This window comes from Lepidochelys olivacea, assembly GCF_965140295.1.
Source record: "Lepidochelys olivacea isolate rLepOli2 genome assembly, chromosome: 9".
Classification (NCBI taxonomy): domain Eukaryota; kingdom Metazoa; phylum Chordata; order Testudines; family Cheloniidae; genus Lepidochelys; species Lepidochelys olivacea.
In genome coordinates this window covers 98,660,834-98,720,093 of record NC_140419.1, presented here as the reverse complement: position 1 = coordinate 98,720,093, position 59,260 = coordinate 98,660,834, and the positions used below count along the sequence as shown (strand labels likewise).

Here is a 59,260-nt window from a genome sequence, read left to right as displayed (position 1 = left end):
TGAGTCAGGTCAGGAGACCCCCGTACATCTGTCTCGACATATACAGCACCCCTTCAACCTAAGAAAGGGAAGACCTTGGAGGCTTCAGAGAAGACATCCAAAAAGACGAGAGTGTAGACTCATCTTAAGGAGCCAGCACCAAAAAAACCCATTTCCCCTGTGATAACTATTGTCTCTGAAGCCTCAACCTCTTGGCTTGGTACTGTTGAGTTGAATGACTCCTCCTCCAGTACTGGCAGGGCCAGAAAGTTCCAAAACGAACAGCTCCAAAAGGGCCTCAGTACCATCTACCAGGGACAAAGATGGCAAGCATAAGCATGAGAGCTCTACATAGATACAGAATTTGTATCCACATCTGATCCGTGATTCACAAAAATGGTCCGTGAATATAAAGCAGGTTTCTGCAGATTTGCAGGGCTCTAGAAATTTTGTGTCAGCAGCTGATCCACAAAAATGGTCTGTGGATGCAGATATCCATGGATATAAAGTGGATATCCGCAGATTTGCAGGGCTCTACTAAGCACTCAGTGGTACCAGACGCTATTGGTGCATGCATCCGTACACCCCTCATTACAGTAATATTAATGTTGTCTGCTGCATCCGTGGCTGCCGCATCAGTACTGATCCCCCTACATGATACCACAAGAATTCTGCTATACTAAGGATCTGTCTGTAATGGACGAACCAAACTCCCCACTCCTCCTGGGTATCCAAGAATCTCTCATTCCTGAGACTGATCTCCAGACTGCCAACTTCCTCCAGTACCACAGAACTTGCCACCCTTTTCTGCAGGTGCTTCTGCATTGGATGATATTGAGGAGGATGAATGAGACTTCCAGTTCGTCTCTTCTGATTAGGTTTAGGATTCTCCAACTTATCCTTTCAGGAACGCATTCTTTGACAGTCATAGGGAAGATTACGCTCATCAGCAAGGATGGTGGAATCAACCCTGCTTGCTATCCCCATTCCCATATGCCCCTCTCTCACCACTGGCCATAGTGGGACCTCTGGGCTGCCTATTGACAACAGTTCACCAGCCCAATGGTACCATCTCATAGGGAGCCTAGACCTGAACAGTCCTATCTTCTCCAACCAGCCACCTTCCTCCCCACCCCCCACATGAGAGACGTCTGAGGAACAGGAGGCCAGGGCACCCCTGAAACACCTATATTATCCTTGTCTCCAGACAAGGTAATTATGCCTCTGCCACCATCCATGGCTAATGATTTTTGGCAATTTCAAGACCTCAGAAAGAGGGTAGCTGACACTCTTCAAATTGCACTTGAAGTCAAGGACTCGCAGCATAAACTGTTGGATATTCTGCAGACAGCGATACCCTCCAGGGTGGCATTACCCATTAATGAGGTGCTCCTGGATCCAGCTAAGACTGTGTGGCAAGTGAACTCAGTATGACAAAGACCAAAAAAGACTGGATCTCTTTGGATGGAAGTCCTACTGGTCAGCAACCCTACAATTCAGGATCGCAAACTATCAAGGAGTCATGTTTTACAAACAATATTAGATGTACAGCATTGATTAAACATCTGGTGCAGGAACATAGAGAGCCATTCCAGTCCATCATCTGAGTGTCAATTATTGGCCACAACTCTGCTCTTCAAATGTCCTTGGATGCTGCGGACACTACTGCCGGGGACACTGTCACAGTGGTGGTTGTGCGCAGGACATCAAGGCTCCAACTTTTGGGGTTTCCAAGAGACATACAGAACACTGTGGTGAGGACCTCCCTATCAACGGTTGTAAGCTTTTCTCGGAGACCATGGATGCGTCTGTGTACATGCTGAAGGACTGTAGGGCTACTTTATGATCCCTGGCCACCTACAAATAAGAGAGTTTGTCGGTCACAGATTATCCAGAGAGCGTGTCCTGCTCAGTTCTCTGGATTCTATAGATCCACTGGACACCCCAAGGAAATGACACAAATTTCAGAGAAAGAGGGCTGCTCACCCGCCCTGTACAACCACCCAGTCATCTTCAAAGCTTTCAAGTTTTGACAGGCTGGTTAAGGTTCAAATCCTGCACCTCTGGTTTTACAGCTGTGTCCATTTGCTCCCCTGCCCCCCCTTTGGAGATCACCTTTCCCATTTCCAACAGGATTGGAGGTGGATCACTACAGACATGTGGATCAAGGGGTCATGAAATCGGGCTGTATTGTCCATTTTATGTCACTCAGTCCTTTACAATTCTGGTCTTCCCATACCTCAATGACTGACTGGTACTCAAGGCCATTCCTATGAAGTAGCCCTATCTTCCATCCAGATAGCTCTTGCTCTGTTTCAGGAATTGGGTCAAAAATCCAGTTTAACCCCTGTACAGAAGATACAGTTTATAGGCATGCCTTCGGACTCGTTGACAGCCAGGGCCCACTTTCTTTTAGGTTCCTAACTTTGTCAAGTGTGGTATGGGTAATTCAGGGGAGCTCTCGGACCACAATAAGGAACTGTCTTGAGTTCCTGGAACACACATCAGTTTGCACCTTTGTGACTGATCACGTGAGGCTGTGCCTCCACGGCTTCCAGGGCTGGCTCAGAATGACCTATTCTACAGTCAGATGCACCTTGGACAGACAGATGATGGTTTCTGTACAAGTGAGGAATTCCCCAGACTGGTGAAAAGATCAACTTGACATCTGTGCAGGTGTTCGTTTGTTGCTCACCTCCATCCATAACTTTAACTATAGATGCATCACTGTTTGAATGATGCAGTACTTTGATTTGTAAGTATTTGTAACATTTCGGAAAAATGAATTCTGCATTTGAGTCTAAACCTGCTGCCATGAAGCCAGTTGCTATTGACGTAAATGAGGGCAGGAGCAGCCCCCTATTCTGTTACAAATCTATCTTCACACTCAGTTACTGCTCATGCACCATTTGGCAGTGGTCACTCCTGAAATGTTGTGCTTTTCATGCTCCTTGTTTTTGTATCCCTGCATCCACTGGCTTATGGTGGTGGAATCATAATTACCTTAAACATATCCTGTTTTCAGAAGATCCCTTTCTGGTCACCAGGTGGCAGTATGAATTCCAGTTGGTGCATTTTTTTCCTATTTACTCTAATTTTAGTAATTGGAAAAGATAATTTTATGGCTTTCGATATACAGTAACTGAGCTGGAAGCCTAACTAATGCTTTACAAGATTTACAAGAACCCTTAATGTTGACTGTAGAGGTGAGAATGGCAGCATGGTTCTACTCCAATCCTGATTGAATTGGGGCCCACCTGCAGGCTTGTGTGTGAGTGAACACAGATACCGTAGCAGCAAAATCATCAAACAGGACAGGGTTACAAATGCAGGCAGCCAAGATTACTTCTGGGCCAGGTAGGTAGCCCCCATCCCATGTGAGTCACCCCCAACCCCCCATTCACATCATGAGGCAAATAAGGTCAAATACCTCCAGTACCAGAAGACGCAGACCCATAAAATGGGCAAGTTGTTTGTAAGGATGGGAAGGGCTTATGCTCTCTGTGGCCACAGGTATTTGTGATAGATGAATCAGAGAATATGGGAGGGTTAAGCACGATTACCTTGTTTGTGCATGAATAGCTAGCTGGGTGATGGGCTTATTGATTGATTGTGCTTAATTTTTTGTGCACATTTAAAAAAAAAATCATCTCCACAGTAATCACCTGTGCCTGTCAAGGAGCCTATCAGACTGATCTGCTTCTGTGAGCATGGAATTCCTGAGTATTGAGCTGGGAGCCTGGCATGCCTGAGTTAGCATCCTCTTTCTGTGCCTCCATAAAATGTGGATGATATTTAACTGCCTCATAACCATATTATGAGGATTCATTAGCTAATATTTACTTCAAAGATACATAGTACTATAAACGTTGCTGAGTATTTTCCTGGTTGACATCATATAAGCTTCTCTCTCTCAAGGCTGTGTTAAATTAAAAAAAAAAAAATCTATTGTAGGTAATGTAGGCCCTGATTAATTATTACTCTCTCCCCTTGTGGATTTGATGTCTCTTCACACATTATACATAGAATCAGTCTCTTGTATTATGAAACCTATGTATTATTTTATCTGTGATCTCTGAACCTGTCTGAACTTTCAGTTGCTTAAGTTATTGAAATGTGTTCATTATGGTCCTTGAAAAATATTATGCTAATCCTGAAATTGTCACCTAGTGTAACTTTACATAGGCAAGCCTCACATAGCATCTATGCTCAAGTAATACCAGTGCCTGTGTGGCTTTTTTGCATTATAAATAGTACCATGAACCATGCACCATGTTGGGAGAATCCGTAAGGGTAACTGAGCCCATCCAGGCTCTAACACCGTCATCACTGCAGTTTCCATGGTCATTTATTTTAATGACAAGAATCCTTTCATTTGAATGGGTCCAAGTGCCAGCAGTGGAGGTTGTACTGTGGACCATTGGCAGGTTCCTGAGGTGAAGGAGTTAATTTGTTTTGTGAGGATGGACTCTTGAGATTCTAGTGCCCCACTGTAGAATCTGGCTTTCCAAATGATGCTGTTTACTTGTTTCTTGAATGACACCCAGTGCTGATGCCTTAATTTTGCCTGATAAGCTACTGGCTGTATCTATAGTTCCCTGAGTGGAAAAAGTGCACCCACGTACAGTATGTTAATTCTCTGTTTGTTACTTCGTCTAATCGTGTGTGTAAAACGGGAAACACTGACCATTTAAGATGCCTTTGATTACATTTCTTCTGCAACAGCATTTCTGAAGCACTGGTCTTGTTTGCTTCTGCCTCTATCTCCTCCCTCTTAAGCATAAGAGCAATGTGACTCAGAATGACTGCAGTTACTTATTATTTCTGTATTTATAGTCCATTACCATAGCACAGCAAAGCAGTCCTGCTATTCGGTTAGCCTCTTCCCTTCCATGTGAAAGAGGTCATCAGTACCTGATAGTGCTTCTAAAGTCATGGTTTTCATTAACTACAATTTCTTGTTTTGAGTCAGCAGGAAATGAGTTTACAGCAGGAGGCTCTGTTCAGGATATGGTGTTATGGTTTAGAAAAGAAAGACTAGTAATTCCTATGGAATTTCCTTGATACTTTTCCTTCTTGGCCATAGTTATTCCCATCACAAGTGCTACCTGTATGCAACTTCAGCATCCATGTTCATGTCCTATCTTGTATGCTTGTGACTCTCTGATGGATTTCTCTCTGTGCCCCCATTGTATGTTTGTGTATAGAACTAGAAAAGCTTTCTTTACTAATCCCCAAAGAGTGTGCAACATCACTGCCAGTGTTGTCAGTAGTCACATTTGGCACAGACTTCTGTACCTCATGCCTCAACTCCACGTCTGTTCAGCAATTCCATTGTTTATGATGCATCATAAAAGCCCTAAGAAACTTAACCTGTCTCCTTTGTGGTACAGCTTCCCTGATTTGTTTTGGACTGGGACAAGAGGTCTTTTATACACTGGGTCCATGGTTCAAGTGCTCCGTTTGCTCAGTTAATGGGGTCTGAACAGCTCACTCTGGAGAACCAGACAAACATGCTTCCTGGAGACACTGAGTGTTCAGCCTTGGAGATGATACAGGCATTTCCTGTTCCAGGGAGACGTGTCAATACACTAACATGTTACAACATGAATTACTACCAAAAACTGGTATTTGTGAAAAAATGTCATTAAAATACATACAGAGAAGGCCTAGTGCCACATGCCCTACACCACCATATAATCAACACATTTTATAACCCCAGATAGATCGTTTGTCCCATTTCTAGTCATACAAATACTTGAGTCTACACTTCACACTAGAACTTACAGAACTCTGACATACCTTAATGCCCCCTGGAAACTCTGCTCCTTTTAAAATGTCTACTGTGCACTTAATAAGCAATATATTCAGGTCAGCAGCATACCTCCAGCAGCACACTTCCATTACAGAACAAAACAAGGGGCCTAGGTGCATACTGGCTGAGGTGCGAGTGCATAGTAAAGGGTCATTAGATGTCAGTGGGGAACTGGCTGCATTCTTTAACCATTGATCTCCAGAATTGTTACATTTTTGTCTTAGATTTGTGCCAGTGTGGTGTGTGGGTTTGGGGGGTGAGAGGTGTTAGCTGGACACTGGATATACTTTCAGCTAAGCTACCTTTGTTTGTGGATAAGTTTCTTATTACAAAGGCCATATATAGATGTTCTTCTTTAAAGCCTTTATTTCTAGAGAGGGTTCAAAGGTGGGGGAGACGGGAATTGGCATGAGAGATAAAACTACAGCTTAAGGCACCAAACCCCCAAAGGTGTGAAATGTCCTTACTACAGAGAGCAAGTAAAAGGACTTTGCCTCATTCAACACTACGGCCTTCACAATGATGCCACTCTGCATTTCTCGTTAGGTTACATGTAACAAGCCAGAAAGCTGTGCGCTGAAACGTAGACTGCACCTAGACTAACTCTTGATTTAGTTGGGGAAACAAATATGACCTTTAAGTACCTTTCTGAGCAAGAGATGGCTTTGTTCTTCCCTTTCAGAAGGATGGTCACACATGTTATGCGAAGGTCATTTTCCCTGGGACCTGTTCTGCGATAACGTTTTCGTGAATAATGTGCTGGTGTCTGCATAGTTAATGTATGGCAGTTACCTGTTGCTGAATACCAGGTGGCTGATGTTCTGGCTGGGAATCCAGAGACAGAGAGGACTTCTGGAAGTAAGTCAATTATTTCAAAGGTTTTTTAGGTATGTAAAACTTCTGCTACCAAATTCTAAGCTAAGCAGTTACCATCCTGCATGGCGGGATGACTGGCAGGTAGGAAGCCGTTAACATGGGCAATGCAGTGTGTTTAGTAGTTGTTGTTTGGGTACATCTCTTCCATTTTTTGATATTTTGTCCTCCTAATTCATTTCTAAATGCACAGTCGAGGATAAGAACTGTTGAACTACATTAGAGCTGTTAAGTTTTTTTATGAACCTGTAGGTTGTGTGTGTGTATTGTGAACAGCTGTTATAAAATTTGGGCCTTCTCACCCTCCAACTCAGATAAATTGCATTTGTTTCTGGAGAGCTGTTACTAAATATCTACAATCATACACTAACTCATGCCCGCAGCCAATGTCAAGATAGCATCATTTTGATGCTCTTGGGATTCCTGGTAGCTTTTTGTTTTATTTATTATTATTATTTAGTTCATTGTACATAATAAATGTTCTTGCTGAATAAACAGATTCATGGGGTTAGTATATGGAGCAAGTGGGAAGTTTTTTTCTGAAACACAAGGGATGAGCTATTTCTAGAGGCAGGATACAGGGCTAAGATGGCCCAGCAATCTGTTCCAGTATCACATATTGTGTTCTAAGTGTTCAATAGGCAAACTGTGGAACTTACATTGATTTACTGAGGGTGGAACATTGGTTAACTGACTATCTACACTTTCTCTATTGTAGGCATACACATTTTATGATTTTCTTTTAGAGAAAATAGGGGCTTGCAAGCATTTCCTGATCCAGAGCACTGATCCAGATTAGACACAAGCACATAATGCAGAGCTTACAGCCAGTGGTAAATTAACAACCATATCAGGTATTAAGTGATGACAACATTGATAAAGTATTTCATCACTTAGTACCCAATAGGATTGTTCACTTACAATTGTGTGAGAGAGTTATATTCGTATAGCAGGTGCTGAAAGAACAGGGTGATTCAGTCTCTACTAATAAACATTTAAAGCAGTTCTAGCTCTGTGATCAAAGCATTTATCTGTTTCCAGAAGAGAAGGCTGTCTGGTTTGCGTCAGGAACGGGAAATGGCACAAACGCTTTTTCGGGGGGTGTATTCACTTTCTCAGGTTGCATTTCTGGGTGTTAAATGCCCTACATATTCCCTTCTTTTCTCAGCTCCATTTTGAATTGAAAAGCTCGTTTCCACCTACTTTGGATCGCATCAGGAAATGCACGCCCCCATTTTCTTAAATAAAGTGATTTCACACAGGGTTGGTGACTAACTGAAATGCGATTTAAAGTGAACTATGGGGCTGACTCCCACTGTGATTCTACACTGATTGCTACCAATACATCGTCTCCTACAGTTCCTGCCAGAACTGTCACCCCGCTACTCAAAGGTGCTCTGATGCAGTGACCCCTACTCAACTGTTAGAAATTCTAAATCTAAATGGCAGGGATGAGTCTACATGCTCTGATTCACTCCTAATGAAACGAAGTTTACGGGCCCAGTTGTCCTGTTTTGAAGTTAAATTACATCAAGCAGGGTTTGATTCTCTGTTTTTCTTGGCTCTTCACTGAGCCTGGATTACTAGAACATAGCACACTAAAACAAAGGGAAGGTCCAGATCTCTCTGCCAGCCAGGAAGGATCCCTTGTGCCCTATACACACTATTCCAGATGGGCTTCTCGGGTACTTCTAATACTATATTGCCTTTCTGAATCTATCCATCTGCTCACATAAAATCCTGCTTATCTCTTGCTGCCGCCACATTCCCTTCAAACAGTTTCTGTAAATCTCCCCTCAACTAATGCCAAAGTACCTGCTAATTTCCTGATGTCGTTTTCAATATTGGAGGTATATATGTGGACTGTACAACCCTCAGGAATCTCTCTTGAATATAATGAAGTTAAAGATTCACTTATTTTCTGCTCATTTCTTTTAAGTCAGGGTGTGTCACCTGCACTTCATGTTGGACTTGCATACACGGTTTAACCTTGCCATTTATCGGTGTACTAGCCGACTCCTTCTCTTGTGACTCCTGGAAAGAAATGCTTTCTTTATTATTTCTGAGAGACAATTACTATAACATTACCTCCTTTGTCAGTGCTTTGTTCTGAGTCAACCTATTTTTGTAAAACAATTGCACCTCTATAATTTCCTTGATGAAGAAACCTGTACTGCCAACATTCCTTTTCAGAGCCTTGGAATTTCCTGTTGTCGTAGAATCATAGAATATCAGGGTTGGAAGGGACCTCAGGAGGTCATCTAGTCCAACCCTCTGCTCAAAGCAGGACCAATCCCCAATTAAATCATCCCAGCCAGGGCTTTGTCAAGCCTGACCTTAAAAACTTCTAAGGAAGGAGATTCTACCACCTTCCTAGGTAACGCATTCCAGTGTTTCACCACCCTCCTAGTGAAAAAGTTTTTCCTGGACTCTCTCCAATTTATCCACATCCTTCTTGTAGTGTGGGGCCCAAAACTGGACACAGTACGCCAGATGAGGCCTCACCAATGTCGAATAGAAGGGGACGATTACGTCCCTTGATCTGCTCGCTATGCCCCTACTTATACATCCCAAAATGCCATTGGCCTTCTTGGCAACAAGGGCACACTGCTGTCCTGCATTTTCAGTTAATTTCTAATCCTGGAGATGTTAATACACTAATTATGCACAACTGAGAACATTAGATAGGGCTGAGACTTGGTTTCTATGATGGTAAGCTCCTTGGGGTAGGGACAGTCTTTTTGTTCTGTGTTTGTACGATGCCTAGCACAGTGGGATCCTCCTGGTCCATGACTTGAGCTCTGAGGCTACTACAGTACAAAAAAAGATGAACATATCATGTTAAAGGTACAGTTCAGTGATTGCGTTGAGATTAACCACCTCACCTTTGATGTCAGAGCTGCCATGGTTACGCACACAGTAGCAAAACTTAACAGATTGTCTTCACACACAATAAAAATGGACAGGGTAATACACAACAGTATGTGTGTTGTTTTTCTCCTCTATCCACGTCTACCTTCTGTTACAGAGAAGAATCAGAAGAAAGAAGTGAAGTGATTTGAGAAGACGTTAATGTTGAATCTGAAGAAGGGTGACTACAGCAGTAGATTAAAAAAGGAGCCAAACTTGTGCTGCTTGGTAATAAAAGGATGACATGTAGAATAAGGGCAGGAAGAAAGCTACAGGAAGGGAGGAGTTGCAAGCGCTTTGGAGGACAGGATTAAAAATGATCTTGACAAACTGGAGAAACGGTCTGAATTAAACAAGATGAAAATAAGGACAAATGATAAGTACTTCAGTTAAGAGTACAAATACAACATGGGAAATAACTGCCTAGGAAGGAGTACTGTAGAAGAAGGTCTGGGAGTTGTAGTGGATCACAAAATAAATATGGGTCAACAATGTAATACTGGTGCAAAAAAAAGTGATCATTCTGAGATGTATTAGCAGTGGTGTTGTAAGCGAGATGTGAGAATTAATTCTTCCACTAGACTCACCAGTAACAAGGCCTCAAAGGGAATACTGTGTCCAGTTCTGGGTACCACACTTAAGGAAAGACATGAACAAATTGGAGAGAGTCCAGAAGAGAGTAACAAAAATTATTAAAGGTCTAGAAAGCATAGAATCACAGGACTGGAAGGGACCTCAAGAGGTCATCTAGTCCAGTTCCCTGCACTCATGGCAGGACTAAGTATCTAGACCATTGCTGACAGGTGTTTATCTAACCTCTTAAAAATCTCCAATGATGGAGATTCCACAACCTCCGTAGGTAATTTATTCCAGCACTTATTGATCTATGAGGAAAGATTTAAAAAAATTGGTTTGTTTAGTGAGGAGAGAAGACGGGGGTGGGGGGAGGAAATAAGTTTTCAAGTATGTAAAAGATTGCTATAAAGCGGAAGGTGATAAAATGTTCTCCTTATCCACTGAGGAAAGGATAAGAAGCAATAGGCTTAACTTGCAGCAAGGGAGGTTTAGGTTGGACATTAGGAAAAACTTCCTAATTGTAAGGGCAGTTAAGCACAGGAATAAATTACCTAGGGAAGTTGTGGAATCTCCGTCATTGGAGAGCATTAAGAGCAGGTTAGACAAACACCTGTCAGAGACAATCTAGATCAGCGATACTCAGACTGAAGCTCTCTAGTCACAAATTTGTCTCCTGCTGCTCTTTGCAGCACATGATAGTAAAACACTGTATGATTTAGTTATTAACCTAAGTTATTAACCAATTGTAGTTGATAAAATACTACTTGGTCAGTCACTTTACTGTGAGAATTATGTATACACACTAAATATTTCCTTGTCAGACTGTTTCAGTATGACTATATAGTACTAGAGTAAATGAAACAATGAATTCACACTATTGTAGCTCTTTCGGGTGATGTTGATTACTGATTTAGTTGGGGATTAGGTCCTGCTTTGAGCAGGGGGTTGGACTAGATGACCTCCTGAGGTCCCTTCCAACCCTGATATTCTGCAATTCTATGAATCTGGCTCCTGAACCACTGAGTATCACTGACTTAGATAATATTGAGTCATGCATCAGTGGAGAGGACTGGACTAGATGACCTACTGCAGTCCCTTCCAGTCCTACATTTCTGTTATTCCAGGATGGTACATGCCCTCAGCTCCCCTTGAAGTTAAGCTAAAGTAATAACATTATTATTGACTATTCCTACAAAGACTCATTATGTAAATTAATATCCAGGGCAGCTCTCACCTAAGTACTTCAACTTCACCATCTTTTGTGCAATCACTGTTAAATAACTTTTCATCTCTACGTGGTCTTTTCCTACCCCCTCTATACATAAACAGAGAGGTAATGAATTATATGCAGGGGGAAAGAAGGTTTTAATTTCCAAAATGTTTTTACCCAGCTCAAGGCATGGTATATAGGCTTTTCATAAATAAGCAATGTAAGATTTTTGTGAAAGAACTAAGCACATTCTTACTGGGCCCTAGGTAGGGAACATTCAGCTTGTCTTTCAAAGTAGACAGATACTTACTTTGGAGGTCAAAGAGAGTTTGTTTCTTTTCCAGCATGAGACAAAACAGAAATGTATAAATTCTTCCAAACTATAAAAATCAAAGCTGAACTTCAGTTTCTTACAAAACAAAAACCAAGTATATTTGTCTAACACGTGTACATAGAGGACCTTGGCTATGTTGCTACACGTATTCAGGTCATTACCAACGTAGTGGCAAGGTTTATTTCCGTACTACTTTGAAGTGGGAATCCTGGACATGTGAGTTTTCTCTTGCTGGATGTTATGTATCTATACTTAAATATCTTGCTACATTTGTATGTTACATGTATTTATAAAAAAAATTACAAAAATGTTTTATGATTTACAGTTATGATGCAAAAAATGTCTATAACTGATTCCACAGTTAAGAAGACCCTATATCCCATATATTTGTTAATGATGTCAGGAAATGAGAATTAATTACTTCTCCATCTAAACTTAATGTATTTATTTCATAGTTTTTAAGTGATGGAATTTCAAATTTCATCTTAACTGACAAGCCTTATGTAAACTCTGATCATGCTGGTATTTATACATAAAATGTTATGTAGTAACCTCTGTACTTACAGCAATGGAATAAACAAATGAACCTTTCAGAATGAACAGTTTGCTTTTATAGTGATCAAACACCGATGTGAACATGCATTTAAAATAACAAATGTTGCTTTAATATGTCTTTTGTACAGTAGATGTAGATATAAAAGTTTCTTCAAAATAATTTCACAGATATCACTAAACATTCCATAGCTGTAACAGAAGCACCTAAGAGTCTTGTTGTTTATTTATAGTTATACATAGATAAAATATATATTACACTTTTGAAAGTATTTTAAATCACTGAATAGCTTTTCTAGCATCTTAATGCATCACATGAGAGTAAAAGGCAGTCCACATTCATGATGTAAATATATAGTAAGATAAGGTTGGGGTTCTTTTTTTACATCCAATTAAATCATTACTCATGTCCTCAAGATAACCATGGTGATAAGACCTGAAAGATGAGAAATGAAGAACAGTTTAATTTAACTGAATAAAGCATTCAAAGTAAAGGTCTAACAGTTTTCCATCACAGGCCAGAAAACAAGATAAGAGTGCATAAATCTACAGAGTGAAAATTTACACAGATTTCACTTAAATTATTTTATAGGAATAACTTTCAAATATTACTCAACAAAAGTTTGGCTTAATCAGAATCAATGATTGTTTAAAATGTTAGTTCTAAAGAACTAATCATGTCTAGATCATCCAGTCTGAACAGATCCAGAGATTTTAGTGGCAGAAGCGATGCATGTTCAGTGAACAATTATGGATCAGATTGTCTGGAAATTAACCTATTGTTGCTAGTCAGAGTCTGGGCAGGGACTGTCTTACTCTGCACATGCAGTACTTAGCACAATGAGGTCCTGATCTTGGCTGAGGCCTTTAGGTGCTTTTCTAATATAAATGTTGCTGGCACCACCTAAACTAAGTAACTGAAACATTGTTTTCATTTCAGCTCAATGCATTTAACAGCACCTTTATTTATAGACAGTCGTGTTGGGCAGCTTGACTTCCTGTCATCACTCACGCAGTGTGGGAAGTTCCCTCGGACTCTTCCCCAGCACCCATCAGAGTGTGCAACCAGCAGTAGAGCTACACTGAAAGGGGAGGGGCCTACAGGTGTTCGGCACTGTTGCTCTTGTATCCACTTGCTGCCTCCACTGCCAAAGGCCTTCCCCTATCAGCAGGGGAGCAGATTTAAGAGAAGTGTCAAACTTGATGTTTTACAAATAAGTTCTCTAGCCCTAATCATGCAACCTTCACCTGCCTCCAGTATTAACACTGAACTGCCGACACTCCACTTAAACCTGAAATGAACCTACTCTGTTGGGCAGACAGTGATTGATTTTGTTTGACTTGGTTTGCTTGGCCCTAATTTTCTGACCGTCCCAGATTCTGAAACAGATAATATATTAGAGTCCAGGCCTGCAAGCGCAGAAGCACCTAATGCTGCACTGTGGTGAACCCTGTAATTGTTCCGTAGTAATTGATAGGTGGTGGAAAGAACTGAGTTCAAAGGCAGCTAAACACAGAGCTGCAAGTAAAGTAGTGCTCCCTGAACCGAAAAATATCCTTCCACAGGAATGCTCATGATATCCTCTCCCTCAGCACATCTTTAAAGTGGAAGTCCACAGTTAACTCTGAGATTACTGTACAGGGCAAATGAAAATCTGCTGGCCATTGAGAGTTTCACATCATCCAGGGTTTAAAATTAGTTAACCAATAGCTTAAAAAAACCCTTGCTCATGTGAAAGTACCAAAGGAGGTTAATACTCTGCACCTGGAGCATAGTCAGCCTCAGTGCAGGTAGGTCACAATGGAAAATTAATGTGATGGTGTTGGCCTGCTGCTGCCATTCAATGTCCTAAATTGCAGGTTCTTTTTAAGAGGTCCAGGATAGAGAATTCGTGGAGCAAAGTTGCAGGAGTACTTTCCCTTTGATCAGCATTCCAACCATTCACAAACCTAAACCTGTTCTTCATACTATGGTCTAGTCTACGCTACACGGTTAGGTGGACATAAGGCAGCTTATGTTGACCTGATGATGTCAGTGTCTACACTACAGTCCTGCTCCAGCCGATGTAAGTGGTCTACTACACCAACAAAATAACTCCACCTCCACGAGAGGCGTAGGGCTTATGTCGGTGTAGTTATGGCAACGCAGTGTGTGTTTGTTCCTTACATCACTGTTGGCAGGACCTGTGAAATTGACAAGAATCCAGCTCCACTCTCACTTCCCTGGAGAGCTGCGTGGCTGGACCCCACTCCCAGCTGGAAGCTGGGGCGAGAACCCAGGAGGCCCTGGCCACTCCCTGCCAGGAGCCAGGCAGCCTTATTAATTTCACGGCTTCCTGAGGAGCCCCAGGCGGCTTCCCGCCCTGCTCCTGCTGTGGAACAGGGAGGGGGCAGCCTGCCGGGAGCCCAGCAGGAGCTGCCAGCAGAACTGAGGAACCAGGCTCTCAGCTCCACACACTGCCCCTCTTATGTCCATGGAAGCGCTCCTGGTGAGCCACTGACCCAAGAAGGGTAGTGTGGACATGCACCACCATGGTAATTACTGTAGTGGCTGTAAGTCAACCTAATATAGGTCGACTTATATTTCTAGTGTAAACACACCCTCTGGCAGGCCCTAGCATAGAAAGTTATGACTACCAGAATTGGAGAGAACCTGAGCTTATCTAACTCATTTCACAACACCAAATACTGGGTTTATTAAATAGTGCATAATGGCCACTTATGCCATGTGTCAGGGGACCATGTAAAGCATTTAACTATAAAAAAAGTGACTATGAACTAAAAGCAAAGACACTTTTCTCTTTCCCACCAACCCACCTAGTTACTACAGGTATAAGTCTGAGAAGAGAAGATGCACCATCCTCTCTCCATGTCAACAGATGTGCACTTTGGACAAGCAAGCAAAGTACATTCCAGACTAGGAATCTTTTCACTCCCAGGAGAACACCCAGTCGTTGGACTTTTAAATCTTGAGATTATTAGCTCAAGCACCTTATCTGATCAGCTGCTGTAATGGTACAGAGGGGAAGAGACCAGGACCCAAACCACATAAAAACCAAACACCTCAAATTGTATCCAGAAGCAAGGAAGCTAATGCAGCTGTCTGAAAAATCATGTATTATCCCATTTCTAGCACTGCATTTTGCACCTGCTATAGCTTCTGAGTGGTTTTCAAGAACAGAGCATATTGCAATCATCCAGAAGTTACAAAGTCAAGAATTACTGGATGCAGATCTGAAAAACCTATCACCACAGCCTCATATGAAGATGTTTTTGGCTACTGACACCAGGTGAAAATGTTAAAAGAACATTAAAAAAGTTAAAAAAACACCAGGTGAAAAAGGTTAAAATGCACACCCACAATACAGACTTGGACAAAGGGTGAATAAACCACCTCCAGAAGGCGCAGGGTCCACCACACAATTGAGCTTTTCCCCCCCATCCCACTACCATCACCTCAATTAGATCTAGCCTAAGCCCTGGTCTACACTAGGAGTTGAGGTTGAATTTAGCAGCGTTAAATCGATTTAACCCTGCACCCGTCCACACGACAAAGCCCTTTTTTTCAACTTAAAGGGCTCTTAAAAAATAGATTTCTTTACTCCACCCCCTACAAGGGGATTAGCACTGAAATTGGCCTTGCCAGGTCGAATTTGGGGTAGTGTGGATGCAATTCGACGGTATTGGCCTCCGGGAGCTATCCCAGAGTGCTCCATTGTGACCGCTCTGGACAGCACTCTCAACTCAGATGCACTGGCCAGGTAGACAGGAAAGGCCCGTGAACTTTTGAATCTGAATCTCAATTCCTGTTTGGCCAGCGTGGCAAGCTGCAGGTGAGAACAGAGCTCATCAGCAGAGGTGACCATGGTTGAGTCCCAGAATCGTAAAAGAGCTCCAGCATGGACTGAATGGCAGGTACAGGATCTGATCGCTGTATGGGGAGAGGAATCCATGCTATCAGAACTCTTTTCCAGTTTTTGAAATGCCAAAACATTTGTCAAAATCTCCCAGGGCATAAAGAACAGAGGCCCTAACAGGGACGCAAAGCAGTGCCACGTGAAAACTTAAGGAGCCGAGGCAAGCCTATCAGAAAACCAGAGAGGCAAACAGTCGCTCCGGGTCAGAGCCCCAAATATGCTGCTTCTATGATGAGCTACACGCCATTTTAAGGAGTTCAGCCAACCGTGTGCTTTGACTCCTTCAATGGAGAGGGAGGCAACACGGAAGCAGGTTTTGGGGACGAGGAAGATGATGATGATGAGGTTGTAGATAGCTCACAGCAAGCAAGCGGAGAAACAAGTTTTCCCGACAGCCAGGAACGGTTTCTCACCTTTGACCTGGAGCCAGTACCCCCCAAACCCACCCAAGGCTGCCTCCTGACCCGCCAAGTGGAGAAGGGACCTCTGGTGAGTGTACCTTCTTAAATAGTATACATAGTTTAAAAGCATGTGTTTAATGATTGATTTGCCCTGGCATTCGCAGCCAGTACAGCTACTGGAAAAAATCTGTTAGCGTGTCTGGGGATGGAGCGGAAATCCTCCAGGGACATCTCCATAAAGCTCTCTTGGATGTACTCCCAAAGTCTTATCAAAAGGGTTCTGGGGAGGGCAGCCTTATTCCATCCTCCATGATATGATGCTTTACCACGCTAAGACAGTAGCACGTAGTCAGGAATCATTGCAGAAAAAAGCATTGCAGCGTATGTTTGCTGGCATTCAAACAACATCCGTTCTTTATCTCTCTGTGTTACCTCAGGAGAGTGAGATCATTCCTGGTCACCTGGTTGAAATAGGGTGCTTTTCTGAAGGGGACATTCAGAGGTGTCCGTTCCTGCTGGGCTGTTTGCCTATGGCTGAACAGAAATGTTCCCTGCTGTTAGCCATGGGAGGGAAGGGGTTAGCCACGTGGTGGGGGGAGACAAAATGCGACCTTGTAATGAAAGCACGTGCTATATATGTAATGTTAACAGCAAGGTTTACCGTGAAATGTGTCTTTTTAAATACCACTGTCCCTTTGTTTTTTTCCTCCACCAGCTGCATGTGTTTCAAGGATCACAGGATCTTCTCCTTCCCGAAGCTAGCGAAGATTAGATGGCGAAAAAAAACACACTTGCGATGAAATGTTCTCTGACCTCATGCTGTCCTCCCACACTGACAGAGCACAGACGAATGCGTGGAGGCAGACAATGTCAGAGTTCAGGAAAGCACAAAATGACTGGGAGGAGAGGTGGCGGGCTGAAGAGAGGGCTGAAGCGGAGAGGTGACGGCAGCGTGATGAGAGGAGGCAGGATTCAATGCTGAGGCTGCTGGAGGATCAAACTGATATGCTCCAGCATATGGTTGAGCTGCAGGAAAGGCAGCTGGAGCACAGACCGCTGCTACAGCCCCTGTGTAACCAACCACCCTCCTCCCCAAGTTCCATAGCCTCCTCACCCAGACGCCCAAGAACGCAGTCGGGGGGTCTCCAGCCACTCCACCCCAGAGGATTGCCCAAGCAACAGAAGGCTGGCATTCAATAAGTTTTAAAGTGCTGTGTGGCCTTGTCCTTCTCTCCTCCACCACCCCACCCGGTGCTTCCCTCCATCACCCCTCCCAGGCTACCTTGGCAGTTATCCCCCTATTTGTGTGATGAATAAAGAATGCATGAATGTGAAGCAACAATGACTTTATTGCCTCTGCAAGTGGTGATCGAAGGGGGGAGGGGAGAGTGGCTAGCTTACAGAGAAGTAGAGTGAACCAAGAGGGGGTCCATCAAGGAGAAACAAACAGAAGTTTCACACTGTAGCCTGGCCAGTCATGAAACTGGTTTTCAAAGCTTCTCTGATGCGCACCGCGCCCTCCTGTGCTCTTCTAACCGCCCTGGTGTCTGGCTGCACGTAACCTGCGGCCAGACGATTTGCCTCAACCTCCCACCCCGCCATAAACGTCTCCCCCTTACTCTCACAGATATTGTGGAGCACACAGCAAGCAGTAATAACAGTGGGAATATTGGTTTCGCTGAGGTCTAAGCGAGTCAGTAAACTGCGCCAGCGCGCCTTTAAACGTCCAAATGCACATTCTACCACCATTCTGCACTTGCTCAGCCTGTAGTTGAAGCTCCTGACTACTGTCCAGGGTGCCTCTGTATGGCTTCATAAGCCATGGCATTAAGGGGTAAGCTGGGTCCCCAAGGATAACTATAGGCATTTCAACATCCCCAACGGTTATTTTCTGGTCTGGTAATAAAGTCCCTTGCTGCAGCTTTTGAAACAGACCAGAGTTCCTGAAGATGCAAGCGTCATGTACCTTTCCTGGCCATCCCACGTTGATGCTGGTGGAACGTCCCTTGTGATCCACCAGTGCTTGCAGCACTATTGAAAAGTACCCCTTGCGGTTTATGTACTCGCCGGCTTGGTGCTCCAGTGCCAAGATAGGGATATGGATTCCGTCTATGGCCCCACCACAGTTAGGGAATCCCATTGCAGCAAAGCCATCCACTATGACCTGCACATTTCCCAGACTCACTACCCTTGATATCAGCAGATCTTTGATTGCCTTGGCTACTTGCATCACAGCAGATCCCACAGTCGATTTGTCCACTCCAAATTGATTCCCGACTGACCGGTAGCTGTCTGGTGTTGCAAGCTTCCACAGGGCTATTGCCACTCGATTCTCAACTTTGAGGGCTACTCTCATCTTGGTATTCTGGCGCTTCAGGGCAGGGGAAAGCAAGTCACAAAGTTCCATGAAAGTGCCCTTACGCATGCGAATGTTTCGCAGCCACTGTGAATCATCCCAGACCTGCAACACTATGCGGTCCCACCAGTCTGTGCTTGTTTCCCGGGCACAGAATCGGCGTTCCACGGCATGAACCTGCCCCATTAGTACCATGATGCCCACGTTGCCAGGGCCTGTGGTTTGAAAGAAGTCTGTGTGCATGTCCTCATCACTCTCATCACCGTGCTGATGTCGCCTACTCGACCGGTTTCACTTTGGCAGGTTCTGGTGCTGCATATACTCCTGGATAATGCGCGTGGCGTTTAATGTGCTCCTAATTGCCAAAGCGATCTGAGCGGGCTCCATGCTTGCCGTGGTATGGCGTCCGCACAGAAAAAAGGCACGGAACAATTGTCTGCCGTTGCTCTGACGGACGAGGGGCAACTGACCACATGTCTTACAAGGTTGGCTTACAGGGAATTAAAAAATCAACAAAGGGGGTGGCTTTACATCAAGGAGAAACAAAAACAACTGTCACACAGAATGGCCCCCTCAAGGATTGAACTCAAAACCCTGGGTTTAGCAGGCCAATCAATGCTCAACCCATGGAGCTATCCCTCCCCGCGGTATTCCAGGCAGGACTGAATCTCCATTAAACTTTTCAAGGTGCCCCTGACAGACCACACCGAAACGACTGTCAGCCGTTGATTTCAGGGAGGGAGGGAGGGGGGAGCAAATGAACACAAAACAAATCTCGTCTATTTCTTGTTTTGATCCACTCCATCTATCTTTTACATCTTTGGCTGGCAGCAGACAATAGGACTACTAGCCATCCTCATCTCCTGGCTGCCAGAAGACTGTGCAATAGGACTGCCGGCAGGACTAAAGAGAATGACCTGGTCGAGTCACTGCTGTTTTAGTCCCTGTGCCCATGTCTGCCCAGGCACTCCTGACCGACCATACCGAGGCGGCCAAGAGCACCTTGGACATGATGACGATGGTTATCAAGCCTATTGCACCGTCTGCTGCCAAAAGGCAATGAGCTGCTGCTGTGTAGCAATGCAGTACTGCATCTGCCAGCACCCAGGAGACGTACGGTGACAGTGAGCTGAGCGGGCTCCATGCTTGCCGTGGTATGGCGTCTGCACAGGTAACTCGGAAAAAAGGTGCGAAACGATTGTCTGCCATTGCTTTCACGGAGGGAGGGCCTAACGACATGTACCCAGAACCACCTGCGACAATGTTTTTGCCCCATTAGGCATTGGGATCTCAACCCAGAATTCTAATGGGCGGCGGAGCCTGCGGGAACCATGGGATAGCTACCCACAGTGCAACGCTCCGGAAGTCGACGCTAGCCTCGGTACTGTGGAAACACTCTGCCAAGTTAATGCACTTAGAACATTTTGTGTGGGGACACACAATCGACTATATAAAAACAATTTCTAAATTCTAGAACTTCTATCAATTCGACCTAATTTCGTAGTGTAGACATACCCTAAGTTTCAGGCTGCTCATCCTCATTTGAGTCCTGATCTCAGCCAGGCAATAGGAAAGCAGAGAGCGAGTCCAACGCTACTTTCCTTTAAGTCAGCACTGGTTGCTGATGAGTAACACAAGGCGCTCTCTCCATGAGATAAGTGGCTGCCTTCTCACTCCTTTCATTTTAAGGAGTAAGTCACAGGTTTGGGAATCAGATGCAGGTATTGCCCCTGTCCATTCACCCTTTAAGTGCGGTTCTGTTTCTCATGACTAAAAGCTAGGGTAAAAGGAGACAGCTCTTCACATTAGATCTCTTCTGGGTTAGAGGGGATGAAGAGAAGGAATTTCCAGTATCAACAGATAAGATGACTGAACTACAATTTTACAGTGTAGAAGTCCTGGCTGAGAATACGTAGGAAACAGCAATGTATTTCAGTAGCTTTCTTTGACAAATGAGGTGGAGTAGACGCCTATATGCCAGGTTCCTGTTTTGAGGGTCAAATAAGACACTTATCCAGAACACTTATATTTCTAATGGTGAGGGCTTCCATCTCCATCAAATACTACTGTGACCTTCTATGCTAAGTACAAGTGGAGATGGAACAGAATGAAATTAGTCTTGACCCTGGCCCTGAGACACGAAAGTACATCTTCTCATCAAGCCAGCAGTGTATTTCACAGAAGTTCCTTTGATCGACATTTTGACTCCAGTAGAGACTGGAAAAAAGCTGTTTAAAAAATCCTTTTCAAAACACTTACCTAAAACATAAGCAGCTACTAGCTTTTGATTCACACTTAAATGGAGGTAGAGAGGCACCACGGATTCCACTTCCCCCAGTGTCGGTAGCATTAGTGCTCCAATGCATACTATTCCTAGGAATACTGTTAGTAAACTAGGTCCCGATGAGGCAGATCTGTTTTCTGAAAAACAAAAATGGCATTCATTGCAATGAAAGTCTGCAGCGCTTCAAATGTAAATGTTTTGCATTCTGGAAAAATGTTTATAGCGCATGTGTGAGAGATGTTGCATTTGTCATGCCCCTATGGTCACCTCATCTACACTCTGCCCATTTTTCCAACTCTACTGGGATTAATTTTAACATTTCAAATCACCAGCCCACTTTCAAACATCCTTTTTCCTGAAGGATTACAATTACAAATATGTTTCCTTCTTTTCCCTATCTCCAGGGCTCAAGTTACACTAGTGGGAGGTGCAGGATCTTTGATCCCATGGCACGATTATGGTCTAATAGCCCACGATATCGCTGGAGAGCTGGGAATCCATACATTCCACTGATGTAAGACATTTATTTCTAGCACTGGTATATTTGGATATCAACCGTAATCACAACATTATGACTTACAGAAGAGCTGTTTTGGACATATATTAGAAAATGTTGTTGCTTATGATCCTTTAAAGCCATCCAGAAATGCAAGCTGGCACAGAATGCAGCAGACACTTGGTAAGTGAAGGACCTTACTTCAAACATATTAGACCAGCACACCATGATCTGTACTGGCTGCCTCTTGGTTTCTGGATGAAGTTTAAGGTCCTAATATTGACTTACAAAGCCCTAAATGTTTTAGGAGCTGAGAAAGTGCCTCCCTCTGTGTGCTACTATAGCTGAGACCAGGAGAAGCCCTTGAGCGGCAGCCATGCATAAATGAGAGGGGTCTGCTGGCTGAACATTCTCAGCGAGGGCTCTGCAGCATTGGAATTCACTGCCCCACTTGGTCCTGGATCAAATGCCTTCAGGGTACATTGCAAACTCATCTTTTCCCCAGGCATTTCTGGGTGGGAAAGTGCTGAAAAGGGTGGGGGGGGGGATTGGAGCTTGGAAGCTGCTTCTGGGTGGGAAAGTGCTGAAAAGGGTGGGGGAGGATTGGAGCTTGGAAGCTGCCCAGTTTGCTGTTGGTGGATTATACTGAATTTTACTGCTGCACTTGTGATGGATTGCTCAGCTATGTTGAGGGTACTGTGACAAAGCTCTGTCCTTGCCTCCATGGGTCCCACATTTCCTGGCGGATTTCGCTAGCCTCAGAGGCTCACTGTGATCCTCCACGTAACCCTTCTTTCTCTAGAGACAAGGGTCACAGTCTACTGAGCCACTTTCATCATAAGCCAGCAAGGGAGGTGAGGAGAAGCTATCCTTCCTTGCACAGTCTCTGTTGTCTCCCAGTCTCAGTGATTAATCAGGGGCAAAGGTGGGGCGGGGGGGGAGCCCGGGCCCACCCTCTACTCCGGGCTCCAGCCCAGGGACCCTAATAGTATCAGCTATGGTAGCTGACCTTTTAGAAACATGACATGTACAATTCCCTGGGCTACTTCCCCCACAGCAGCCCTCACTTCCTCAAGCTCCACTTCACCCTTACCTCAGGGCCTCCTTCCTTGTGCCTGATATGGTGTGTACTACTCAGCCTCTCCAACAGCACAACTTCCTCCCACAGCTCCTGACGTGCACCCCCACCTGACTGCCTGGGAGGCTTTTAACTAGTTTCAGCCAGCCCCTGATTGGCTTCAGGTGTCCCAATCAACCTAGCCTTCTCCCTGCCTTCTGGAAAGTTCTTAATTGGCCCCAGGTGTCTTAATTGACCTGGAGCAGCTTACATTTCACTTAACCTGGCACCAGGGATTTGTTTAGTCTGGACCAAATATATCTATCTCCCACTACTTTTCTATAGCCATCTGGCCTTGCCCCGTCACATATCCGCCCTCCCCCCCCCCTTGCTCAACAGCATAGAGTTGGGCATCTTGGGACGCCAGGCAGTATGCTCATGACAGACAATCAGCGTTGCCATGGTGGCATCCAGCCCTGTGCCATATGCGGAACTGGAATGGTTGGAGGGATAAGAACCACCTGGTGACCCTTGCATTCTTTTCCTTATTCTGCTGTATCCACTGGAGGGGTGCATGGTCTGTCACAAGAGTAAATCGCTGGCTTAAGAGGTAATAACGCAGCGTCTCAATAGCCCATTTGACAGCAAGGCATTCTCTCTTGACTACTGCGTATTTCTGTTCTCTTGGGAGAAGCTTTCTGCTTAGATAGAGGATTGGGTGTTCCTCTTCTCCCATCATTTGCGACAGAACTGCTCCCAACCCAACCTTGGAAGCGTCTGTTTGTAAAATAAATTCCCTGTTAAAGTCCGGGGCTATGAGTACGGGGTCATTACAGAGGGCCGTCTGAAGATCTGTAAATGCCCCCTCTGCTGCGTCAGTCCACTTTACCATGTCTGGACCTCGGGCCTTCACCAGGTCCATTAGGGGACTTGCCCTAGTGGCAAAGTGGGGAATCAACCATCGGTAGTATCCTACCATGCCTAGAAACGCACGGACCTGCTTCTTTCAGGTCGGCCGGGGCCAGTTTTGAATTGCCTCTAGCTTATTCGTTTGGGGCTTCACTATGCCCCTTCCCACAATATATCCCAGGTATCTAGCCTCTGCTAGCCCTCTGGCGCATTTAGAAGGATTAGCAGTGAGGCCAGCCCGCCTTAAGGTGCGCAGTACTGCCTCAACTTTCTCCAAGTGGGTTCCCCAGTCTGGCATATAGATGACATCATCTAGGTATGCAGCTGCATAACTAGTATGTGGGCGCAGCAGCTTATCCATGAGGCGCTGGAATGTGGCTGGGGCCCCATGTAGCCCAAAAGGGAAGATGGTGTACTGGAATAGCCCATCCGGGGTGGAGAATGCTGTCTTTTCTTTAGCTTCTTTGGTCAGAGGAATCTGCCAGTACACTTTTGTCAGATCCAGTGTAGTCAAGAATCGGGCACTACCCAGTCGGTCAACCAGTTCGTTGTTGCATGGTACGGAGTATGCATCAAACTGGGATATTTCATTCAGTCGGCGTAAGTCATTACAGAAACTCATGGTACCGTCAGGTTTAGGCACTAGAACAATTGGACTGGACCACTGACTGTAAGATTCTTCAATAACCCCTAATTCTAACATTTTCTTTACTTCAGCCTTGATTTCTTCTCTTTTGGCTGCTGGGATTCGGTAGGGTCTCAATGTTACCTTGGCTCCGGGGATTGTGCGGATATGGTGATAGGTCTCAGTCATCTGCCCTGGTTTTGTAGAGAACACATCTATGTTGCGATTAATCATGTTGGCTGTCTCGATCTTTTGGATTGGCGTCAAGTCAGATGATATCCTCACTTGCTCGTGTAAGTTATCCTCCTGGGGAAGGGTCTCCTGCATGACGAAGCATGCCTCTTGATCCTGCCAAGGTTTTAGAAGATTGATGTGGTAAATTTGCTCCGTGGTAAATTTGCTCCGATTTCGGTGGCCTGGCTGCCGCACCTTATAGTTCACCTCTCCCACGGCTTCGATTATTTCGTAGGGTCCCTGCCACTGGGCCAACAGTCTATTTTCTGCTGTGGGCACCAGTACCATCACCCGATCCCCTGGTTGGAACTGTCGAAGCTTTGCTTGGTGGTTACAATGAGTTTGCTGGGTCTCCTGTGCTCTCTCCAAGTGCTCCCATACAATGGGCGTAACTCAGGCTATCCAATCTCTCATCTGCAGTTCATGCTCAACTATGTTCCTTCTGGGATTTGGCTCCTCTTCCCAGGCTTCTCTGGCTCTATCCAATATGTCCCGAGGGTGGCGCCTATATAGACGTTCGAATGGAGAGAAACCCGTGGAGGCTTGCGGAACCTCCCGGATGGCAAACATGAGGTAAGGCAATAGAGTATCCCAATCTTTCCCATCCCGGCTCACCACTTTCCTGATCATGGCCTTGAGGGTCCTATTGAACCTTTCCACAAGGCCATCTGTTTGTGGGTGGTATACAGAGGTCCGTAGGGCTTGTACATGGAGCAATGAACAGAGATCTTTCATCAACTTGGACATGAAAGGTGTCCCTTGATCAGTCAATATCTCCTTGGGTAGCCCAACCCAGGCAAAGATCCGTACTAGCTCCTTAGCTATTGTCTTGGAAGCTGTGTTGCGCAGGGGAACAGCTTCCAGGTACCGGGTTGCATAGTCCAGTACAACAAGCACATGCTGATGGCCCCGAGCTGTCTTCTCTAGGGGCCCTTCCAGATCCATGGTTATCTGTTCGAAAGGAACCTCTATTATTGGAAGAGATATCAAAGGAGCCCGCAAGTGCAGGCGAGGGCTATGTAACTGATACTCCGGACAAGAGGTGCACTGTCGCTGGACATCTTCATGTAATCCTGGCCAGAAGAACCTCCGCAGGATCCGTGCCTGGGTTTTCTCTACCCCAGGTGTCCTCCAAACAGGTGACTGTGGGCGAGACTCAATATGGCTTTTTGATTTTTTGTGGCACCAGAAGTTGTTGTATCTCTTGCTCCTGCATTTGCACCACGCAGTATAGGAGATCTTTCTTCACTATAAAGTAAGGTCTGGGACTCCGGACCTTCATAGAATATCAGGGTTGGAAGGGACCTCAGGAGGTCATCTAGTCTAACCCCCTGCTCAAAGCAGGACCAATCCCCAATTTTTGCCCCAGATCCCTAAATGGCCCCCCTCAAGGATTGAACTCACAACCCTGGGTTTAGCAGGCCAATGCTCAAACCACTGAGCTATCCCTCCCCCATACCTTCCCATCCACGGGTATCCCATCGATCTCGGCCACCTCTTTCCTGGCGTTATCATATCTGGGGTCCTCTGCCTGGTCCTGCCCAAAAGTCTCTCTCCCGGGACTAACCTGCCCAAGCTCCCAGGGGTCAGCTTCTGCTTCTTCCAACAGCTTGCCGCCATCATGGCTGGGGGCAGCTTCTGGCTCATCTTCTGTGGTGGAAGTTTCTCTGTTGGCCGCTTGCGTCCATCTGCCTACTTGGGAGGTCTTCTGGCCCCGGGTCAGGATCCGGGTTCCCAAGGCCTTTGCAGCCTTCCTCTCTTTTTTTGTCTTCTGGGTCTTTCGGGGGGCTGAGAACAGATCCTGAGAAATCTCAGTGAACACTGGGGGTTGACATTCCACCGGTGATGAATCGCTGTCCTCAGGGTCCCCACCTCCCTCCAGCCTCTCCAGGGGAGTAAAATATCAAACCCTAGATAGTCCCTCCCAATGACTACAGGATATGGAAGTTTAGGAACTACACCTACGGTCATCTCAATGGGGTTTCCCTTAACCTCTATCTCCACTGGGATGGTGGGGTCATGGCTCACGGCCCCATGCGCGCATGTCACTGCTACGCGTTTGGCTTGTAGTAGCTGACTATTTTTTACCAGCTTACCCGATATGAGGGTGATAGCACTCCCAGAGTTCACAAGCACTGTAGTCTCTGCTCCATTTATCCTCACTGGCCTGGTGTAATTATGCGGGGCTAATGCGACCCCCGTGAGGTGGATAAGGGAGCATGGGACCTCCCAATCCCCCAAGTTTCATTGCATAGGCTCCTCGGTGCTGGTACACTGTGCTGCTACGTGTCCCCACTCCCCACATGCATAACATCTGTAATTTCTTTTAATCACTCCCCTATCCCGGGGGTTAGGGGGTTGAGTCCCAGGGTTCCCCCCACTCAGGCCAATCCCTTCCTTCTGGGGCCCCCATTGGTTTTCAGCCCCCCCCCCCTTCTTCCACCTAGGACTCCCCAGGGGTTTGGCTGCCCAACCTTCCAGGGTTGCGGTAGGGTGCTTGCTTCGAAAGGAGCCTTCCTTGTGTAGTCGGGTCAGTTTCCTGGCTGTCATCCGTCTTTCTACCAGTGTGATCATCTCGTCGTACGTGGATGGATTGTTCTGGCCTACCCATTTGCGGAGATCTGGCAGCAGTCCCCGCATGTAATGCTCAATGACCAGGGTCTCCAAAATCTCTTCCGGCCTGCACACCACGGGCTGTAACCACTTCTGTGCGAGGTGTATGAGGTCGAATAGCTGGGACCTCAGGGGTTTGTTCTCCTGGTATTTCCACTCATGGAACCTCTGGGCCCTTATCGCTGCCGTTACCCCTGATCGTGCTAGGATCTCTGCCTTCAGATGGGTATAGTCAGTGGCATCCGTGGCAGGCAAGTCAAAGTAGGCCTTCTGGGCCTCTCCACACAAAAAAGGGGCGACAATGCTGGCCCACTGCTCCTGGGGCCACACTTCATGCTGAGCAGTTCTTTCGCATGAGAGGAGATATGCCTCTACATCATCTCCTGACGTCATCTTTGGAAGACGACCACTGGCCCTCAGGGTTCGCATCCCGTCGGACCCCCGGGCCTGGGTGGTGAGGATCTTCAGCTGGTCCACCACCTCTCTCAAGAGGACACAGTCTTGGGTCGCCTGGCTCATCAATAATTGATTGGTTTCCTGCTGTAGCCGCATAGACTCCTGTTGTGGCATTGCCTGAACCCGGGTGGCCTCCTGCTGGGCTGCCATGGCTTGTACCAGAGCTCTGACCACCTCCTCCATTGTGGTACAAAGCAAACAAACAAAAACAAAACAAAACAAAACAAAATCCAAAACCCTAGTGCACTTTTTTTTTTTTTAAACCTCTTCTGCCATGCTGTGAATGAAATCCCACTTCTAATACCAGTTGGGACAAAGCTCTGTCCTTGCCTCCGTGGATCCCGCTAGCCTCAGAGGCTCACTGTGACCCTCCACATAACCCTTCTCTCTCTAGAAACAAGGGTCACAGTCTACTGAGCCACTTTCATCATAAGCCAGCAAGGGAGGTGAGGAGAAGCTATCCTTCCTTGCACAGTCTCTGTTGTCTCCCAGTCTCAGTGATTAATCAGGGGGCAAAGGTTGGGGGGGGGGGGAGCCCAGGCCCACCCTCTACTCCAGGCTCCAGCCCAGGGACCCTAATAGTATCAGCTATGGTAGCTGACCTTTTAGAAACATGACATGTACAATTCCCTGGGCTACTTCCCCCACAGCAGCCCTCACTTCCTCAAGCTCCACTTCACCCTTACCTCAGGGCCTCCTTCCTTGTGCCTGATATGGTGTGTACTACTCAGCCTCTCCAACAGCGCAACTTCCTTCCACGGCTCCTGACATGCGCACCCACCTGACTGCCTGGGAGGCTTTTAACTAGTTTCAGCCAGCCCCTGATTGGCTTCAGGTGTCCCAATCAACCTAGCCTTCTCCCTGCCTTCTGGAAAGTTCTTAATTGGCCCCAGGTGTCTTAATTGACCTGGAGCAGCTTATATTTCACTTAACCTGGCACCAGGGATTTGTTTAGTCTGGACCAAATATATCTATCTCCCACTACTTTTCTATAGCCATCTGGCCTTGCCCCGTCACAGTACCTAAGGGCAAAAACTCCCCGAGCACCCCCTGTTCTGCAGCTGGGATGGCTGCTCCCTGGTCTGAGGCAGACACTTGGAATGTGGCTTCACAGAGCTGCCCAGGTCCATCCCTTCTCCAGCGGTGCAGTCTGACAGCTAATTACTATCGACCTGGCAATGGGATGTTTCAGCAATGCTTGGGGATGTGCCAAGCACACTGACTCTATTCCCTGGCTTATTAGGGCACAGGATCTTCCATGGCTGACAGTCAGCAAGGGAAGAATATTTAAAGATGCTGCACAGCCTGAAGAAATCTCCCTTTATTTACAGCTCCAAAACAGAGCTCAGCCAGGGATAGGCAGCAGGCTCCCTTAGGCCAAAAAGTTCCCCCCTTCTCAATTGCAATCAAGGGAGAAAAGTAGAATTGGCACGTCCCCATCTCTGCCCCCCAACCCTAAATGGGTAGGATCCCTGACAACTGTCCCTTTTCAGTGCTCAGGGTAGAAGAGGCCCCTCCCCTGCATAAAAGGTTTGGATTTTAAACTAAAATCCCAGCACTGTCTTCCTTCCATGATGGAGCTGCACCTGCACTACGGCTATAGAACACCACTAACCCAGTAGGGGACAGTGATTCAGCCACTAGAGCCCATTTTCTAATAACACACAAGGTCCAATGTTGCCAAAAGAGAATGCAGACAAGGATAGAACCCCATTCTTAGCACACCTTACTGGTTGTAGTACAGTAGGTAACTGTTCAAAGGCTCTAGAAACACTTAGTATTACTGCCCCCCCATTTTTTTAAAAGAGAGTTACTGATATGTTGGAGTCTGAAAGATCTTCCCACAGAATCTTTAGAGCCATTAGCATTTAGCCAAGTTTTATACCTAGTTTTTTGAAGTATGAATTCAAAGCATACATGAAAATGGCTCCTGTTTGCAAAATTGATTTTGCAGTTCTGAGAGGGATGCCAGCAATGCTGGTCCCATTTTAACCCTACCAATCAGATGTTCTTAGTTTGCATGTCTGTATACTCGTTATACTGTTCCTCTGCTCTGTCTGCTCCATTCTTGTCAGCAAACATATTATGGTAACAAACTAAATTCTTATGCACCGGCATGCCATATTGCATCAGCTCACTGGTCCATATAATCTAATATTCTGTTTCAAACAGTGGCCTGTACCAGATGCTTCAGAGGAAGGTACAAGGAACCCCGTAATGAAATAGCGTGACCACAGCAAAGTTTCTTCCCAATCTCCATCAATTAGTGGTTGATTTAAAACCAGAGGCATAAGAGATCATGTATGTGTCTGATTCAAATCCCATTGAAGTCAATGGAAACTCACCACTGGGTTTTGGGATCAGACCCTAAACCTGTTATTTTTTTTTTACACTATCAAGTGGGAATACTCATGGTTACAATATCTTTTTTTAAAACTGTTCCAAGATACATTCAACTGAAGAACACAACTCCCCTGCCAATCTGGGACTTACATTATGTAGAGACAGTTGGTCACTATTTTGTTTTAGCAAGAGGAATTCTCTCATGCACACATCTTTCCTGAAATGTGATGCAAACTGGAGAACATCCAGAGGAGAGCAACAAAAATTATTAAAGGTCTAGAAAACATGAAGTATAAAGAAGATTGAAAAAATTGGGTTTGTTTAGTCTGGAGAAGAGGAGAGACATGACAATAGTTTTCAAGCACAAAAAAGGTTGTTGCAAGAAGGAGGGTGAAAAATTGTTCTCGTTAACCTTGGAAGATAGGACGAGAAGCAATGGGCTTAAATTGAAACAAGAGAGGTTTAGGTTGGACATTAGGAAAAACTTCCTGTCAGAGAAGTTAAGCCCTGGAACCAATTGCCAAGGGAGGTTGTAGAATCTCCATCACTGGAGATTTTTAAGAGCAGGTTAGACAAACACCTGTCAGGAATGGTCTAGATAATATTTAGTCCTACCATGAGTGCAGGGGACTGGACTAGATGACCTGTTGAGGTCCCTTCCAGTCCTACTCTTCTATAATTCTATGCAAAGTTACCTAGGGTGGGATTCACAAGTGGGACTTTGTATAGTTAATTATTTATACAAAGTGGGCAGCTTCAATAGGAGAGATCTGCTCCACAGCAGAGTGACTAGGGAATTCTCTTGGAAAGTGGGAGACCTAAGTTCAAATCCCTGCTCCATATGCGGGGAGAACTTGAATCCAGGTCTCCCACACCCTGCGTGCTCTAACCCCTGGGATAAAGGTCATAAGGGGGACACTGCCCTCACCATTTTGTGTGGGTTTAGACATGCCCTAAGCCAGTGGTTCCCAACCTTTCCAGACTACTAGACCCCTTTTAGGAGTCTGATTTGTATTGTGTACCCCAAGTTTCACCTGACTTAAAACTACTTGCTTACAAAATCAGACATCAAAATACAAAAGTGTCACAGCACACTGTTACTGAAAAATTGCTTACTGTCTCATTTTGTCTGTATGAAATTTGTTTGGTTTGTACTGTCTTCGCTAGTGCTTTTTATGTATTCTGTTGTAAAACTAGGCAAATATCTAGATGTACCCCCTGGAAGAGCTCTGCATGCCCCCAGGGGTACGTGTACCCCTGGTTGAGAACCACTACCCTAAGCACACCTACCAGATTGGACCCTGAAGGCAAGAGAGGCAGGGGAATGCCTATTTTGTGAATCCTGCTGGGACTTAGGTGAATTAGGCACTCAGCTGTTGGGCAGTGTCAGTACTTTAATGGTGGAAACATAGGAGCCATTGGATTCTAGGCACCTCTATAGGGTTAGGTGGCAGCTGTGCAGGGCTTTTGTGCAAGCCAGTGGTGCCTAAATGTTGGACTTAGGTGCCTAATTGCCACTTTCAGCACTTAAGTCCCCCTTGTGAATCCCACTCCTTGCCTTTTCTGGAATTAAGCTGTCAGAGAGATTGGGGGTGGTGGGGAGGAAGGTGCATTTTCAGCCAGGCAAGTAAAGATTAGAATTTTGTTTTAGAAGACAAAACAATTAAGGAGTTAAGCCTTCTCGCCCTGCCACCCCTAATTTGCAAGAGCTCATGCTTCAGCCATAGCTGTTGGTACATCAGCTACTCTCTATACTACTGCATGTGCATAGCAGATATTTGTAACTCCACTTTTCTGTACATTTCAGAGGTAAAGGAACATGGCACAAAAGAAGTGCCATGTGTGGAAAGTGTCTGAAAGTATCTGCTGCTGGTCAGGAGGTGGAGAATTAAAGTTCTGACACAGACAAAAATACACTTGGAGACACACTTTGATAGAACAAATTAGTCTCCAAGGGCATGGTCCTGCAATCCTTTTGTAGCCACATCTCCTGCTGAAGTAAGTGGGAATTTGCTTGTGTAGAAGGATTGGCCCCTTAAAAGACCCATTACTCAAATGAACAAAACTCTGGATAGCAAATGTAACTTTAGGGGCACATGGTAGTTTATAGCTCTCTCATTTGACTAAAGAGGATATAAGCAACACAGCAATAGCATGGGCTTTGGAGCACCATAACCACTCTTAACAATAACCAGGGTACTCTTACAGGAAAGTAAAAATGGAGTTAATTTAGACTCTCTTTCTTATAGTTTAACCTCTTTCCAGTCATTTCAGCTATACCAAACTGTTTGATCTAGAAGAGGGCTAGGTAAGACTTTAACTACCTGGTTGACACAAAGTCTGCTCAAAAAAGACACTTTCAGCCAGATGTTCTTTTATTCTTTTTTCCTCTTCTTCCTTTTGCTGTTGCTCTTTTGCAGATGGAAGTAGTGTAGCAATGACTTCTTTTCGCCCTAATGCTTTCCTCTGGCTTTGCTCAGACACTTGGAGACGGAATTTGTCTATCAAACCATAGTGACAAGCCCGAACGTCTCTGTGACGAATCACACTGTAGATAAAAAAAATACATATATCAACATTTTTATGCAGAGCCCCTTTCAAGAGATTCATCTGCATGGTTTCAACTGCAGGGTTTGGGTCAGGATACCTATATTATGCCCACGACCACTATCTGAGCACCCAAAATTATGCAGTTCTATAGTATTTCATGTCAAGTCTCATACAGGACCCATAAATAGCAAAGCTTAACTAAATCTCTTCCGTACCTCTCTTTTATGAACAGTAGTTTGTTCACTTGGGTCTTCACTGTAGTTATAAATAATTATGAAAATGCATGTGTACCTAGTTTTAAAATCCCACAATATTTAGCCACCATAATGGGTATTGTAACCGCTTTTTTCCAAAATGCAAATTATTTACTTGAATGACCATAAAAACCTTTTGAGAGATATTAAGAGAAAATCCATATTTAAGCCAGTTAGCTTCAGGAAATGTGTAGTCTGACAAGTTTCAGTCCAGAGCAAGTTGCAAACTCCTATGAATAAAGCTTTCTAACTACACTGGCATTGGGTAGTGCCATTTTAACATTGTTCCAGGAAACTGATCACTTCAGCATTAAACTGATCACTTCAGCACAAAGAAGCCCATGATTTCTGCATTTTGGACTGAATTTTAAGAGACTGGATTTTGTGATCACATTAAGATACCCACAAAGGCTTGTTATTAAAATACTGGGTATGCCTAAAATTAACATGTAATTTAAGTAGGGCTTTCAAAAGGGAACAGAGAATTACAAAGGTTTGAAATACATCAGCCTGTAAACCATATGCTTATTGAACATAGGAGCTTCTTCGTAACCTCAGAAGCAAATGAGTTAGGCCATGATGGAGTTTCATCAAGTAAATTTATTTCACCCATGGCAAGTCAACTACCATTTGGTGAAGAGTGGGCTCTGTCTTGAGTAGATCACTGAGCAATGAAGGTTTGAGCCTTAAGTCCTTACTCGGCATGCACTTTTGCTTATGTCAGAGCCGCAGCTTCAAGCCTCTGATTTTTATGTTAAGACTTCTTGTGTTGCTTTAAATTCTTTTCTATTGTTAGTACCATGCTTCTATGCATCAGCATAAGCACAGTGTTATGTAAAGTTTCTGTTTGAGCATACACAGTTACTGTCAAGCAAAGAGATGTTTCTCTACAGACCCATATAAACAGATACATTCTCCTGTTTCTTACTGGAGAGCACTGCATAATTAGAAGCTCTGTAGAATATTGGTTTATCTGGCAAAGGGCCATATGTATACAGCACAGTTCATATCTAACCTCACAGCAATAAACATAGTTCCAAGAATGTTACCCATACTACAATCCATTGGTGATCTTCCTGAAAACACCATCCTGGCCACTATGGATGAAGAAGCCCTCTACACAAAGATGGACTACAAGCCGTCAGGAACAGTATCCCCGATAATGTCACGGCAAACTTGATGGCTGAACTTTGTGACTTTGTCCTTACCCATAACTATTTCACATTTGCGGAGAATGTATACCTTCAAACCAGCGGCACTGCTATGGGTACCCGCATGGCCCCACAGTATGCCAACATTTTTACGGCTGACTTAGAATAACGCTTCCTCAGCTCTTGTCCCCTAATGCCCCTGCTGTACTTGCGCTTCATTGAGGACATCTTCATCATCTGGACCCATGGAAAAAGAAGCCCTTGAGGAATTCCACCATGATTTCAACAATTTCCATCCCACCATCAACCTCGGCCTGGACCAGTCCACACAAGAGATCCACTTCCTGGACACTATGGTGTTAATAAGCGATGGTCACATAAACACCACCCTATACTGGAAACCTACTGACCACTATGCCTACCTACATGCCTCCAGCTTTCATCCAGACCACACCACACGATCTATTGTCTACAGCCAAGTTCTACAATACAACTGCTTTGCTCCAACTCCTCAGACAGAGACAAACACCTACAAGATCTCTATCAAACATTCTTACAACTACAATACCCACCTGCTGAACTGAAGAAACAGATTGACAGAGCCAGAAGAGTACCCAGAAGTGACCTACTACAGGACAGGCCCAACAAAGAAAATAACAGAACGCCACTAGCCATCACCTTCAGCCTCCATCTAAAACCTCTCCAACACATCAAGGATCTATCCTTCAGGATAGGACGACCCATCACTCTCACAGATCTTGGGAGACAGCCCCCCCAGTCTGAAGCAAATACTCACCAGCAACCACACACCACACAACAGAACCACTAACCCAGGAACCTATCTTTGCAACAAAGCCCGTTGCCAACTGTGTCCACATATCTATTCAGGGGACACCATCATAGGGCCTAATCACATGAGTCACACTATCAGAGGCTCGTTCACCTGCACATCTACCAATGTGATATATGCCATCATGTGCCAGCAATGCCCCTCTGCCATGTACCTTGGTCAAACTGGACAGTCTCTACGTAAAAGAATAAATGGACACAAATCAGACGTCAAGAATTATAACATTCAAAAACCAGTCGGAGAACACTTCAATCTCTTTGGTCACTCGATTACAGACCTAAAAGTTGCAATTCTTCCACAAAAAAAACTTCAAAACCAGACTCCAACGAGAGACCGCTGAATTGGAATTAATTTGCAAACTGGATACAATTAACTTAGGCTTGAATAGAGACTGGGAGTGGATGGGTCATTACAGAAAGTAAAACTATTTCCCCCATGTTTATTCCCCCCCACCGTTCCTCAGACGTGCTTGTCAACTGCTGGAAATGGCCCACCTTGATTATCACTACAAAAGGCTTCCCCTCCCCCCCCCCGCTCTCCTGCTGGTAATAGTTCACCTTAAGTGATCACTCTCGTTACAGTGTGTATGGTAACACCCATTGTTTCATGTTCTCTATGTATATAAATCTCCCCACTGTATTTTCCAATGAATGCATCCGATGAAGTGAGCTGTAGCTCACGAAAGCTTATGCTTAAATAAATTTGTTAGTCTCTAAGGTGCCACAAGTACTCCTTTTCTTTTTGCGAATACAGACTAACACGGCTGCTACTCTGATATCTGTTACCCATACTGAGACTACTATCTGCCAAAACGGGGTCGGGTATTGGCTGCTGAAAAAATATTCTTGAAGACCTAACTAAAGAAATTAATATTTTCTGAGATGGACCCAAAGATAATCAATCAAAATTCCATAAAGATCAGCTAGAGACCGGAATGACTTACTGATGCCAACTGTGTCCACATATTTATTCAAGTGACCTAATCATAGGACCTAATCACATTAGCCACGCCATCAGGGGCTCGTTCCCCTGCACATCTACCAATGTGATATATGCCATCATGTGCCAGCAATGCCCCTCTGCCATGTACATTGGCCAAACCGGACAGTCTCTATGCAACAGAATAAATGGACACAAATCTGACATCAGGAATCATAACATTCAAAAACTGGTAGGAGAACACTTCAACCTCTCTGGCCATTCAGTAAAAGATTTAAGGGTGGCAATTTTGCAACAGAAAAGCTTCAAAAACAGACTCCAAGGAGAAACTGCTGAGCTTGAATTAATATGCAAACTAAATACCATTAACTTGGGTTTGAATAGAGACTGGTAATGGCTGGGTCATTACACATATTGAATCTATTTTCCTAAGTTAAGTATCCTCACACCTTCTTGTCAACTGTCTAAATGGGCCATCTTGATTATCACTGCAAAAGTTTTTTTCCTCCTGCTGATAATAGCTCATCTTAACTAATTAGCCTCTCAGTTTGTATGGCAACGTCCAACTTATCTGCATGTATAATCTTCTTACTATATGTTCCATTCTACGCATCCAATGAAGTGGGCTGTAGCCCACGAAAGCTTATGCTCTAATAAATTTGTAGTCTCTGAAATTAGTCTCTAAGGTGCCACAAGTCCTCCTGTTCTTTTTGCGATACAGACTAACACGGCTGCTACTCTGAAACCTGTCACTGAATTACAGTAATATAAACTTTCTGTGCACTGGTATGTGTTGATAATTTCTGTGCTTTTAACAATATTGCTGTCCCTACCCACTTATGCTTTTTATGGGAAGTGCTAGTTGGTTACACCCTTGAAATTCCCAATCAGTCCTGATGAGGCCAATGCCACAGTACCAGATGGGCTCCTCATAACAGAGTAGTGTCATCTGCTTTGCAGAGAACCAAGAGTTCATTAAAAGTAGGTCTTTTGCTAATGGCATGTATTGGCCAGAAAATATAAATAATGCTTTTTGGAGTAAATAAATGTTTAATCAGAAAACCCAATTTCCTTTTTATTTTTATTTATTTATTTTGGATACTTCATTCTCATGAAGCACACACTGCAGCCTTGAAGTCATGTAGGTCAGCATGAAGCTAACATACAGAAGCTGAAACATGTCATGCTATTTTGAATTAAATGAATATTTACCATTTGTTCTGCTCTGAATTACAGAAGACAATACTGGTAAATCACGGTTAAAGCAAAAAACTAGAAGCCCTATTTAACATTTGGGGATTTCAAAGGTAACACTTAACTGGTCATCAGCCCTTCTCTGTGAGTGAGTTGGGGTCAAGGAAGGAGAAGAGAGATTTTTTTTTTAAAAAATGGTAGGTAAGAGTATCTTCACTGAACAGGACAGCAGAAGTATACTCGCTATGTTACATGGTCATGGAAAGCATTCATATTAGAATTTTACAGATTCTCACTTTGCCAATCTGCAAATAATTCTCACCCAAGCCTGGTAATCTCACCCATTTTAGCAAAAAACCTTATAGCAAAGTATTCTAGTGTGGTTCATATCAGAAAGACTTACTTTTAAAACTATACCACAGGATCTATGTATTAGCACTCTACTATTGTTTATTCATATTTACACAAGTAAAAAGGGGCACCTATCCAATGCTCCTGCCATAAATTACAAAAAAAGGGGGGGAAAGAGCCAGTAGAACCCAGAACTATGATCTTGTTAAATGAGTACTGTACACTTACCAAAATAATTTTACAACATACAGTTTGTGATTCATTGTCCTCGATTCATTGTTTGTTTACTTTTCTTGCTAATTCATAAAGTTTAGCACCATACAATGTGTTTCTGCTCATTAATATAACTTTGAGGTTCGACCAGATTAAATCAGGAACTCACTTTATATATTCAAGTATTTAATTTTCTCTGGCTAATTCAGAATTACCAAGCAACTTGCATAAGCACTACGATATTTTAATGTTCAATAAAATGTGAATGATGAAGTGGGACTAGAGGTTAACATTTTCTGTAGTGTAGTTTAAAATATGCCTTTTAAATAGTAGCTGAGGTTTAGACATACAATTAGCTGATGTAGTTATTCAAATCTTTAACAGTTAAGGAGAATTGAGCTATTTTTACTTACATATCAACACAACACTGAGGCTTCACTGCACCTGCAGCATCGACAACAACATATTTATTTGGAGTTGTACAAAGAACTGAAATGAAAAGGACACTGGTGGTTACATGGTATAAACCAGCAGTAGTAGAAATTTTAATAAACAGACTGTGGTAGAAGACAAATCTGAATTTTTGCATAACACCATAATTTTCATAACTTATGTTTGTTATATAAGCTACAGGTAGACTGATAAAGGAAACCTTAAATGAAACTGAACCTAAGAAACCCACCTTTGAATTTTAAGGCAAACTCATAGGGGTTATATAGAGTCAACACCTGTTTGTGTGTTGACTGGTCATCTGCATAAAATATAAGCTCCGTAGGAAACACAAAAACAGGAAGATTTCCTTCCACTAACTCTGGCTGTCTTTTTTGTTGCTGCATTGGCACCGAATCCTTCCTTCTGCTTCTTCTGCTCTTATGATTTTGTATCCCAAACAGATTTCTGGTTTTGAGTCATTTAAGAATTCCAACGCATTTTGGCAATTCTGCAGAAGAAAGGAAATGGAATGATGATAGTGTTTGTTTTCACAAGTCCATAGAACCTAATCAGACAGCAGATGATACATAGATACAGCACTTAACATTTGGTTTTGAGCTTGTTTATAATTATTTTAAGCGCCTTCAAAAATGTTTAAGCTAACATAACTTTACTCATCTTTGACATTTTGTTTTCGTTCATTTTAAAAACTGCAATAAAGTAAGTGAATATGTCTTCCTTTCATTAGTATTATCATTTGTATTGCTGTAGTACCTCATGCCTCAATCATGGACCAGGACCCCACTGTGCTAACAGCTCTACAAACACAGAACAAAAAGACAGTCCTTGCAGCAAAGAGCCTATAACCTGAGTATAAGACAAGAGACAACAGGTGGATCAAGACAGACAGGAGGGTACAAGGAAACAATGAGACAATATTGGTCAGCATGACAGCACACCAGTGGCCTAACTGAAACATCCCAAGGTACAGTACAATATGTTATGTATATCATGTTTGGATATGAGCCAGGTCACAGTGCAAACATTCAGAACAAAAGAATCAGGAAGACCTTCATTCTTTGTCTAATTGCATCTCTGAAGTCTGATCATAATAAGATTTCAGTGTAAAGGCAGTGAATTAAAAATCAAGTAGGATGTATAAGATATTTGTCATTATTCAATAGTACAGGGTAGGTTTTGGATTTTTCCATCACATTTACTGAAGCTAAATCTGTAGTTATTATTTAAGTTGATGTTAAGAATGATTGTTTTCCCTAGTGTGTAACCAAAATCTCCCCCCCTGAGATTTTTCAGGTTCATTTCTGGAATCTCAATCCAAATAAAACAAAAAACAAAACTCCACAACCTGTTCATATCACACTCCCAAATGTAATTTATAAGATAAAAATAAAGCCGCAATCATGCAAATACGTATACAGATGCTTGCCTTTATGCACTAAGTAATTCCACTGTAGTGAACAAGCCTATTCACAGTGCATGATGTTATGCAGGTGTTTAAGTCTTTGCAGGATTGTGGCCTAAAATAGTATTTCACTATGTTTTCTACAGGCTAATAGTCCTAGGAGGACACCAAGAGTCTGAGTGGAGACTCTTAGGCTGGGTGTACACTAGGAAATGTTCATTTTAAAAAATCCCACTTGTGCTGTCACCCACAGAGATGAGGCTCCTAGTGGTTTCCAGCATTTTACCACCGCATTGACGAAACCTGTTACTCATATGCAGCCTAACTGGTGGTTGCACCAGCGGTAATTTTGTTTCTAGAATTCCCTAGCGCAGACACAGCACAGCCCCAATGCTATGGATGGTAAATAAATGCCTAATTTTCTGTTTTAAATCATTACATTAAATTTCAAAGTGCCAATATTTTATATGAGAGCTAATTTTCACAAAACTTAGGCTTTTGATACCTAAACATCCAAAAGGGACTAAAACCACTAGTCCATGCTCTACCAGATATACAGAATCTAGTTCTGGTTCAAGATGTATGTAAACACTTTTTAAAAGATATTTATTTTTTAAAATTCTCCAAGAGTAGGTACATATTGTCCTTCCCAAGGGCTAACTATTCTTATTCCAGTATCTCCTTTCAAAATCCAGAATTACTTTCCAGTAGACTAGAATGTTAATTATATTCTTTTGATAACAAATCCCTGATGATGATATTCCTGATTGATGTTCTATTTTTTTTTTCAGAACACTTTTTAACTAGGCTACATATCAGCAAATGGCAATTTAGATTCTGTGCACTTCTCAGAATTTTAGTAAATACTTTTTGTTTCAGAAGAGATGAATAAGCTCTGCAATTATTTTGCACAGCAAGTCTAATTAGTAGGACTTGAGCATCTTAATGTGCTATTGCTAAATAATATTCACTGTTTCATTCAAACATACAAGAACTGTATCAGGGTCTAACTTGAAAGAATGCTAGCTGTCATAAATATAAAGGGAAGGGTAAACCCCTTTGAAATCCCTCCTGGCCAGGGGAAAGCTCCTCTCACCTGTAAAGGGTTAAGAAGCTAAAGGTAACCTCACTGGCACCTGACCAAAATGACCAATGAGGAGACAAGATACTTTCAAAAGCTGGGAGGAGGGAGAGAAACAAAGGGTCTGTGTGTCTGTCTATATTCTGTCTTTGCCGGGGATAGACCAGGAATGGAGTCTTAGAACTTTTAGTAAGTAATCTAGCTAGGTACGTGTTAGATTATGATTTCTTTAAATGGCTGAGAAAAGAACTGTGCTGAATAGAATAACTATTTCTGTCTGTGTATCTTTTTTGTAACTTAAGGTTTTGCCTAGAGGGGTTCTCTATGTTTGGAATCTAATTACCCTGTAAGGTATCTACCATCCTGATTTTACAGGGGGGATTTCTTTATTTCTATTTACTTCTATTTTTATTAAAAGTCTTCTTGTAAGAAAACTGAATGCTTTTTCATTGTCCTCAGATCCAAGGGTTTGGGTCTGTGGTCACCTATGCAAATTGGTGAGGCTTTTTATCCAACATTTCCCACGAAAGGTGAGGTGCAAGTGTTGGGAAGATTGTTCATTGTTCTTAAGATCCAAGGGTCTGGGTCTGTAGTCACCTAGGCAAATTGGTGAGGCTTTTTACCAAACCTTGTCCAGGAAGTGGGGTGCAAGGTTTTGGGAAGTATTTTGGGGGGAAAGACGTGTCCAAACAGCTCTTCCCCAGTAACCAGTATTAGTTTGGTGGTGGTAGCGGCCAATCCAAGGACAAAGGGTGGAATATTTTGTACCTTGGGGAAGTTTTGACCTTAACTGGTAAAGATAAGCTTAGGAGGTTTTTCATGCAGGTCCCCACATCTGTACCCTAGAGTTCAGAGTGGGGAAGGAACCTTGACACCAGCTCACAGGAATACAAAACTGTTTTTAAATAAACTATTTCTTACAGGCAATAGAAGAAGAGAGAATTCTAGGAAAAGTTAATTACAGTGCAATATACCGTAAGGAATTAAAGAACATAAGAAATAAGATACTAAAAGCTCTCATTAATATAAAATCTCTATATATGCATTTGGCTAAACTGCACAAAAGATTTTTTTCTAATGATTGTTTTAAACAGAGGTGGACAAACTACAGCCCGCAGGCCACATCCAGCCTGCGGGACCGTCCTTCCCGGCCCTTGAGCTCCCGGCTGGGAAGGCTAGCCCCTGGTCCCTCCCCTGCAGCCTCAGCTCACTGTGCCACCAGCGCTGTGGGCAGCGTGGCTGTGAGCTCCTGCCACGCAGCGCGGCTGCGAGAGCCGCCGGCTTGCCCCGGTGTTCTAGACTGCGCAGCAGCGGGTCCTGGGAGGGGGCGGTCAGGGGACAAGGAGTAAGGGGGTTGGATGGGTCAGAGGTTCAGAGGGGGGCAGTCAGGGGGCAGGAAGTGGGAGGGGGCGGATGCCAGGCTGTTTGAAGCACAGCCTTCCCTACCCGGCCCTCCATACAGTTTCGGAACCCTGATGTGGCCCTCAGGCCAAAAAGTTTGCCCACTCCTGGTTTTAAACATACTTACTACATTAGTGAATAACTAACAGAAAAGGTATTTTTGGATATTTTGAAATATTTTATTGGATTACTAAAGTTCCAATAAATGTGATTCTTTATTCTTCAAAATTACATTTTATTATTGTTTCTTTTTATTTTAACACATGCATTGGATTCATTGCAGATTCCCTGATCCTACCTCAACTCCAAATGTCATGTTTTTTGTTTGTTTTTTTAAATATACATATGTATCATGCGGTTGCTTCCACTTGTCATTTATTGGCTGGGTAAAAAGTTATTATTCAAACTGGTATCAATGGAAAATGGTAAGTTTTCACCAACGTGAAGGACAGCATACACTAGACTCTTTTGCATCATAGCAACATCAGCTAGGAATGTGACTATTTTTGTGACAATGCTTTACTGGCAAAAGCCTTTATGATGATAGTTATACCAGCATAAAAGTTCTTTTGCCAGTATAACTTATTATGTTTGCTGAATCTCTATAAACTATACTAGCAAAAGCACTTTTTATAAGCTACGTCTATACTGAAGGGTCTGCTGTGTAACTATAATACCTACGTCTTATATAGCACTTTTCATAGTAGATTTCAAAGTGCTTTATAAAAGAGGTCTATAACAGGAAAGCTCATTAGAATCAAAGGGACTATTAACAACACACAAAGCTAAGCATGGGCATAAATCTTTGCAGGATCAGGGCCTAAGGCCTCCTGCAAACTAATCAACACAGGTGGACTCCTGCACCTGTATGGAGCCTCAGTGATGACAATGAGATTCTGTAAGTGCAGGGATCCACATGCACACAGCTCATATCATCTTAGCAGTATTAGCTGTTTTGCCAACAGACTATACAGTAGGACAGCTACTCTACAGTGATGACTTTTCAGGTCAATAAAGGAATCTTCCTCCATAAGGTACCTAAAAGTACGCTGCTTGTGTCATGATAGCACTGGTTTGCCAGCATTTCCCTTAGAAACTCCTTTTTACAAGAGGTTTTAACTTGGCAGAGAAAAGCTGGACTAAAATGTAACTTATTTCTCCAAGCATAGAATTTTGATTTTGGGATACTTTTTAGTTTAATAAAAAAGTGAAAATAAAATCAGGAAGTTTTCAAATGTAAGATTCTGTTCTATTCATGTTCTTATAACCAGCTAATCACCATGGTTTCTGAGCACAGTCTATACTCCTTTTCTGTATTCAGGACTACAAATGGCTTCTTTTAAAAGGGGGAAATTGGGTAAGCAATTTATTCAGAACAATGAGCTAATCTTGAAAAAGGCCTTAGTATATACATTACTTTTCTGAGATTTTAAACCGCACATCTCTGATTTAAGAAGTCTTGTTACAATGTAACATGTACAAGACATTGTACTGGAGCGATCATCTACTAGCTCAGTGGTTTTTCAACCCTGGGGTCCACAGACTACGTCTAAGATTTTCAAAAGTGTCCGCACCTCCATTCAAGATTTTTTAGAAGTCCACAAATGAAAAAAGATTGAAAATCACTGTAAAAGCTAAATAATGAATATTGTAAAAGTTTTCCCCATTGGTATACTCAAAGTATGTCAAGTTCCAAAATATGATCAGGATATTGATATGTTTTCATTATGTATATACACACAGTAAGAAACAGTCCCCTTCAGAATCATTACAGACTAAAAGACCAGTTAGAAATTCTTGTCCTTTCAGATTTGTCAAGAAATCCAATACAGTTTGATGTTAAAGTTAAGTATTAGAATGAGATTCCAACAGCTCAATCAATTTTTTTTGTTTATTAGGGTAATTTTAGATGGCCTTAATATATACCTACACAATCTACATGTTAAACTTCCTGTAATTACTTGGGAAAGAGAATTATCTAGTGATTAGAAGACAGAATCAGAAGCCAAGACAGCTAGGTTCTACTATTTCTAGCTTTCATTGACTCACTGTGTGATCTTGAGCAAATTAGTTAACCTCTCTGTGCCTCGGATTGTTAGTCTATAAAGGCCTCAATTTAGCAAGGTACTGAAGTATGTATGTTGTCCCATTTAAATCTATGGGACTACTCAGAAGCATATTTTGCAGAAAAGGAGCCAAAATGGTTGTACTACTATTTACCTACCTCACATGGCACTGTGAAATGCAAGTAATACTTGCAAGGTGCTTTGAGATCTCATAATTTCAAAGTACTGTATTATTATCTATTACATCATATTAATGAGATACAAGAAGCATGATTTTTCGCGTCTAATTTTATAAGTTTCTGCAGGAATTCTTTCCCTTGAAAGATATTTTAAATAATGAATGCAAAAATTATACTTGGCTAAAACTAGGTAGGTCACAAAGACAAAAACAAGGAAATTCTAAGTAACACTTGTGCACAGTTTCTGATCCATTCTGTTTGTTAGGTAATACAGAATTTTCAATAATGTAAATCAATCTCAATCTGAATTTCCTTATTTTTGTGGTGCTTACAATAGTTTTAAATGGAAACTGGGTATGTTAATACTGAATGTTGTTTTTCTCCAGGTCAGGTAAAGCTGTCAAATCAGGAAAAAAGAAATCCAAGCATCTGTTGGAAACTGACTTTTGAGTTCGGCTAGCTGGGAAAAATATCTGTTTTTCCTAAATGTACTAATGAGACAAAGAGAAGGGGAAGCATTGACACACCCTAACTTTTTCAAAATAATTTCCAGCCGTGAGCAGTAAAGCTATGTCATAATCAGCTCGCCCCTCGATGCTCCCCACCCCAGTTCGAGCCCTGCCCTACTTCGCAGCTTTTGATTTTCTAGGCAGGGGCGAACACGGCGGAAGGGCGAGTTGAGGAGGAGGGTTTCCAAGCCCCTCTCCCTTGCATGATGAGCGGGCAGGCTGGGGTGAGCTCCCAGCCCTTTCCTCCTTCACCCCAGGCAAGTGGCGGCTGGCCGGGAGGCCCGTCCCAGCTGGGCGGCTGCTCGCAGGACCCCGCTGGGCGCCTGCGGCCGGGAGGGTACGGCTCCCGGCGGGCCGGCCGCAGGTCCCTGCGCCGGCTCGGGGGCAGCCAGGCTCCGCAGCTCCCCCGCGCGGCGGCTCTGCGGCTGCACCACGTGGCGCAGCTCACGTGAGCGTGTTTACAGCGGCCGGACACGGTTGATGTGCCGGGACCTGTCAACAGTCGAGGGGGGAGGGGGAGCGGCGGGAGCCCGACCCCGCGCTGCCAGCGGTCCCGGTCCTCTGCACCCGCCAGCGAGGCCCGACGCTGCCGCTGCCACCCCACGGCAGAGCGGCTACGCCCGGCTCCAACCCGGGGGGAATAGGACACGCCTCAGGGCCCGGCTCTTCCCCCCGATGGGCCCGGATCCGAGCTGCCTCGGGCCGGGAGCCCCCGTCCCTGCCCCCACTCACGGGTGCCGGGGTTCCCGCCGCCCCGCCCGGCCTGTCAGAAGCGGGCATCGCAGCCGCCTCGGACCCCGAGCCTGCCCCGGAGCCCCCCTGCTGGGGCCGGGGGAGCCGCGGACCCCCCTCAGCCCCTGCCGGCTCCCGCACTCACCCCTCGGGGCCCGCCGGGTCCTGGCTCGCCGGCTGCCTGTGCGGAGCCCCTTTGTCAGCCCCCCCGCCCGACACTGCAGGGAGCGTCGTCGCTATGGCCGCCGGGATCGTGGCTGACTCGCCGTCTCCGAGTGACGTCACGGCCCGCCCACCGCGCGCGCGCGCCCTGCGGCTCGCGCCGCTGCCTCTGAGCGTTCGCCTCGCCTCGCCCCGGGGCTGGGGCCGGGCGGTTGCCGGGGCTCGTGACACGCCCCCTCCCCTCTCGCGGGCCTCTTCGCCCCTGGCCGGGTCTGGTCAACCTGCCGGGCTGACCCCTTTTCTGTGGGGGTCACAGACCTGTGGTGATAAATGGGCCGCAGCCAGCATGTCACCTCGTCCCACGCTAACCTCAGGGACTCGGAAACAAATGGTGCACACAGTCTAGGTACCTGTGTGCCTGCCAGTTACCCTGGGCGTCCCTGTGCCCCCCCCCCCCCCCCCCGGATTGTGGCCTTCCCTTGTTGTATTTTGGCTTTGTCAAATGGAACTGGTTTTGGTGGGACCGCGTCTTCCTGTGTGTGTCAGTACCCAGCACGCCCAGCGTTTGAGTCTGATTTGGGCCCTTATGCACTACGGTACGAACGCCTAATCCTGCCGGCTCGTTCCAGGCGGTCAGATGAACACCCTGCCGTTTGTTTTCAGTACCAATGAATATAAGTAAAACAGTTGAATGAGTTATATTTATATTGGCCTTTCAAAGAGCAGGATTCCAGAATCTTTTAGAAGTTACATCATGGCCGTCACTCTACTGACCACTGAAATACGGCCACCTCTGATGCGGAGCACCGCAGCCATTTAATACTTCACAATAACAATATGCAACAGTTCAGGACAGGAAGTGACTTTTTGTCCAGTTGTAATTATAGGGGGATTTTAAAATAGGAAGAAAGGCATTATACTGAAACTTAGCCAAGATGATAGTGCTAACACCCATCCTCTCACAAATGTCTCCTATGCGTCATACAGTCACTAATGTCTGCACCAGGAATTGGAATCTTAGAACCACATATTATTTGCTTTTTCAGTTTATCATTAATTCTTAATGCACAAATTTAAATCTTTTCCGAATCTCTGAAAATTTATGCAGTGAAAGTATAATAGTGGCAAATATTCTGGTAATACGTAATATTTCTCTTTGAGAGACTTAAGTGAGCCAAAACAGCTTAATGTTCAGTCTGTTAAAAATTAGCTGAAGAATTATTGTTAAACATTTATGCTGGCAGACTTTTAAGTATTCAGAATACTTTTGGAAAGCTAGGACCCTTGTATTATGCACTAATCAAATGTACCATGTTTTCTTTGTTTGAAAACCTGTCTTAGCAGAAGATCCCTAATGCAGTAGTCAAGAACATGCTTCAAAAGCTGATACAGCTCATTTATAAAAAAAAATCCCTGGATTATTATAAGAATGCGTTTTCTTTTTCATTTCTCTTTCAGGATAAAACTTCTGGTTCCCCAGGCCACCTCACATACTGAATAACAATTGGCTCCACTGACTACCTGCTGCAAATTTGAAATGCGTGTTCATCTCCTGCCTAGTCTTCCCAACCATGACGCTTGCTTGTACTAAGTTATTTTGTTTACTGATGTTGTATTGAGTCTATTGGGTTGCAGGAATTACCATACTTGGTGAGACCAGTAGTTTGTCTAGTCTGATATCCTGTCTCTGACTGTGGCCAATACCTGAAGCTTCAGAGAAAAGTGAAAAACCTCACATATTGGACAATTGTGCAGTAACTTTCTCCTCGGGAGGTTTCCTGCTAACTCCAGGCAGTTAGGCCCAGTTCTGCAAAGGTATTTAGGCTCCTAACTTCCATTAGGGATCTGGACCCTAGTGACTGGCTTACATCTTGAAGCATGATGAGGGGTTTTACTCCTTATATATCTTTATTCTAGCTAGTGTAACTTCACAAAATAAATCTGGAACAGCTAACTTCACTGGTCATTTTTTATTTGTAGGGTGGTAGTACCTAAAGACCACAGCCCCATCATGCTGTATAAACATAACAAAGAGACCCTAGTACCTACCTCAAAGAACTTACAGCCTAATAAAAGGAGAGACAATAGATGGCTACTCTCTGATCTTATAATTAAATTGTATGCTCTGTAAAGTAGGCACAAGACGACTGTGAGATGATACTAGTTAGACTACATAAGCAGCAGTCACAGCACCCCATCTGCCTAACCATTTTCGAATATTTTGTAGGCACCATGGTATAGGAGAGTTTTAAGAAGGGATTTGAAGGAGGACAATTTGGTGGCTTTTTGGATATTTACAGGGAGCTCCTCACATGAATAAGGGGTAGCACAGGAGAAAGCAGAAGATGCTTGCTGGAAAATTTTATAAATGGGCATTCAAGACAGACTGACATCATTTGCAGAATAGAGGCAGGCTTCAGTGTCTTGATATAGTATAAGAGATAACAAGTAGGCTTTGAAGGGACTTAAAAGTGAAGACAAGAAAATGATCTTTGCAGTAGCATTTTGAATGGATATATATGGGACAAAGTGGGATTTTTCAAGGCCAGAAAGGAGGAAGTTGGAGTAGTTGGGATGAGAGATGATGAGGGTCTGGATAAAAGTTTACCTATGGGAATGGAGAAGAAAGGCCAGATTTTAGAGACATTCTGGAGGAAGAAGCAGCAAAATACAGCCTGGATATGTGATCCTAGAAAGAGGACTGATTCAAATGGTATGTCTGCTTGGGTTTTCTACTTTAAGTTAATTGACTGGGGACGTGGGATACCAGGAGGAAGCACGAGCAGGAGAGCGCGAGAGTGTAGGGCTCCTGCCTCACACTAAGAAAGCAGGACAAACAGCAAGTTATCTCAAGTGCCCATACACAAATGCAAGAAGCCTGGGAAACAAGCAAGGAGAACTGGAAGTCCTGCCACAGTCAAGGAATTATGATGTGACTGGAATAACAGAGACTTGGTGGGATAACTCACATGACTGGAATACTGACATGGATGGATATAAACTGTTCAGGAAGGACAGGCAGGGCAGAAAAGGTCGGGGAGTTGCATTGTATGTAAGAGAGCAGTATGACTGCTCAGAGCTCTGGTATGAAATTGCAGAAAAACCTGAGAGTCTCTGGATTAAGTTTAGAAGTGTGAGCAACAAGAGTGATGTGGTGGTAGGAGTCTGCTATAGACCACCAGACCAGGGGGATGAGGTGGATGAGGCTTTCTTCCGGCAACTAACGGAAGTTACTAGATCGCAGGCCCTGGTTCTCATGGGAGACTTCAAACACCCTGATATCTGCTGGGAGAGCAATACAGTGGTGCACAGACAATCCAGGAAGTTTTTGGAAAGTGTAGAGGACAATTTCCTGGTGCAAGTGCTGGAGGAACCAACTAAGGGCAGAGCTCTTTTTGACCTGCTGATCACAAACCAGGAAGAATTAGTAGGGGAAGCAAAAGTGGATGGGAACCTAGGAGGCAATGACCATGAGATGGTCGAGTTCAGGATCCTGACACAAGGAAGAAAGGAGAGCAGCAGAATATGGACCCTGGACTTCAGAAAAGCAGACTTTGACTCCCTCAGGGAACTGATGGGCAGGATCCCCTGGGAGAATAACACGAGGGGGAAAGGAGTCCAGGAGAGCTGGCTGTATTTTAAAGAATCCTTATTGAGGTTACAGCCTGACGTGACGTGTAGAAAGAATAGTAAATATGGCAGGTGACCAGCTTGGCTTCACAGTGAAATCCTTGCTGATCTTAAACACAAAAAAGAAGCTTACAAGAAGTGGAAGATTGGACAAATGACCAGGGAAGAGTATAAAAATATTGCTCGGGCATGCAGGAGTGAAATCAGGAAGGCCAAATCACACCTGGAGTGACAGCTAGCAAGAGATGTTAAGAGTAACAAGAAGGGTTTCTTCAGGTATGTTAGTAACAAGAAGAAAGTCAAGGAAAGTGTCAAGCAAGTTAAAGTTTAAGTATGGGCTGGATGAGTGGACTATAAGGTGGATAGAAAGCTGGCTAGATTGTCGGGCTCAATGGGGAAAAATTGGAAAGCGTCCAGCGGAGGGCAACAAAAATGATTAGGGTCCTGGAACACATGACTTCTGAGGAGAGACTGGGGGAACTGGGATTGTTTAGTCTGCAGAAGAGAAGAATAGGGGGGATTTGATAGCTGCTTTTAACTACCTGAAAGGGGGTTCCAAAGAGGATGGGTCTAGACTGTTCTCAGTGGTAGCAGATGACAGAACGAGGAGTTATGGTCTCAAGTTGCAGTGGGGGAAGTTTAGGTTGGATGTTAGGAAAAACTTTTTTACTAGGAGGGAATGCGTTACTTAGGGAGGTGGTGGAATCTCCTTCCTTAGAAGTTTTTAAGGTCAGGCTTGACAACGCCCTGGCTGGGATGATTTAATTGGGGATCGGTCCTGCTTTGAGCAAGGGGTTGGACTAGATGCCCTCCTGAGGTCCCTTCCAACCCTGATATTCTATGATTCTATGAATTAACTTGAGGTAGTTAACACCCTTATAAAGGCTAATTTTGACTTTCTCCCAATGTTTGTTCCAGGCAACAATTGTTTGTGGTTTACCATAAAGATAAGAGAAGTGTACTTGGTGAAGACTACATCAAGTGACTGCCCATTTTGGTGCATGGGAAAATTAATCCCAGACTGCAGGTCAAATGAGGAAGTGAGAACAGAAACGTCGCAGTGCTCTCTCCTAAAATTTTTTCTGTAAACTTTGTCCATTGGGAGCACAAATTAAAGATAAGACATCCAGTTCAGTCTCTTGCTGTGTTATGCAATATACTTAATAAATCTATGCCAGGTCTGTGCCAGTAGGGACAGCTAAAGCAGTTGTCCCATGCTTTATGGGAGCCCAGGCCTGGGAATGTCCAGTGACTGGGATTGTGCAATGCAGCACCATGTCTGGTCATGCCTGCCGTAGCTGCTGAGGGAAGTCAGCAGTAGGAAGGTGTTTTGAAAATATCATGGAGACAGTATAAGGAGCCTGTACCTAGTAAAAGTATAGGGAAAGAAAGGGGAATGGCAAAATTAGGAGCAGATATAAAGGAAATTGAAAGAAAATCAGTTGGGCAAGTGGGAATCAGTTACAAATAGTGGGGGGTAAAAGAAAAATAGTGGAAAGGGGAGCAAAGACAAGGGACCTGTGGGGGTGCAGGTCAGTGTTCATGAGGTTGTGAGGGTTGAAACTTTATTTCTGTATCTAGTTCTGGGTCCCGTAAATCCTTGCTGATCTCATATCTTGGAGATGTCTCTGGGACTGCCATTTTGCAGCCTAAAAGCACTAGCCTGTTTTTGCCATGTGAACAGGGTGCCAGGTTTGTATAATTTTTGGTGGTACTGAGAACGGGTCCAAGCAGAGCCGTCCTGTCCATAGGACAGACCAGGGCAACCGCCCCGGGCCCTGTGCTTTGGGGAACACGGGGTCCAGGGCGGCCTGGGGGGGTAGCGGGGGGCCTGGCCCCGGCAGCAGCGAGCGACCAGCCCCAGCAGCAGCAGCGAGCGACCCAGACCCAGCCCGCCCTGCCCCACTCTGCTGGCTTGGGGGAGGGTGCGGAAGCCAGAAAGAGGCAGGGCCAGGGTTTAGGGGAAGGGGTGGAATGGGAACGGAGGGGAGCAGAGCAGGGGTGAGAAGAGGCGGGGCAGGGTGGGGACTTGGGGAAAGGACTGGGCTGGGCTGGGGCCGGGTTGCTTGCTGCTGCTGGCACCAGGCCACCCTGGACCCCGTGTCCCCCTGAAGCACAGGGCCCTCCAAAGCACGGGGCCTGGGGCAGTTGCCCCAGTCTGTCCTATGGATGGGATGGCTCTGAAAATATAAGCCCAAACATTGGTGGAGCGAGAAGCACGGACACCATGGGCCCATATAACTTGCCACCTATGCATGTGAAGTATCGTATCCTGGTCACAGTAGAAAAAGTAAGAAATGTGAGAGTGGAGACAGAAAACACAGAAGGCTCCCGAATGATCCCACCATGTATGTTTTTTCATTGCTGTGGTGACTACACACTTGTTTATACAGTCTAAAATTATGGAGATCCATTACTACTTCTCTGTGTGAAGTATTCTGTTACATTGTCAGAAATAGTCTCTTGTGCTCAGTTCTTCTACCACCTTTCACACTTGTATAGCAAGGCCCTTATTCCAGTCTTTGTCAGTCATGGCAAAAGGACTTATTGTATGTAATGGGATATCAAATCCTTCAGCATCCAGATATAGTGGAAGTGGCACTACAGATTCACAAACAGGATCCACCCAACCCCCCAGAAAGGGCCTATATTGAATTTATCAGTATGCTATACATCTCTGATGTGGGTGAAACTCATTGTGGCAAAAGAGCTGGAATGCTTAATGGTGAAACATCTTACAGGTTTTGAGAGGGCCTTCTTAAAGTATGCTTTGAGTCTTGGGAAGTTATTCTTCAAGAGATGGAACGCAAACAGCTGGGGCTATTACACGAGAGACATGGCAAGAATTAAAGAATTATAAACTGGGGTGGGGAAAGCAGGGAGCTGTGGGAGAGGGAGGGAAGACTTAAATATTATTTCTCTTACAAGAGTTTTATATTTAGTTCTTAATTGTTGTGCAAGCCGTAGAAGCTTGTGCTTCTTCCCTGCAAATCATAAAAGGCCCTATGTTTGGAATTTTGCCATATTGCCATAAATCCTTGGAGTTTACATTTTCTTAGCAGTCCTCTGTTTTCTTTTCTATTCTGCAGCACAAGATGACAAATGCACTCTTCCCTGCAAATAGCAGTGATGGAGAGAGAAGAAAGAGCATCAGTATCTTTCTTGTTCTCTTTGACAGAAGGGAAGAGGGAATGGTTTGTGTTATTCTCTTTTATTTTGGATGCCTGCAGAAAGTGATCTGAGCTGTTCCAGTACATTCTGTCAATGAATACTGGTAGTATTCACAATAGAGGGTTCTTTCATTTTAGAAACCCAAAACATTACTTTAAGAGTTTCTTATTTTTTACTTGTACATGTTGCAGCATGTGAAGTTTCCAACCACCAGTGATGGCCTCCCACACATCCAGGTCTTTGTCGTTTGTGAGTTATACAATAATTTTAACTTTTGGTACAATGTGTATGTTTTCTGTAGGTTATAATGTGGTCCCTGAGAGCCAGGCACCCAAGCACAATGGAGGGAAGCTTGCTTTCTGTTTGAGGCATAATACCTCTTAGAAGTGGAGGAGGGGGAACAGTATACTGGGCATCAGTAGTTGCTGCAATATGCAAAAACTACTTTAGGTGAATACAACCTAGAGCAGTAGTTCTTAACCTGGGGTACACGCACCCGCTAGGGGTGCGAGATGCCCTTTCTGGGGGTGCGAGACATGCCGGATTTTTTTAGAAGGTAAATCATCGAAAACACAAATTAAGCACAGAGACATAAGTACAACTACTTTGTTTCATCAAATCTATGTATTGATTAACTTTATAAATTTTTAACGATTACTGTAATATACAAACAAAAAATATATCTAGGTTTAAAGAACTGACCTACTTCAACGATTTTGGATAAGGGGTGCAAGAACATATTTTGAGAACCCGAAGGGGTGCAGGCTGCAGTAAAGGTTAAGAACCACTGGCCTAGAGCATTGCCCTCTCTAGATTACTGCACTGGAGACAATGCAGGTCAACCTCTTCTCTTGTGCTTCCAGGGTGAAATTCACCCTTGGTCACAAGGCCAGCACAAGGACTAGTTACCACTTAAACCCCTCTTTAGTCCTTGTATGGGCCTTCTACAATGGGATCAATTTTGCATTCAGAGTACAGAAGTATTATGCCTTACACAGGTATAGGGCTTCCCTCAGTGGTGCTTGGGTGTCTGGTATTATGCCTACCTCATGTGCAGCAGTGCTTGGGGGAAGGGGTGCTCAGGCACACCTGTACAAAGGCAGCCATACTGTAATTGATGCTTTGGTACCATGGTAATAGACATCTTTTAAAAACCTGAGATAGACAGAGATAGTTTAGCATTATATAGGCAGCCATCATCTCTGAGAAGTGTTAAGCCCATTTCTGCAGAGTCTGTAGGATCCTGCTGAGAATCTCTATTGTCCTGCTCATCAAGAAGCTGCAAACTCAGCATGGGCTTTGCACCTCTCAGGGATGTACACACACATCTTTTGTAAATAAGCAGTTATGGTTGTTTCATTAAACCTCTAATAACATCTTTATTTCATTTTTCTTCCAAACATGTTTACTTCAGCCACAACACGATATTTATTGTGTTGTCTTGAATGCAAGAGGCTATTCTGTCAGATTTACGACTATCATAAAATATGATTTTATCTGCATACAAATGGATGCTAGGAACCTTACAGACATTTCCCCTATCATTACTGAATAAAGAAAGCAATAAAGAATCTAATATTTACCATTGGGAAATACCTGCAGATCCTAAATTAAAACCAGATTATATATTTATCAATTAGATGTTATAAAAGCAAACTCTGCAGATTCACATAAAATAAATTATCTAAACCTTATTAAAAAGTGACTGAATTAAAGGCTTCACTTAATATAATTCACCTTGCATCTCAGTACTTCAAACCTTCCAAGTGTGGAACTCCTATGGGCCTTTCAGGATCAGTGCAGCCATCTGGAGGGGGAAGCAAGGTAGTATTACAGTGTGTTCTGCTGCCCATTTTACTGCCTAGGGTTTTGATGGGGGTTGGAGCCTGACTTCCCCCGAGAGCCTTTCAGGTGATGCCCTTAACCCCATCGTATGAGGTCAGAAAACAATCTGTCTTCGGGATGTAATGAATCTTGCACAGTTTCCAGTGTACTTACTTCTTCCCATGGGTCTTTTCCAAAGGAGGGAACAATTTGTCTCCAAGAAAACAAAATGATGACCAAATTCTGAGTCACATGAGTAAAGGCCTATTCCAGGAAGCTCTCTGCACATGGAGCTCCCACTGTCTTTGCTGAGTGATGAGGATGTGGCAATGGTCATTAAGGAAGTGATAATAAAATAAATCACCTTGGGCCAAATTCAGAGGTGATGTAAGTGATGTTACATGTTGGTAAGTGGATAAGGGAGGCTAACTAGCTGCACTCCCACCAGAAATCACAGTGTTGCTGTCTATCCTTCCCAAGGTTGAATAACTTCTCCATCACAATAGCATACAATTTGCCCAGTCCCAGAATGGCTGTAGAGATGAATCATGGACCTGGATTTTTATAACTTTTTTTTGACAGTTGGGCCTTATTCTCTAGATTCAGTGAGCATTGTAGGTACATAAGGAAGACAGGATCATGCCCAAAATCTGTTACTTGCTCCTTTGGGCAAATCATAGCACTTGACTTGGAAAGCCTTCTCATATCTAGTACCTGATTTTAAGAGTCTGGGAATTGCAGAATACCAACATATGAATTGTTTTACATTTTCATTTTTCACACACAATATACATTAGACACTTGTGTAATATTTCCAGGATGTAAAAACTGCTTACTTATAACATACTAATTCCAAACAAGACTTATTCAGCAGTTCTCTTGTACTACCACTAGAGGTCGGACGACCTGCCAGAATGAATGGCAAAGAAAAATGTTCCGTTTGAAGCTCTGACAATATTAATATGAGATCCTTCAAATGGTGTTTTTGATATGTCTCTTTTAAGGCCTGATTCTATGATCTTTATTCATGTTGTGTAGCATTTATGTCTTTGAAATTAGTGTGACTATTTGTGGGATGAAGTACTACTTGATGTGAGTAACGTTTACAGAATTGAGTCCTTAGTTAAATAGCAGCAAAAGCCAATTCAGGCTCAGTCTTTTAGAGCAGGTCCACATACAAACTTGTAACTGAAATATCTATATCGATTTTAATTCACATCTTTATTATGTTGGTGCAATTTTGCATTTGGACAATTTTATTCCAAAATAAGGGTGTCCACATACTTGCACCGATGTAGCAAAAGGTGTGAGTTAAAACTGATTTAGTTATTTTGGTGCATGTTTGTGTGTAGACCAGCCATTAGCCTTACTCAGTCATAACCCCTTTTGAAGACAATGAGAGTTTATCCTGAGTAAGGAATACTGAATAGGGTTGTCATAAATATAAAGGGAAGGGTAACCACCTTTCTGTATACAGTGCTATAAAATCCCTCCTGGCCAGAGGCAAAGTCCTTTTACTTGTAAAGGGTTAAGAAGCTCAGGTAACCTGGCTGGCACCTGACCCAAAATGACCAATGAGGGGACAAGATACTTTAAAATCCGGAGAGGGGGAAAAGACTTTTGTCTGTCTGTGTGATACCTTTGCTGGGAACAGATCAAGGATGCAAGCCCTCCAACTCCTGTAAAGTTAGTAAGTAATCTAGCTAGAAAATGTGTTAGGTTGTCTTTGTTTTGGCTTATGAAATTTGCTGTGCTGGAGGAAATGTATATTCCTGTTTTTGTGTCTTTTTGTAACTTAAGGTTTTTGCCTGGAGGGATTCTCTATGTTTTGAATCTGACTGCCTGTAAGATTATCTTCCATTCTGATTTTACAGAGTTGCTCTCTTATCTTTTTTTGTTCTTCTAATAAAGTTCTGTTTTTTAAGAATCTGATTGGGTTTTTTTGGTCTTAAAAATCCAAGTCTGGTCTGTGCTCATCTTGTTTATTCTCAAGCCTCCCCAGGAAAGGGGGTGTAAGGGCTTGGGGGGATTGCTGGGGGAAGAGGAACTCCAAGTGGTCCTTTCCCTGGTTGCTTGTTAAATCACTTGGTGGTGGCAGCGTTTTACCTAATCCAAGGACAAAGACTTTTTGCCTTGGGGAAGTTTTAACCTAAGCTGGTAGAAATAAGTGTAGGGGGTCTTTTATGTGGGTCCCCACATCTGTACCCTAGAGTTCAGAGTGGGGAAGGAACCCTGACAAGGGTCGAGTATGGTATGTAAAGCCCTCAACATACTGGGATTTATAACTGCTTGAAACTGTTTTCAAACTTGACAGCTGTTGTAACTAAGGTGTAACAGTTGCAAAATTGTGTTGCAATGGTGTTCATTAGCCATGCTATAGACCAGTGTAGATATAGTTTCTGGAGTGTAGTCTGGAGCATGATTTTGTTAGCATGGATGGTTAGCATGGATGTTTAAAAAACAAAAAACCTCGCTAGGGCAGTACTAGCTGTGACCAAGTTGGAAAATAAATCTCAGGAGGGCCCTGTCTACACTAGAGATTTTAGGTGTGGTAATCCCTATTTCAGCTTCCTAGCATGCCTGTTAACACAGCACACAAAATTACTGCCTTTTGTGCCCTGGAATTGCAAGTACTGTTGGTTGCTCTGGGGAAGCTAACTGATTTGTTGCAATGCCAGTTTAGTCAACAATTGGCCGTGCTGCAGCTACTGCAGTGCACTTATACTTCCCAGGGCTTTTACATACCCTACAGTGACAGCTTTGACAGCTAAGAGCATTGGTTCTGTAACCTTTAAAGATGGCTGCATGTAAACGCAAGGGTTAACAAGGTGGCATTTAGCTGGTCTCAGCTTTGCCTGGCTCCCCATCCAAGGCAGGCCCAAGAGCAGTACTCTATTCTGTCTACTTCCAGAGCTGCCCGCCACCCAGTGCCCAAACCAGCAAAGACAGATACAGAAATATAATAGAAAACGCCAGTTCATCAAAGCCCTTTGAGGCTAAAGCTGTGCAGAGAACAGAAATTTCATTTCATGGAGAATTCTGAAATTTTGAAACTTTGGAGTGAAACCCAACAATTTAAAACTTCTCCACAAAAGATAATAGTGAACAAATTTAATGTAGGAATGATTGAGACACTTTAACAAAATCGAATCATTGTTTCAATTTCAGCATTTTATTTTAAGCAATATAATACAAAATTCAAAATGAACATTCATTTTGACTGGAAAACTGAAACATTTCATTGGGGAGGCGTTGACTTCACAAAGTGTTTTGACTTTGATGGAAATGTATTTTCTGATAGGAACTGTTTCCTCAATTTTTTTTGACCGGCTGTACTTGAGACACAGTGCCTCTCAGGGCATATCTCCACCATGGGCGCTCCAGCAGACCACCTGCAGCACTGCGGCTATGACACTGCAGTGCCTCAGTGTAGATGCTTCCTATAGAAATAGAAAGGATTTTTCATCAAAGTAATCCACCTCCCTGAGAGGTGATAGCCAAGCTGAGAGAATTCTTCTATCAACCCAACCACATCTACACTACACAGTGCTTAACTGTAGCACTCCGGAGTGTGAATTTGTCACACTCCTAAGCAACATAGGTAGGTACATCTAAATTTTAAGTTTAGACTAGGGTTAAGAAATTCTCCAGGACAGTGCAGCTCCCTGCCCTCTTAACATAGGCTTGTGCTCTAGTGACAAAATCTGATCCAGGCAATTCAGACATAAAAACCTATGCATTGATTTAGGGCTCTCTCCTATCAGGAGTTTTGCATTCTCCATATTTTTAATAGCTGTATTGATAGAATCCTACTGGTTCTTGTCACACAGGCTAAAAAATTTTTCTGAGAGGATAGAAAAAAACCAGGGCCAGATTCTGGTCTCATTTATCCCAGTGTAAACCCACAGTAATTCCATCGAGGTTACTCTGGATTTACATCAATGTGAGATTAGAATCTGGCCCACAGAATTTATTGAAAGAAGTAGGGGTACTGACAGTTGACTTTTTCTCTCTGCGGTTGTACAGTCACTAGCCTGAGTGTTCCAGTTTATTTACAGTTTCCCCAGATTTGCACTAAATGGAAAGCAGTAATTTGATTGCAGAGGGGGTTTGGGTTCTGCTCATTACATCCATTTTGTTTAGTACAAAGTTGCCAGGCTATTGTCTCCCAAAATTCAAGAAAATTGGAGGCAACCTCCCATTCTATGTCTACAGTGTTAACATTTTCAAATGATGCAGTTTATTGTCAAGCTGACCTTTTTGGTTTTCACAGCTAGGAGAACAGTTACATAAAAAGGATGAGTGAACAACAACAAAAGAGGATGGTTGGGGTCACATAATCAGAAAACCGGAACCACCTTCAGTTGTCAGACTTTATAATTTCAGTATGGGAGGCAGCATTGTCGAATAGTTAGAACACATGATTGGGAGTCAGGAAAGCTAGGTTCTGCCTTATACTCTGTGTGTGACCTTGAAAAAGTCACTTAGGTCCTGATTTTCAGAGATGTCAAGGAGCTGCTACTACCTTAAATACCTTACATTGAAGTAATAATAACATTTTGCACCGATACAATACTTTTCATTTGAGAATCTCAGAAAGTTTTATAATGATTGGTAAGCACAATTATCCTAATTTTACTGGTAGGAAACTGGGGCCTGTTTTTCAGAGATACTGAGCAACTGTAACATCCATTGATTTCACTTTTAAAGTTTCTCTATCAGTAAAATGAGTATAGACAAATTAAACCAGTTTTCTATAGCCTCTTGAGATTCTTGGATGAAAATTCTTGGATGAAAAACTGTATAAATCCAAATTATTTTATTTGAAGTTAATAGATAGAACTAACTGTATGTTGCTAAACTAAAATAATGACAAGCGCACAGGAAATAGGAAAGAGCTGTTGAGTCCTTTTTGCTTCTTTGTTTTGTTTTTGTCCAAGACACACGAGGCACTTTTGTACAGCCTTTACTCAGCTCGAACTCTCATAGAAATTCCCAATAACTCACATGGGAATTTGCCCTGAGTAAAGACTGTAGAATCAGGCTGGCCACCTTGCACTCCTCCTGTAGATATTTGCGCTCCTTGATGCTTCAGTGCACCTCTTTGGGAAATTATGTAACCGTTTTCCTTGGTTTTCATTGTTTTCTAATTTCATAGGTAACCCCCTTTGAGATGTTGATTGTTTAGGAGAGAAAAGACTTTATACT

The 59,260-nt window shown here is 43.8% G+C and overlaps 2 protein-coding genes across 2 annotated transcripts; both read right to left on the bottom strand.

Moving 5' to 3' along the window:
• Nucleotides 1-12,444: 12,444 nt before the first annotated feature.
• On the bottom strand, nt 12,445-45,551 carry MOSPD1 (motile sperm domain containing 1). Its single transcript, XM_084639571.1, has 6 exons — nt 45,411-45,551; nt 38,125-38,382; nt 37,856-37,931; nt 32,265-32,488; nt 21,183-21,344; nt 12,445-12,685 (listed from the first exon to the last, which is right to left on the bottom strand). Exons 2-6 carry the CDS (start codon nt 38,276-38,278, stop codon nt 12,654-12,656), a joined length of 648 nt encoding a protein of 215 aa, XP_084495697.1. The 5' UTR covers nt 38,279-38,382; nt 45,411-45,551; the 3' UTR covers nt 12,445-12,653.
• Nucleotides 25,476-28,498, bottom strand: LOC311525762 (uncharacterized protein; the record flags this gene model as incomplete). Its single annotated transcript, XM_084638102.1, has 3 exons — nt 27,003-28,498; nt 25,988-26,316; nt 25,476-25,496 (listed from the first exon to the last, which is right to left on the bottom strand). Exons 1-3 carry the CDS (start codon nt 27,778-27,780, stop codon nt 25,476-25,478), a joined length of 1,128 nt encoding a protein of 375 aa, XP_084494228.1. The 5' UTR covers nt 27,781-28,498.
• Nucleotides 45,552-59,260: the final 13,709 nt, after the last annotated feature.

Coding starts and splice junctions, on each gene's coding strand:
- MOSPD1 (XM_084639571.1), bottom strand. CDS start 38,278: ATGCAGCAACAAAAAAGACAGCCAGAGTTAGTGGAAGGAAATCTTCCT. Junction 32,489..37,855: donor CCTCAGTGTTGTGTTGATAT/GTAAGTAAAAAT, acceptor TTTTATCTACAG/TGTGATTCGTCACAGAGACG. Junction 21,345..32,264: donor GCAGACTTTGTGTCAACCAG/GTAGTTAAAGTC, acceptor TTTGTTTTTCAG/AAAACAGATCTGCCTCATCG.